General features: G+C 46.9%; 1 protein-coding gene across 1 annotated transcript; it reads right to left on the reverse strand.

Moving 5' to 3' along the window:
• Positions 1-18,395: 18,395 nt before the first annotated feature.
• ALOX5AP (arachidonate 5-lipoxygenase activating protein) lies at positions 18,396-48,963 on the reverse strand. Its single transcript, XM_010593994.3, has 5 exons — positions 48,764-48,963; positions 36,450-36,549; positions 28,197-28,267; positions 24,293-24,374; positions 18,396-18,886 (listed from the first exon to the last, which is right to left on the reverse strand). The coding sequence occupies exons 1-5, from the start codon at positions 48,933-48,935 to the stop codon at positions 18,724-18,726; spliced, it is 588 nt and encodes a 195-aa protein (XP_010592296.2). The 5' UTR covers positions 48,936-48,963; the 3' UTR covers positions 18,396-18,723.
• Positions 48,964-71,899: the final 22,936 nt, after the last annotated feature.

Raw genomic sequence — 71,899 nt, forward strand, 5'->3', positions numbered from 1 at the left:
AGTGAGTTTAAATGGGTGAAAATAGATGCCACGCGAAGGAACCAAGAAACTCAGCAGATACAGCAACTGAAAGAGACAAGGATCTCCCAAGAGCCAACAGAGAGAGAGCTTTCCCCTAGAGCCAGTGCCCTGAATACTGGTGGCGCAATGGTTAAGCATTTGATTGTTACCCAAAAGGTTGGCAGTTTGAGCCCATTCAGCAACTCAGAGGGAGAAAAGGCCTGGCGATCTGCTCCTGTAAAGATTACAGCCTAGGAAACCCTATGGGGCAGTTCTACTCTATCACACAGGGTCACTATGAGTCAGAATCGACTTGATGGCACCTAACAACAATAACCATTTACTGAGCTGGGGGTCATTGGGTGAGATGGTGATTTGAGGGATGGGATATCAGGAATTTTGTCCTGGACGTGTTAAGTAGAGGTGCCAAGAAGGTAATGGGATTTTCCATCTGGAGTTCAAGAAGAGGTCTCAGTAGAAGACAAAATTTTACACTTGAAGACAAAATCATCAAGTGTAAAGATCACTCATGGATCCAATGTAGACAGCCAGGAGAGGTCTAAGCCCCAAGCTGCAGCTCTTCACGGTTGGGCAGCTGGGGAGGAGCTAACAACCAAGGGTGAGTGTGATGTGTCAGCTTGGCTAGACTATGAGTCTCAGTGGTTCAGCAGACACTGGACTGGGTGCTGTTTCATAATGTGATATAATGTAATCATCTTCCATGCTGTGATCTGATGTGAGCAGCCTATCAGTTGAAAGGGGAGTTTCCCCGGGGGTGTGGCCTGCTTACAGAACGTAAATGGATGCTCTGGCAGAGCTTGCTCTCTCTCGACCCTGCACTCTTCTCATCCCCTGACCTTCAGTTCCTGGGATGAGAGCCTGCAGAAGTGTCCATCCTTTTGCCTGACCTGCAGATCTGGGGTCCGTCAGCCCCAGCAGCCATGTGAGCCAGCAGATGCCTCCAGCCTGCTGCCTGACCTGCAGATTTGGGGTCCGTCAGCCCCAGCAGCCTTGTGAGCCAGCAGATGCCTCCAGCCTGCTGCCTGACCTGCAGATTTGGGGTCGGTCGGCCCCAGCAGCCACGTGAGCCAGCACATGCCTCCAGCATGCTGCCTGACCTGCAGATTTGGGGTCTGTCAGCCCCAGCAGCCATGTGAGCCAGCAGATGCCTCCAGCCTGCTGCCTGACCTGCAGATTTGGCGTCCGTCAGCCCCAGCAGCCTTGTGAGCCAGCAGATGCCTCCAGCCTGCTGCCTGACCTGCAGATCTGGGGTCCATCAGCCCCAGCAGCCATGTGAGCCAGCAGAGGAAGCGTATCTGTACTTGCTTCCCTGGTTTTGCCTGCCGCCTGTCCTGCCAATTTGGAACTTGCGAGAGCCGTTCCTTGAAGTAAATCTATATATACAGTGAAATCTATGAGAGCCAGAACTCAATAGGACTGCCTTTTCCGGGTCTCATGAGTTGTCTGCCTTTGACAGGGTGCCGTCTTACCACTTTTTTATTGCTTGTTTTAGTGGAAAATACAGTAAAACCTGTGAAAGCTGGAACCCGTGTAAAGCGGAAACCTGTCAAAGAAGGAAAATGCGAGTATTTTTCACTAATAGAGAACAATAGAAAAGCGGTAAGACGGCGCCCTGTCGTAGGCAGGAAACTTGCGAGACCAGGAAAAACAAGGCAGTCCTGTCGAGCTCTGGCTCTCACAGGTTTCACTGTACCGTATTTGAGTTTTCCTCCTCTGAAAGGTTTCCGCCTTACATAGGTTCTGGCTTTCGCAGGTTTGCTGTATCTGCATACGCTTCACTGGTTTTGCTCCTTTAGAGAACCCAGGCTAAGACAGCGAGATAGAGAGAAACGGGGAGACAGTGGGGCCTTTTGGAAGCCAAGTGAAGCGAACGTTTCAGAGAGGAGAGGGAGATGCAACCACGTCAGATAAATTCTTCCAGTCAAGAAGAAAATCTAAATACCACTTCTCCCCACTTTTCAGCGTGATAAAGTCTTCTCGTGAGGTTGTTGTTGTTAGTTGCTGTCGAGTTAATTCTGACTCATGGTGACCCCATGTGTTTCAGAGTAGAACTGCCCCACAGGGTTTCCAAGGCTGTGACCTGTCAGAAGCAGGTCACCAGGCCTGTCTTCTGAGGGTCCTCTGGGTTGGTTTGAACCCCCAACCTTTTGGCTAGTAGTCAAGCCTTTCACCGTTTGCACTACCCGGGGACTTCTGGTGAGGCCACTATAAACCTTAACCCATTCGCACTTGCTGTATGTATTCCGTCTCTCCAAGAGTAATTATTGAGCGTTAACCCTGGGTGATAAATTATACCGAATGTTGTGAAAGATGTAAGAGTGATTAATACGTAGTTGCTGTCCTCATGAAGCTTTCCATCTACTGCTGAGACACTTCTGCAACATCAAAAGAAGGAATTAATCAATATTCATTGAATATCTGGAAACCCTGGTGGCATAGTGGTTAAGAGCTACGGCCACTAACCAAAAGGTCGGCAGTTCGAATCCAACGGGTGCTCTTTGGAAATCCTACGGGGCAGTTCTACTCTGTCCTATAGGGTTGCTATGAGTCAGAATCGACCTGACAGCAACAGGTTTTGGGGTTTGGTTCGTTGAATATCTACTACATTCATAGCACTCTGCTTGTTGCGGAAAACAAGCCACAAAAATGTAGGACAAGCTCATCTCGTGGAATTTACAATCTATTTAGGGAGTCTGGTATAAACTCCAAATGAAATAGTTAGAGGAAAACTAAAGCCAGTTATAGCCAATCAGTTGCTGGTGTGTTGTCTGCAGCTCATGGCACCACAGCACGCGCGTCCGAATGGAACTATGCTCCACGGGGTTTTCAGTGGGTGGTTTTTCAGAAGCAAATTGCCAGGCCTTTCTTCCAAGGTTTCTCTGGATGGACTTGAACCACCAACCCTTTGGTTAGTAACCGAGCGTGTAAACTGTTCGTACCACCCAGAGACTCCAAAGGCAGTTATAGCGCAGTATAAAAATGCACCAGGTATTTGGAGAAAGAAGAAACCATTAATGTGAAAAGTTTTTTTACTGTCCTGCGACCTAAAAGCCTCCCTTTTTCGGGGGTTCACGCATGCGTGTGATGGGGGCTGGAGGTCCAAGGAGGTTGGGACTCAGGCAGGAGGATGTAAATGACCATGACAACCTCTGAGAAATGTTGAGGCTTTGGAAAAATCAATTCCACACCAATTCTTCCCACCATTCTGATATAGTAACCTGAAATACTTCCCAACTTTTGCTTACCCCAGCATTGTAGTGGGAAGTCCAGGATCTCTGCAGGACGTAACCAGTTCTCATATGTGCTCACGGGAACCTTAATATTTCTTTGAATGGAAGGGGCAGACGATTCTCAAAGGAGATCAGGCATTTGCTTGTTTTAGCCTCATTTTTGGCATATGCACTGGGCAGAACTTAAGGTGGTGGATTTCTGAGCATTTGTAGGTGGAATATGGAGTCCCTCGGTGGCGCAAACAGTTAAGTGTTCAGCTACTAACCAAAAGGTCAGAGGTTCGAATCCACTCAGAGGCACCTAGGAAGAAAAGCCTGGCAATCTTCCGAAAGATCACAATCATTGAAAACCCTATGGGTTGCAGTTCTACTCTGGAACACATGGGGTCACCAGGAGTCACAGTGGACTCAGCAGCAACTGGTTTGGTTTGTTTTTGGGGTTTTTGTTGTTGTTTTTCAGACGAGGGTAGGCTGGCCATGTTGCCATTTGGTGCAAAATTTTATGCATCTTTTTCTTTGAAAATATCAGGCAATTTTTAAGATAGATGTGTGTGACTTGAATAAAGACGGGATAAGAGAAACGCTTATGTTTTCTTTTTGCACTAATTCCTGAAATAACATTCATTAAAACTCAAGACATCTCAAAACAGAGCGAGAGGGACAAAGGGGTTCAAGAAAATGGCCACTTCCTCTGTTTCACCTCGTCCCCTTTTTCAAGTCAGTTTGCTTTAGTGGCAGCGAAAAATTTCAATGATCTTTTTTGTCAACACCACGCTAAAGCCAAAGGAAATGGCATCATTTTTGCTTTGGTGCAAATAAGGTGGGAGATTTCTCCCAACTGCAAAAGAACATAGAGTTAGAAATTGCTTCTTGTTGTTGGGTGCCATGGAGTCAGCTCCAACTCATGGCGACCCCACGTGACAAAGCAGAAGTGCCTCATTAGGGTTTTCTTGGCTGTACTATTTACTGGAGCAGATCACCAGGTCTTTTCTCCCTCAGAGCTGCTAGGTGGCCTCGAATCAACAACCTTTTGTTTAACAGCCAAGTGCTCAGCCCCTGTGCCACCAGGGCTCCTTGGAAATTACCTACAAGTCTAGAAAGCTTGTAAGACCTTTATCAGAAAAATTCCTTAAAGCCTCATGTCTTTAACAAACAAACAAGAAAAAGACCTGTATCTTTATTTATCACAGCATGGAGCCATCCTGTCCTCTTTGAGCCTAAGACTAAACAGGAGAATTCAGAAAAATAAATGACGACCACAAAGGATCCATTGATTTCTTATGCATGTGATTTTTCTTGCGTGACATGTTTTCCGTAAATCAGGGCAACGTGGCCGTGTTTTAGATTAAAAGGTGCGGTTCGATCTGTCTGTGCACGGAAGGCAGAGGAACTTCCTGCTTGTAGCTCATTAAGGAGCTGAGTTATCACAGGCAGCTCCCTCTGAGGCGTTGGGTTGAGACATAGCCACTTTAGACAGTGGGAAAGCCTTTAAGAAATTGGTAAAAGTTACAGACCTTTGACACTCCCCCAGAAACACCATCAACAGACCCCCACTCGTACACAATTTCCAGGATAATTCCAGGGTTTTCAAGAGCCTTTCCCTGCACCCCCTTCCCCCTCAGATTCTGATCCCACGTCTACCAATTTCTAGCTGTGTCTGTCATCTGGGACAAATTACTTGTCTTTCTAAGGCTCATTTTCCTCCTCTGTGAAATAGGTGTGTAATGATGGTACCTGACTCTGGGGTTGGTTTGGAGGAGTAAATGAGAAGACGTAGCTAAAGCACTTGGCCCAGTCATTGCTGAACGTTGTTAGCTATTATTTTCATCCCTGGGCTGGAGCCCTGGTGGCACAGTGGTTAAGAGCTCAGCTGGTAACCAAAAGATCGGCAGTTCGAATCCACCAGCTGCTCCTTGGAAACCCTATGGGGCAGTTCTACCCTATCCTATAGGGTCACCATGAGTCAGAATCGACTCAAAGGCAACAGGTTTGGGTTATTTTTGGCTTTATGAATTAAAACAGTCCACTCCTGGGCTTCTGTGACCTACATTGCTTAGTGTTCCCCATTGGAATGGTGGTTCCTGGAGGGCAGGGCTCTCGTCTCTCGTATTCACTGTGGGACGCCCAGCACCTGGCCCTATGGCTAGAGGTTTGACTGTACTGTGATTTCTTCCATCGCTCCAGCTCAAAATCAAGCATTCTCCTTGATTTCTCCCTCCCCTGATCCTGCCAACCATTGCTTCATTCATAATGAATTATATCTTCTATCCTACTCCACCCCCTCAGCCGCTATTTTAGTCTAGGCGTCATCTTGCATTTGTTGTTGCTGTTAGTTGCCTTTAAGTCGGCTCTGACTCATGTGACCTCATGTACAACAGAATGAAACGTAGTCAGGTCTTGCTCCATTTTCACTATCGTTGGTCTGCTCAAGTCCATTGCTGTATTTCGAGTGCCTTTCAACCTAGGGGCCTCATCTTCCAGCACTATGTCAGACAATATTCTGTTATGACCCACAGGGCTTTCACTGACTAATTTCCAGAAATAGATCACCTTGCCTTTCTTCCTGGTCTGTCTTAGTCTGGAAGCTCCGCTGTAATCTGTCCACCATGAGTGACCCTGCTAGTATTTGAAATACTGGTGGCATAGCTTCCAGCATCACAGCAACACATTTTGTATTTAAACTGTTGAAATTTTCACCTAGCCATTGTCCCCAACTTGCTTCCCCTTTCCAGTCTAGCTGGCTCCTTTCTTCACACTCTCCTCCACAAAGCTGACAGAATATTTCTGCTAAAATCCTGCTTTGCACAAGTCATCTTCCCTCTCAAAAAAAAGACCTTGAACAACTCTCTGCTGATAGCATCTAAACTCTGTAGTCTGACCCACAGACCTTCCTTTCAGGAAGTCCTTCATCCCAGTCAGCTGGTTCACTCATTCCCTCCTACTGTCCCTGTGCACCCCACCTTTGTTCAAAGCCCAGTCTCTCTCCAACCTCTCCACAGAAGTCTTCCTCATTACAGAGAGGGGTGATTCTAGTACACAGCCCAGGGCCTGGGGGGCGATTCTAGTTCACAGCCCAGGGTCTGGGGTGATGTTGCTTTCCAGTTTAGTGTCTCAGATTGAGAACTCATGTGAATTTTGCATTTCTATCACATATGCAGCGGTTAAGAACTTGGCTACTAACCAAAAGGTTGGTGATTCCAACCCACCCAGTGGCTCCATGGAAGCAAAGACCTGGCAATCTGTTCCCATAAAGATTATAGCCCAGAAAACACCATGGGGCTGTTCTGTTCTGTCACATGGGGTCTCTATGGGTGGGAATCGGCTCAACAGCACTCAACGACAACATTGCATTATATATCTGCGTTTGTCTGAATACATAGATGCTTTAAGTTATATCCATCTTGCAAAATTGGATGAGTCCCATCTCCAGGGTCCAGCAAGATGTGCTCAGTTAGGCCTGTGGATTTCGGACACTCTAGGAGCCCTGGTGGCTCAGTGGTTAAGTGCTCAGCTGCTAACTGAAAGTTTAATGATTAGAACCCACCAGCCGCTCCACAGGAGAAAGATGTGGCAGTCTGCTTCCATAAAGATTCCAGCCTTGGAAACCCTATGGAGCAGTTCTACTCTGTCTTACAGGGTCATGATGAGTCGGAATTGACGGCAATGGGTTTTGTTTATGCATTTTAGCTCACCAGTGGACACCATTCCACCGGAAGCCCTCTTTTGCTCTGTCTCCACTGTCAATCCCACAGCACTATCTTTTCTCCTGGGCCCCACTGAAGTCCCTTCTCTGTAGCCCTGACTGTTTTTGACAGCAAGCATTACCTCCTCTCAGGTCCTAAAATCCATACTGCCAGTTCTAGGCACTGCAGCTTAAACCGTTGACCGTCTTTTCATAAACAATCTATTCCCCCAAGTACAAGTTATCTTCCTTGAGATAAGGGCCTGTGTAATACCAGCGGTCATCTCCCTTGGGTGTAGTACAAAGCTTTGAGTACAAACCACTCTCAATAATGCTGTGATATATATTCTGCCTAAACAAATTTCCATTTTGTATTCATTTTTTTCCTTCCCATTTCTCCTATTTCCCGCCCCTATTCAATGGCATCACCTTCCCTCTCAGGTCCGAGGGAACCAAACACGGAGTTACATCAATGGTAGGTGCTCTTCTGATGGTGGTGCTATGGTTAAGAACTCGGCTGCTAACCAAAAGGTCGGCAGTTGGAATCCATCAGCCCCTCCTTGGAAACCCTATGGAGCAGTTCTACCCTGTCCTATAGGTTCATTATGAGTCGGAACTGACTCGAAGGAAATGAGTTTTTTGGTTTTTTTTTGCTGTTATCCTAACAGTGGCTACTTTTCTTTTTTCTTTTTTTAGCATTTCTTCAGGGCCAGGTCTTGTGGTTAGAGCTTTAGTTCTTGTGTTTCATGATAACGTTGTTGCTATTAGCTGCTGTTAGGTTCGCCCCGCCCCACCCCCTCCCACCGTCACACCCCACCACCCTCTCCCCACCCCCGCCCCACTACCGTCCTAGCTCTGCACCCCCCCACCCCTGACTCATGAGAATCCTAAAGCCCATCTTCGTCTGGAAGCTCCACCAAAGCATCATGGCAACACTCGACCCTCCGCTGGCAGACGGGTGGTGGCTGCACAGGAGGTGAGTGCATTGGCCAGGAATCAAACCTGGGTCTCCCGCATAGAAGGTGAGAATCCTACCACTGAACCACCATTGCCTTCTCATAATAACATACCAGTTGGGAATCGCCCACTGAGGTAAAGTGGCACATTCCAGAAAACTAGGCAAGCAACTACTCTCCACTTCCTTTTTCTGCCCAGGCTCCCCTATTTCGTTTCTCAGTAATAGCCCCACCGCATGGGAACAATGAGGGCAAGCAACTCAAGAAAGGAAGGGTTTTGCTTTGTTGTTGCGTTTTGTTAGGTGAAAATAAACACAACAAAACATATACCACTTCAACAATTTTTACATGTACTATTCAGTGACATTGGTTACTTTCTTCAAGTTTTGCCAACTTTCTCAACAACCTTTTCCAAACGATTTCACCGTCATTAACACAAGCCCACTGGTCCCCTAAGCTCCTCATCTATCCTTTCGAGTTGCTGTTGTCAATTTGATCACATATAGGTAATTCTTTAAAAGAGTACAGGTAGTCCCCAACTGACGACATATTCAAGTTATGAATGGCACTTACAACCACCCCTTTTTTTTTTTTTTAATGATTTGTGTGTCTTTTAACTTGTGTATGTATTAAAAGGAAACCCTGGTGGCATAGTGGTTAAGTGCTACGGCTGCTAACCAAGAGGTCGGCAGTTCAAACCCACCGGGCGCTCCTTGGAAGCTCTATGGGGCAGTTCTACTCTGTCCCATAGGGTTGCTATGAGTCGGAATCAACTCGATGGCAGTGGGTTTAGTTTTTTTTTGGTTATATATTAAAATATATCTGTAAGTTTGTATGTAATGTTTCAAACTTCCAAAGACAAATAAAGATCAGATTTATAAAGATACTGATAATAAAATGCAATCATAATGAAAACCAAAAAAAAAAAAAAATGAGGTATTTGGTTTATGTCAGAACCGACTGATGGAGTCCTGAGAACCGAACCCAGTCAGAGGAGACTACCTGTATGATACTTAATACAGACATTCTTTTCTAATTAGGCTAAACTGTTGTTTTGTTATTATGCTCAAAGATAACTTCAGGAGATAGTTTAGGTTCAAGGTTTAAAGATTTCCTCAGGGTAATTGTTTCGGCTGCCTCAATGGCTTCAGAAAGTCTGGAATCCACGAAAATTTGAAATTCTGTTAAAGGAAGGGCTTAGAAACCAAGGGTTAAGAAGAGGTTCAGGCAATAGCTATACTTTCCCTGTTCCCCATTAAGCCAGGTAACTGAACCAGAGAGAAAAACGCTGTGTCAGCTGAATGAGAAAATGTGAGTGTGGCTTTTTTCTCTCAGTTGGCACCCACTCTACAGAGGCACCCCGTCCCCCATCCCAGCCTCTTTTTGTGAGGCTGGCAGGTACTGGAACCCCGCAGCCTGACGTTATCCACGGAGTCAGCCAGCACCCTTTTCCCTGTCAGGGTTGGGGTGAGAGAGGCAGGCCCTGCGGATCAGTGGGCGTGGCCTCCCTGGCTCCAGTGAGCGAGACATTTCCAGACGTTGGCTGTGGCCACGTTCTGGTTGTCGTAGCGCTGACCGGGGGGACCCAGAACGTGTAATAGGCATGAAACTAAGTACTCGTGCGCGGGATGTTCATTCCTCTGCCCTCCCGTTGATGGCTGAGCAGCTGTTCACTACTCGGAATCTAAGAGGCTGCTGTTTCATTATGTTTATGCAGCGGGTTCTAGTCTATCATAAGTGCCTTTTTTGCAACTACTTTTTCGACTATTAAGGCCAATTTCCATTAAAAATTGTTTCCAAAAATTATCAAAAGAGAGACAGAGTTGTTGCTTTTCTTTAGATTAAAAAAAACAAAAACAAAAACAGTTGCTGGAGAGTGTTCTCCAACTCAGGGTGACCCCACGTGCATCAGAGGAGAACTGTGATCCATATGGTTTTCGATGCCTGATTTTTCAGTAGATTGCCAGGTCTTTCTTCCGAGGCACCTCTGGATGGACTCTAAGCATCAACCTTTCAGTTAGCAGCCAAGCATGTTAACCGTCTGCACCACCCAGGGATTCCTTTCGCTTGTTGCTGTTGTCAGTTGCCGTCGAGTCAATTCCAACTCAAGGCGACCCTAGGTGTGCAGGGTAGAACTACGCTCCACAGGGTTTTCAAGGCTGTGAACTTTCAGAAGCAGATCGCCAGGACTGTCTTTGAAGGCACCTTCGGGTGGGTTTGAACCGCCAACTTTCCAGCTAGTAGTCGAGCGCCTGGTTTTCCTGAAGCCTGCCTGGCTTCTTTTAGGCTGAGCAAGAGAGTGCCAATTTACAGGACTGTAATAATTATTAATACATATGGTTTATACAGGCAATATGAACAGAAACTCCTATCTCAACGTTTTTGTAACAGTAACCTCCCCTGCCCCACCCCTCCCAGTCACTACGGAATCCAGCGCCCTGCTTTCTAGTAATTCTGTTTTTATAGGAGTTCCGCAAGCTGTATCTCTCTCCAGTCAGATAACCTCAGCCTCTAGGGCGATGGGAAAAATGATATTTGAATTATATACTACATCTGCGATCAGAAACACGTAATGAAACTCTCTCGTGAGCAAGTTTTAAAGACCCGTTTTCCAGGTTTAGGCAGGGCTGCTTTGCTTCTTGTGGTAACTTTCATTGGCACATTTTTCAATACTGTCTGCAAGGACTCACACCTAAAGATAAGTGCTGAGAGCCAGGTCCAGCATTTAGTTCTGCTCTGAGGCCTTGCCGGCTCCCTCAAAACTTCTAGAAAGGTACTGTTAGAAAGGTACTGATAGAAATATAATGCAAGCCACGTATTTAATGTAAAATTTTCTAGGAGCCACGTTAAGGAAAGCAAAAAGAAACAGGTGAAATGAATTCTAATAATATATTTATTTACCCCAATATATCTGCAGTCGCCTCATATGCATGTGAAAATTGGACAATGAATAAGGAAGACAGAAGAAGAATTGATGCCTTTGAATTACGGGGCTGGCAAAGAATACTGAACATACCATGGACTGCCAGAAGAACGAACAAATCTGTCTTGGAGGAAGTTCGTACAGAATGCTCCTTAGAAGCAAGGATGGTGAGACTTCATCTCACTTACTTTGGACATGTTATCAGGAAGAACCAATCCCTGGAGAAAGACGTTGAGCTTGGCAAAGTAGAGGGTCAACGAAAAAGGGAAAGACCCTCAAGGACATGGATTGACACAGGGGCTGCAACAATGGGCTCAAACACAACAACGAATGTGAGGATGGCGCAGGACCTGGCAACATTCCCTTCTGTTCTACATGGGGTCACCATGAGTCAGAACCGACTGACTCAACAGCACCTAATAACAACAACAACATTCACGATATTATCATTTCAATGTGTAATCAATATTAAAACTTTGTTAATGAAATAGTTTACATACCTTGTTTGTATTAAGTCTTCAAAATCTGGCATGGATTTTACACTTAATAAAAAAAAAGAAAAAAAAGCCAAACTCATTGCCATTGAGTCATTTCCGACTCACAGGAACCCTGTAGGACGGAGTAGAACTGCCCCCGTAGGGTTTCCGAGGAGCAGCTGGGGGATATGAACTGCTAATCCCTTGGTTAGCAGCAAGCTCTTACCCACTGCGCCACCAGGGCTCCTTGCAGCACATCTTAAATCGGACTAGGCTCATTTCAAGGGCTCAATAGCCCCACGTGCTGAGTAGCTACCGTTTGGGGTAGCTCCAGTCCAAAGAGCTTCTGAAAGGGTGGTCAGCAGAAACAAGAAAACCTGAATATCTGAATAAGAATGTGAATTCCTAGGTCTTATCGCTGACTTGGAGCCCCTGGTTGGTACAAATGGTTAACACACTCAGCTGCTAACTAAAGATTGGAGGTTGAGGTGCCTCAGAAGAAAGACCTGGCAATCTATTCCGAAAAAATCAGCCATGAAAACCCTGTGGAGCACAGTTCTACTCTGATTCATGTGGGGTCACTATGAATTGGCGTTGACTCTGCGGCAGCTGGTTCTTAGTTTATCCTTGGCTTACCAAATGATAGCTCTAGGGATGGCTCAAAGGAATTTTGCATTTTTAAACATGTTCCATAGCTGTGCTTTGCTTACTGGAATTTGAGAACATCTCTTAGTCTCCCAAACTTGCACATGACCCCGTAGCCATCACCACCACCACCACCACCACCACCACCACAATGACCTCCACGGCTTGCTCATATAAAGAAGGAGATACAATCATACAATCCAGTCCATTCTTCCATTCATTCATCAAATATTTATTGAGTACCGATTATATGCCTAGTACTGTTAGGCACTGGGGATACAATGCTGAACTACATAGGCAAAGTCCCTTCCCTTTCCAAGCTTACATTCTAGTGGAAGAACAGACAGTAAGTAGAGCGGTAAATTAAAAAAAAAAAAAAAAAAATTGCCGTTGAGTCAATTGTGACCCTATAGGACAGAGTAGAGCTTCCCCTTAGGGTTTCCAAGGAGCGCCTGGTGGATTTGAACTGCCAGCCTTTTGGTTAGCCACTGTAGCTCTCAACCACTACCCCACCAGGGTTTCCAAAGGGGAAAAAAGATGAGTTAATTTCAGGTGGTGATTAGTACAAAGAAGAAAAGCAAAGCAAGGTTTATCGGTCTCCTTGGGCTGCCGTCACAAAGTACCACAAGTTGGGTTGCTTATAAGAACAGAAACATACTGTCCCACAGTTCTGGAGACTAGAGTCCGAAATGAGGGTGTCAGCCATGTGGATTCCTTCTGGGTGCTTTGAGGGAGAATTTCCAAGGCATCTCCATGTCTCCTTCCCAACTTTTGGTGACAGCGGGTGATCCTTGACATTCCTTGGCTTGTGGATCACTTCCACCTCAGCCTACATCTTCACATGGCCACCTTCCCTCTGTCTCTCTGTCTGTGTCTCTTTCCTTCTTTCATAAAAACCCCACTCATATTGGTAGCACAAAGGAAATGGGACAGCAAGGGAAGTGGGGCGCTATGTAGATATGGTGCCCAGGGAAGGCTCTATGAGGAGGTTGGCAGTAACTGAATAAAGACAGGGAGGGAGCCGTGTAGATACTGAGAGAAGAGCACTCCACACAGAGGGGGCAGCATGTTCAAAGGTCCTGCAGTGGGAACATCAGAAAGGCCAGCGTAGCTGGAGCCAAATGAGCAAAGGAGAGGAGTTCAGAGAGGTTCACAGTCTCCAGATTGCATAGGGTCTTCACACCATGGTGAGGTGTTTGGGTTTGACCCTAAAAGCAATGAGGATTCTCTGATGGATTTTAAGCAGGAGCATAGCTTAACATCTGATGGAGGTGGTACAGAAATTGTCCAGGAGGGAGATAATATTGGCTTGAACTAAGATGACAGCTTACTACCCATCTGTCAGTTTGCTGTACCATGGTCACTTGCACATTGCCATGATGCTGGAAGCTACGCCACTAGAATTTCAAATGCCAGCAGGGTCACCTGTGGTGGACAGGTTTCAGTAGAACTTCCAGACTAAGGCAGACTAGGAAGAAAGGCCTGGCAATCTACTTCTGAAAATTAACTAATGGAAATCCTAAGGATCACAACAGAATGTTGCCCAATCTAGTGGTGGAAGATGACTCCCCTGGTTGAGAGGCACTCAAAATACACAGTGGCCACAAAAATGGACAGGAGCATACCAATGATCATGAAGATGGTGCAGGACCAGGCAACATCTTGTTCTGTCGCACCTGCAGCTGCCATGAGTGGGAGAAGACTTGATGGCAAATAACACCAACAACAAGGTTAACAGCAGTGGAGACAGTGAGACACGGTCACTTCTGTGGGATATCTGTTGAAGTAGAACTGACGGAACTTGCTGGTGGATTGACGGTGGGATGGGAAGGAAGAGAGGGATGGAGTTGACCTGAGCAACTGAGCGATTGGTGGGACATTTAAGGAGATGGAGAAGGCTTGGGCTGGGGGATGATCTCTACAACCATGGAGATCCTTGCCATGAAAATAATCTTTAGTCAAAATGGAGGGAAAAGAGGAACCCACTTACTATATGTTTCAGCTTTATCTATTTTTTCACTGTGCTACTTCCTTCCAACAGAAGGAGCCCTGGTGGTACAGTGGTGAAGTGCCTGGCTGCTAACCAAAAGGTCGGCGGTTCAAACCCACTAGCTGCTTCACTGGAGAAAGATATGGCCATATAAGAAAACCCTATGGGGCAGGTCTACTTGATCACATGGGGTTGCTGTAAGTCAAAACCGACTTCACAGCAATGGATTTCGGTTTGATTTCCTACAGAGGATACAGAAAAGGTTAAGACACCTTCTTGCCCTGGAGGAGCTAAAGGAAATCCCAGCATCCTTCCTCATGAAACTCACACACACACGCGCATTCACACACACACACATATATTGTTGTCGTTAGGTGCTAGCAAGCTGGTTCTGAATCATGGCAACCTCACGTGCGGCACAACAAAACGCTGCCCAGTCCTGTGCCACCTTCACAATAGTAGGTATGTTTGAGCCCATTGTTGCAGCCACTGTCTCAATCCATCTCGTTGAGGGTCTACCTCTTTTTAGCTGACCCTCCACTTTAGCAAGGTTGCCTCTACTCTACTCTGCTGTTGCTCGCTGATATTTTGAGTGCCTTCCAACCTGAGGGGCTCATTTTCCAGCACTGTATCAGAAAATGCTCTGTTGTGGTCGGTAAGGCTTTCATTGGCTAATTTTTTTCTGAAGTAGATCGCCAGACCTTCCTAGTCTGTGTTAGCCTGGAAGCTCTACTGAAACCTGTCCCCCATGGGTGGCCCTGCTGGCATTTGAAATACTGGTGGTATAGCTTCCAGCATCAAGGCAACACACAAGCGACCATGATATGACAAACGAACAGATGGGTGGTGGATATATACGTATACACACACATTCACATACACACACACACACCCTCTCTGCCCTCCTTCTGCCCTGAGCACCCACGATATCACCTTCCATCCAGCCTCCTATGGCTCCTCAGAGCCTGGAAGGCAAAAGCAGAGAATCCTAAAAAGACCCTCAATGGCCCATGTCCCTGGAGAACATTCTTTCCTTGAGTGCGAGCAGGACCGTCAGAAATGATTTCACTCCCATGATTAGGTTCTAGTATGAGACAAAGGTGAAGGGGTTTTGCAGATGTTAACTAAGACCCCAAACCAGTTGACTTTAAGTTAATCCAAACAGAGCTTGCCCTGGGTGGGCCTGACCTAATCAGGCAAGACCTTTAGAAGAGGCTCTAGAGGTCAGAGATGAAAAAAGCAGCAAAGATACTCTCATGTTGGCATTACAGAAGCAAAATGCCATGTTATACAAAAGGCCACGTGTCAAAGAATGGAAGGCAGCCTCTAGAAGCTGGGGGCCTAAGTCCTACAGTCTCAAAGAACTGAATTCTGCAACCACCAGTGAGCTTGGAAGAGAACCCTGAGTCCCAGAGAGATTCCAACTCTGGCTGATACCTTGATTGCAACCTTGTGAGACTGTGAGCAGGGGACCTGGCTAAGTTGTGAGGACTTCGACCCATGGAAACTGTGAGATGGCGGATGTGTGTCATTTTAATCCACTAAGTATGTGGGAATTTGTCATGCAGCAATAGAAAATGAATACAGTAAGATAATAAGAATAGCTAACTTTTATTGAGCACTTACTATGTGCTAAACATTTGCAATGTCTTTATCTTATTATTCCTCACAACAACTTCATAAGTTTGGCACTATTAAAAAACCAGTTGCCTTCAAGTCGGCTCCTACTCAAGGCTTGAATCATGGCGACTCCACGTATGTTAACCGTTTGCACCACCCAGGGACGCCTTTGGCACTATTACCATCTCTACTTAACACAAACAAAAACTGAGGCAGGGAAAAGGTAAACGACAGACCTGAGGATGTGATGGTGTAGGGATTCAACCCCATGGCCCAAACTCTGAAGACAGAGAGTTTGACAATGCTGCCTCCAGTTACAGGGTGCTGTCATTGGGTGTCGTTGAGCCTATTCAGATGCACAGTGGCCCCATGTGACACAGTAGAACTTCCCCATAGGGTTTCCTTGGTTGTAATCTTTACAGGAGCAAACTGCCAGGTCTTTCTTTTGTGGAGCTGATGGATGGGTTTGAACTGCCTACCTTTTGGTTAACAGCAGAGCACTTACGCATTGCGTCACCAGGGCTCCTTTCAATTAGAGGAGGGGCCCTTTATTTAGGAGTTCTGCACCTCAGCCCCTCTTCTTCATAACGTGAAGAATACCATCTCCTCCTCTTGCTCCTCCAGTGCCATCAGGTGGGCACACTCACCTAGGCCACAGTTAGCAGAGCCTCTGATGGCCCATCATCTCCTCTCCCTGTCTTTGGAGGTCCCATGGTTCAGACAGCCCGTCTCTGGGAGCTAAGGTATCCCCAGGCTCCACTGTGCAGGTTCGGGCTTAGCCCAGCCACTAGGGTGACCACCTCACCTTGGTTTGCCCGGTCTGTCCCAGTTATATAACTTAAAGGCCCAAATCGCAAGAAACTTCTCACCCCAGGCAAACCAGGATGGTTGACCACCCCTCCACCCTGCAACCAAGACCAAGCATGAGGAAGGCCTTGAGGCCACTTCTACGCAACTGGCCCTGATTTTGCCTATCACCAAAGGGAAAGAAACGCTGAGCGATGGGTATTCAAGCCCTGCTCTACATAGTGAGCTAAGAGCAGAAACATCTGTACTGAACCCAATTGCTCCAAGAAGCTCCTGGTAGAATCGGTTTGACAATGGAAGCCCAGGACTGGCCTCAACTGGACCATTAGATAGTCCTTGGAAACCATGCTTATTGGAGAGGTTTACTTGCCTTGAGCATCTACCATGGCATATTGATGCCAGCCTCACACCAGACCTGACACCACATTTCCATCAGCTCTGGTGCCCCAAGCAGACAACTCTGAGGAAACCTAGAAGGGGTATGGCCACCTGGCTCCGCCTCATCCTTTCCGAGATTGTGATCATGGCAATACTCATCTGGGGAGTAAATGGGACCCATCTAGCTTAGTTACCTAGTACTTCTGTAACACAAATACCACAAGTAGATGGCTTTAAAGAACAGCAATTTATTGTCTCACAGTTCTGGAGGCTGAAAGTCCAAATCAGGGTCTCCCTGTGTCAATTCCTTCCTTGTCTGTAGCCCTGGGTGATCCTTGGCCCCTTGGTTTTCCTTGGCCTGTAGGTGATCCTCACAAGGCATCTATATCTTCCCCTGTATGTATCTCTGTCTCTAATCTGGTCTTTTTATAATTCAGAAGTGATTAGATTCAGAACCCACTCTACTTGAGTATGATCTAATTAACTTAACAAGGAAAGCCCTATTTCCTAACAGGATCACATCCACAGGGACAAGGGCCAGGAACTCAACACATATTTTTTTGGGGGGGTCACCATTCAATCCTTGACACCATCTATTGCTGATCACTTCAGTTGATAGAGCTCAGGCCTAATGAGTTTTGACTTCCACAATTGTTGTTGTTGGACACCATCAAGTCCATTCCAACTCATAGTGACCCCATGTGACAGAGTAGGTCTACCTCATAGGGTTTCCTAGGCTGTAATCTTTACGGGGAAACCCTGGCGGTGTAGTGGTTAAGTGCTACAGCTGCTAACCAAAAGGTCGGCACCAGGCACACCTTGGAAACTCTATGGGGGTAGTTCTACTCTGTTCTATAGGGTCGCTGTGAGTCAGAATCAACTTGATAGCAATTTTTTATTTTAATTATTATGGAAATAGATCACCAGCTTCCACGGTAACAGCTGGTTTTTCTCTGTTGGATGGACTCTCAACTACCCCAACCATCTTCCAAACTGTGCCTTTGGTGGCAAGGGGAACCAGATAAGGCAGTGTGGTTGGATCACTACAAACACTTCCACAATATAGGGAAAGGGCTCAACACACGTATTTATTAAATAATACCAGCCAGCGATTCATTAACTCATTCATTCATTTAGTCACTTGTTCAGCCAATATTTGGGGGCACCTACCCTGGACCTGGCATTCTCCTAAACTCTGACAGTCAGTTACAGCACATTTTATACTGTGTGTTAAGTGCTGGGTACAGTGTTAGCCCGTGAAGACGCCAACCCAGTCTGGGACAGGGTGTGCGGGGGGCGGGGGTCACGATCCAGAAAAACTTCCTTCTTAGGGGGCAGTGAGTATATGTTAATGGGGGAGGAACAATTCAGAAAAGGAGGGTGAGGATGGTTGCACAACTCAAATAATGTAATCAACGTCACTCAAGTGTACAGAGAGAAACTGTCGAATTGGTATATGTTCTGCTGTGGATATTCTCAACTGCAACAACAATAAAATAAAATACTTTTAAAAAAGAAAAGCTTCCTTAAGGAAGCCTGTTTTTCTGTAAAAAGGATAATGTACTTTTTATTACCATCCTTTAGGTTAAGGAAAACAAACGTCGTTCAGCTGTAGAAACAGACCCACACATACACACACACAATATATACACACAGGAAAAAAAGAAAAAATCAACCACTAGCCTGAAACGTATCTCTACGTTTTATTTTAAGAAATAAAATCTGGTCACAAAACATCTTCAGAGAGCAGGAGAAGTCAGGGAACGTACAGGATGGATTCCAATAACAAATCAGGTGCTGCTGCCACTTTCAAGGGGTGGGGCTAACATGGAACGATTTTCTTCCAGGAAAAGCAAGGTTACCTCAAGCTGTGAAGCCCAGATGGCCATTAGATTTACAGCTACCTAAAGAGGAGCCGAATACTTTAAAGGGCTGAGTTATGAGGACTTCCGGATATTGATTAGATGAGAGCAGCAACCCTGCATCAGCCGAGCGTTAGGGAATGAGAAGCAGAGGGGAGACGGTGGTGGTTATGGTTTTTATGTAGTGTTCAAAGTCACTTCCGAAACAGAGGATGAGGTAATAGTTGAGTATACCAGCCAGGGACATGAGGAACAGAAACAGGATGATGCGTTTCCCGAATATGTAACCAGGCGTGCTGGAAAAGAAGGCAAGAGAAACTGTACAGGCGGCACAAATGACACCAGTTTAACAAAACAAGCTCTGTGTTTGCGAGGCCTGGGGTTTAAATTACGGCTCCTTTTATTCCAGAATGCTCCATTTACTTCACTTGAAGGATGGCAGTGTCTGAGTTATTATTAGTCCTTGAACAGATTTCAAAACCAAGCCCAGAGAGCCTAGACCTCAAAACCCATAACGGTTTGGGCTCTGTTGTCCTGGCTTCTCTGAGTCTCCTGATTTCCTTCTTAACTCCAGCCCCTGAACGGTGTGCAGGGGGCAGTCCGCACAGGGGCGGGTTCTTTTGGTCAGCAGGCATTCCGACTGGAAATTAGGAACACAACTGGCTCATTAAGACCCTTTCTAGGGCAGCCTCTGTCAAGGAGAGCCTGAATTGCCAGTCCCAGCATCTGCCCTGGTGGCACAAATGAGTAAGTACTTGGCTGGTAACCAAAAGATTGGTGGTTTGAACCCACCAGCAGCTTCAAGAGAGAAAGACCTGGCAATCTGCTCCAGTAGCGATTACAGCCTAGAAAACCCTATAGGACAGTTCTACTCTGTCACACAGGGTCACTACGAGACTTGACGGCACCTAGCAGCAGCAAATCCTTCTGTGGTATAAGCGAGTCCCAGAGTAGTGCAAACGGTTAAATGCTTGCCTACTACTATGGGTCCAATTGTGTACCCCCAAAATATGTGTTTTAAATCCTAACCTCTATGCCTGTGGTATAAACCCATTTGGGAATGGGTTATCTTTGTTATGTTAATGAACAGGGTTAGGGTAGGGAGTGTCTTGAGTCAATCTTTTACAAAATATAAAAGGAGCAGATTAAGGAGGCAGAGACATGGAAGATAGAGCCCAAGCCACCTGGAGATCTCCAAGGAACCAGGAAGCAGAAGCTGAAGAGACAAAGACTTCCTCCAGAGCCAGCAGTGACAGCAAGCCTTCCCTTAGAGTCGGCACTGTGAATTCAGACTTCTAGCCTCCTAAACTGTGAGAAAATATATTTCTGTCCATTAAAGCCACCCAGGTGTAATATTTCTGCTATAGCCGCACTAGATAACTAAGGGAATCCTGGTGACGCAGTGGTTAAGTGCTCGGCTGCTAACCAAAAGGTCAGCAGTTTGAATCCACTAGCTGCTCTTTGGAAACCCTATGGGACAGTTCTACCCTGTCCTATAGGGCTGCTATGAGTCGGAGTCCACTCAACAGAAAAGGGTTTTAGGTAACTAAGATGGCTACTGACCAAAAGGTTTGAATCCGCCCAGAGGCACTTCGGAAGAAAGGCCTGGTGATCTTCTGAAAGGTCACAGCCATTGCGAACCCTGTGGAGCACAGCTCTACTCTGACACACGTGAGGTCGCCATTAGTCAGAATCGACTCATCGACAACTGGTTTCATATTTTTTGTTTTCATGTAATAAGTGACAGTTTAAATGAGCCCATAAAGCTGGTGATTCTAAAAGGTGCTACAGTGTCTGAGGATTGCATCTATTCTCCTGATGCTGCCTGGGAATAACTCATTCACATTCATGAGAACTGGGCACACATCAATGGGAGACTGTTGTTGGGTGCCGTTGAGTTGAGTCTGACTCATGGCGACCCCAGGTGACAAAGCAGGACTGCCCTGTAGGGTTTCCTAGGCTGTAATCGTTATGGAAGCAGGCACCAAGTCTTTCTCCCAGAGCGGCTGGTGGATTCGAACTGCCAACCTTTCATTTAGCAGCCTTGCGCATAACATTGCACCGTCAGGGCTCCCAATGGGAGACTAGACCCTTACATTTGTGAGTGGAGAGACTTTCTAGCACATTCATATCCCTCTTGGAAAGGCTCTAAATCCTAAGCTGTTTAGGCACATGTCAGGTGTGGTCGGGCGACATGTCCCAGTGACCTGTGACCACCTACTTGCACGCACAGGCAGTCTGACCCCCTCCCTCCCTCTCTGCAGAACCCTTCTCTAGCTGTCCTAGTTGGGTCCACCTGCTTGGCACTAACATTTTTGGAAAGTCCAGCCAAGAGATTCATTAAGGTTGTTAGCAGAACCTCAGCGGAGGGTATCCTGGGGCAATCAGGGCTGCTCAAGGAGAATGCCAGGCTCAGCCAAACAGGTGACCGAGTGCGGCTGAGTCCTGTTCCTGGCTGTAATCACAGAGAGCAGAATTTAGCGTTCACAGGCTTAAGGTTAGAAATGTTAACAAAGGCATAACTAAGATGGCAGACAGGGCGCGTGCCCTGGGCGCCACTTGAGGAGGGGCACTAATGAGCAGTTTCTATTGGCCACCGCAGTTTCTATCGCCAGCCGTGAGAGATCATTCAGCGATTTAGAACTAATTCCATAGGTGTTGTTTTCGATAGGTAGACCCCTGATGTGTTCTACTAGAAAGGGGCCCCAAAGGTTCATAATATAACTCCTGATTTTACTCCAGCAACCTCTTTGTCCCTGCCTCAATGGTGCAAATGGTTAACGTACTCAGCTGCTATCCAAGAGATTGCAGGTTTGAGTCCACCCAGAGGTGCCTCAGAAGAAAGGCCTGGCAAGCTACTTCCAGAAAATCAGTCCTTGAAACCCTACGGAACACGGTCCTACTCTGACACACAGGGGTCTCCATGAGCTGGAGTCGACTTATCAGCAACAGGTCCAGTCTCCTCAGGGAGCTTGTCAGAAATGCAGATTCTCAGGTCCCACAGCAGAGGGACTGACCCAGAATCTGCATTTTGATAAGCTTCCCACGTGCTTCACGGGCACGTTTATTTATGTCTGAGAAGCTCCGCTAGCCGACCCATCACCTGCTCCTCAGCCCAGCTTTGTTCTCCTCGCCTTGGTTTCCTGTTGACAGTAATTCTCATGAAGTGATCCATTCCAACTCTTTATTGGGAGAAACACGGTCCCCAAAGGGCGTCACCTGCTAGTGCTGGTAAGGAAAATGAAGAGAAAGTAAAGAAGTCCAAGGAAGGGTTTTTTTTTTTTTTTTTTAAGCCAGAGATACATTAAGTTGTGGAAAGTCAAATACTGAGGGTGCTCAGCTTGAGCACGTGTGCTCGTTACAGAAACACAAAGTGATTTGTGAAGCTGTCTCAGAACGTGCTGGAGATAAAACTGTAGTGGAAAATGAAATGGTGGTGCCTCCTGACAGGCTCATGGAGTTGTTGAATTTGCGTGTTGTCGATATTTTTTTTTTTTGTCGTTAGGCGCCATCAGGTCGATCCTGACTCATTGCTAGTACATGTCTGGTATATAACATTTCTATTGGTGACAACTGCTTGGAGGTCTGTGTTAAGAAGGATTCTGAGGCCAGATATGGTCTCAGCAGCAACTAGCGCCATGGTTCATTAATAACGCCTGCTGTGGGTGCAGGAGCACGAAGGAGGGTCTGGAGCCAACACAGAGACTGGGTTAGTGGGCTGGTGGGGTTGTCTTAATACCGCCTAACGAGGGAGGACAGAGAGAGAGCTAAGAGGTCCAATCATTTACATTTAAACGAAGCCCAGAGAAATCTAAAGCTTTTAAGATTTCTTCTAAGTCTATATCCTATTTTTTATTTTGGCCACCGCTGTTCATTCATCCCCTAGTAATGATTAGTAGTGACGCCTTTAAAATTGAAAGGAAATAATGGTAACTTGAGCCCTGGTGGCACAATGGTTAAGTGCTTGGCTGCTAAGCCAAAGGCTGGTGATTCTAACTTGCCCCGTGGCTCTGTGGGAAAAAGACCTGGCAATCTGCTTCTGTAAAGATTACAGCCTAGGAAACCCTGTGGGCAGTTCTACTCTGTCACATGGGGTCACCAGGAGTCAGAATCGACTCGATGGCACCCACCACCAACAACAACATGGATAAGCAGACAAATTTCTTTCATGCTCCTCAGATTGTCTTAGAATTACAGCCACTTTGGGATCTCAGGCCAGGGGTGACAGATGAAAAGAAGAAGAGTGACTGGGCCTAATTCCTGGGACTTTGGGGCAGGAAGACAGGGCTGCCTAAGGACCAGCCCAAGACATGATTGCATTAATGGACTCCGCTTAACAGCAGGTAATCACCTGGGGAAAGGCATAGTAGAGTTTTTCCAGGTAAAAGAGAATAAAGAATATCATTTGGGGCAGTGCTAATAAGGATAAAGAGATAATGGGATTGTGATTTGAGAGAATAAATAAGCATGCCACTAGAGAGGAGTGAAGGAAGAGATGAGAAGGAGAAAAGAATTGCTTGTAAGAACATTCTCTTCCTGGCTCCAGTCCAGCTCACCATCTAACAGCACTTGAGTCATTTAGCTTTGTCTGCTCCCAGGTTCCCCATATATAGTGCTCTCACCTTCCAACCTCCGGGGACGTCACTGTCTTTGTCACTGGGAAAGGATGCTATCTAACTGGAGAGCCCATTAACCACTAGAGAAGGTGCTATTGTGAAGGACAGAGGGGGCGAGAAAATAGACAAGAAAAATGGCAGGGAAAGCTGGGTCAGCATATGGAGCTGTAGCCCTTCCAGCCTGTCTGGAAATGTTAGGAATTCTCGTTTCTAAGGAACGGGTGGCATACAGTAACTCGAGCATTTCTTCTCTAAGTAGAATTTCTCTTACTAGGAGCCAGATTTCCCAATCTAGGTGTTATGGGAGTCTGATTGCTTTTCTGGGGCTTTCTGTCTGCTACCGTCTATAAACAATACCACAGTGACTCTATTCACACAGTCTCTGTCCATTGCATCTTTCTCAACCTTCTTTCCACAGGTCCCCGGAAGATCTGTTACTCAAGAGAACTTACCGCAAGGTGCAAACTTCAATTCTCATTTCTCTGGACAAACAATGACATGTTTCACTCACAGGAGGCCTTGGGAAGCCAGACACAAAAAGTCATTCAAGCCCCAGACTAGGAAGAGTGGGAGGAGAGGGTGTGGGGTTGCAAAGAATGTGCCCGGAGACGTTAAAGCATCCTTTGTGCATCCAACTCTCACTGGGGGCATTTTTTTTTTAATGGAAAAACTACTCAAGTGCCCTAGCTATATTTTCAAGGCCCTCAAAGTTCAGAGAGAGAAGGACGGGGGATTCTGGTCAGCACCCCATCCCCATGATCCTGTTGTTCCTGTTAGGTGCCGTTGAGTTACTTCTGACTCATAGCAACCCTACAGGCCAGAGTAGAACTGCCCCATATGGTTTTCTAGACTGTAATCTTTATGCAAGCAGATCACCAGGTCTTTTTCTCATGGAGACGCTGGGTGGGTTTGAACTGCCAACTTTCTGGTTAACAGCTGAGCACTTCGCTGTTGAGCCATCAGAGCCCCTGAAGAGTGATCCTATGGAGCCTTAAATGCTACTCAGGATATTGTTTTGAATTATCACTCCTCCTGCCAGAAAGGCGTCAATCACCTCGTGGTTCTTAAGCAGTCTTGGTGGCCTACCTCTGCGTTCTCTCTCCTAGGTAGCCAACGAAGTACTTCTGTCTCACAAACAAGTACATCAGTCCGGCAAAGGCGGCAGGAACTGAGAGGAGAAATGAAAACACCTGTGTTAGTTTAGGAGCTGCCAAAACATGCTAAGTTGACACAGTAAGTCATTATGCAATTAACATGGATCATGAAATCTAGCATAGGCCACAGGCCCTGATGGTCAGGGTGGATGTTCAATTCAGAAAAATAGCTAGGGCTGGAAAAAAGCTGTTGTCGTTGTTGTTAGGTGCTGTCATGTCAGTTATGACCTCACAGTGACCGTGTAGAACAGAGTGGAACCGCCCCATAGAGTTTCCTAGGCTGTTATCTTTACGGGAGCAGATCACCGGGTCTTTCTCCCCTGGAGCCACTGAGTGGGTTCGAACCACCAGCTTTTCAGTTAGCAGCTGAATTCTTAACCACTGCACCACCAGGGCTCCTGGAAAAAACTTAGGAATGTTAATAATAATAATGTTGCTATTATTAATAATAGTATTATCTGGTGCAGGCAGGACTTGAACCCTCAACCCAGTTCAGACTAGTTCTCTCAAAGGCACACCTTCACCCCTGGGCCTCTAGACAGGGCAATGATGAACTCGCTTTGAGTTTCAACTGTTGAGAAAAAGTCTCTCGGGAAGGAGGTTCCCTTCGTATTTTAGCCTTTTGGACAAAAGCTACAAGCAGTACCCAGATAACCCTACAGAGTCATGAATGTTTGGAGCTAGGAATTAGAAGACCTGGGTTTGGGGCTGGTCATTTAATTTGTTTTGTGTCTGGACAACGGGCTTATAACAGTGTTCCTACTTAGGAAGGAGTCCCTGGGTGGCACAAGTGGTTATGTACTTGGCTACTGACCAAAAAGTTGGTGGTTTGAATCCACATAGAGGTGTCTGAGAAGAAAGGCCTGGCATCTTCTCCTGAAAGGTCTTATGGGACAGTCCTAATCTGAAACACATGAAGTCACCATAAATTTGAATTGACTTGATGGCAACTGGTTTGTTTTTTTGGTTACCTACTAAGGAATTTATGGCAACCCCATGTGTTACAGAGTAGAACTGCTCCATAGGGTTTTCTTGGCTGTAATCTTAACAGGAAGGAGCTGTGTGGAGCAGTACTTATGTGATCAGCTGCTGACCAAATGATTGGCTAACCGAAAGATTGGGAGAAAGATGTGGCAGTTTGCTTCTGTAAAGATTTATAGCCTTAGAAACTGTATATGACAGTTCTACTCTGCCCTATTGGATTGCTACAACTCAGGATTGACTCGATGACAATGGGTTTGGTTTTGGTTTTTGGAATCTTAACGGAAGCAGATTGTCAGGATTTTTCTTCTGTGGTACCACTGGATGGGTTCAAACCACCAACCTTTAGGTTAGCAGTCAAACACTAACCATTTGCACCTCCTAGGTCACCTTGAGTTGGAATCGACAGAGACTAATAAGAACACTTAGGAATTATCGTGGGGGTGAAACAGGGCCATGGTTATAAAAGCATTTTGCAAACTTCCAAGCATTATTCAAATACTAAATGAACTGCTGTTGACCACGCACTGCTAATGTGTCAGAAACTGCCCCAGCCACTTTTGAGTACTTGACTCTCCAACCTTCACAGCCACCTAGTAGGGAGTACATTACTGTCACTATTTGACAGGAGAGGAGATTTAGGCCCAATGAAGTCAGTTTGCCAAGGGCCACCTAACAGACCAAAGGATCCATGAGGACAACTGTCTTTTCCTTGCCAGAGTCTCTGTGGTGGGCAGAGTGCCTGGCACATAATTGGCATTCAAGAAATATTTGTCTAATGAATGAACAAAAGTAGGTGGTCAGAGAAAGAGCTGGAATTTGAACCCAGGTCTGTCTGATTTCAAAACTTCGCCGGCACCATCAGTACTAACATTCATTGAGCTTCCATTGTTAGGCTAAACCACAGGAAAGTGCTCTTTTTGTAACAGTCAGACACTGGCAGTTTTATATGGTTCAATCTGGCAGATGCCAAGGCCTGAGTTAGAGGCACACTACCTCACTTGATTGCCATGGAAACACTATTAGGTAGATTGTTGTTACTGTTGTTTTCAGTTGCCATCGAGTCAATTTCGATTCATAGCTACCCCATGTGACAGAGTAGAACTGCCCCATCGGGTTCCCTAGGCTGAAATCTTTACGGGAGCGGATCATCAAGTCTTTTTTGCGAAGAGCCACTGGGTGGGTTTGAACCATCAACCTTACAGTTAGCGGCCAAGCACTTAACCATTTCACCACCATGGCTCCTTTAGAGCAAGTCTAGATTCATTTATATCAAGTATCATCTAAGAGATAAAAGGAATTGTAACTCCTAGTACAAGTGCAGTTTGACTTGATTTTTCAAGTAATGCCGGACGTGTTTCTTATTTAACTCAGGGTACAAGATGGAAAATAAATGGTGAGCTTACTGACAGTCTTATGTAGCACAGAATGGGGCCACATGGGGTCCCTTAAGTGGACTCTACCGCCTGTCTCTGGCCTCTGTTCTCTATCACTGTGCCTTATTCTGTTTCTTCATGGTGCTTCTCACCATTGGCATTAATTTATCAGGTTATTTGCTTTCCTGTGGTCCATCTCACCAGCTGGCTGTGTGCTTCACCACCACGTCTGTGTTGTATACCATTGTCTATCCAGGAACAGGGCTTGGCACATAGTAGGTATTCAATGTATAATTTATTATAGAAGTAAATAAGGTATATTCATTTCTAAGGAGCCCTGGTGGTGCAACGGTTAAGCACTCAACTGCTAAACGAAAGGTTGGCAGTCTGAACCAACCCAGCGGCTCTGTGGGAGAAAGACCTAGCAGTCTTCTCCTGTAAAACTCTACGGGGCAGTTCTACTCAGTCATATGGGGTTGCTGTGAGTCAGAATCTACTCAAAGCACGCAACAGCAACAACAATATTCATTTCTATAATATAGTATAGCATTTTCTTATATTATAATAGAATAGTGTATATGAAAAATGATACTTGTGAAAAATCCAGCATTTAGAGCCTCAAGTACTGGAGGCTGGCTCCTCCTTGCTGTTATTCGCTAGCTGAGTAACCTTAAAGAAGTCACTTTATCTCCTTGAACCCAAGTTTCCTCAAAGGTAATAGGGGAAAGAATATCCCCTTTCCTACTTTATCGGGTGGGAGGAGATGATGAGTATTGAATAGTTCCCCGATGACTGGCTGTGTCTCCCATGTGCTCTCCCAGGCCATCAGCAGCAACGGGCAGAGACCACAGTGTGGAACCCATGAGGTGGCCCCAACACACCATCAGACATGGTCCCCGTGGTGGCCAAATCTTTCAGGTGCTCAGTCTCAAGAGGGGACCAAAAGAAACGATTCTGATTTCCATTTCATTTTACATCAATTCCAGAGTTGACCTCTTCTCCCTGCTTGCTGAGGTCAACTCTGCAGGCTGCCGCTAACGTGGGAGGCTGGGGACCTGGAACCCAGGCCATGGCCTGCAGATGCACACCGGGAAGAGGGCCACCACTTTGGACACTTATTAGCAACAAAACCAAGTGACAGTGGCCCCAGAGGAGAACACTCAGGTGCTGTCATTTATAATGCCCTTGGATCTGAGCTCACACTGCTTAAACATTCTGAGTCACATTTAGCCTGGAGCCACCCTTGTCAGTGCTGGGCTCTCAAGCAGGCACTGGGGAGCAGGCATCAGCGATTCCTTGCACACACCCCCTGCACACGCACCAGCACGCCTGCAACACGGCCTCCCGGGGGGCCTCACCTCTCCCGGCTGCTTGGATTGAGTTGGGGGTCAGGCCAAGTCTTTCAAACAAAAAGCCTGCCCTCTGACCCGTCACAAGAAGCACGTTACAAAAGAAGAGACAGACAGAATCCTGAATTACCTTGGCTGCACAGTAGCCCCGCACACCACAGCATGGCAAGGAAAGTGGGGTACGCATCCATGCAGTTTTGGCTGGAGAATAAATACATAAGGAGAGAAAAAGAAATAAGAAAACTCGTTATGGCAGCGTGCTCAGAAAATGACTGGCAGCCCCAATGAAGCATTGCCACCATAATATGCAGGGCACAGACCCCATTCATAACTCCACTTCCATTTGCCCAAGAAGACGTGGCAGCCAGCCACCACCTCGGCAACACACTCATGTAAAGTGAACACATGTTCCACCTCCATGTACTCTGTTCCCACTGTGCCACCTGTCGGGAACTCTGTGTCTCGCCGTATCCTCCTTGACAGGGTGCCTGCTCCTGGCTGTGCCAATATGCTTCTTAGAGCTGAAAAGTGAACGACGCAGACAAGAGAGCTGTGGTGGCTGTCGGGGTGGAGGGGTCAGGGGAGAAGAGCCTGACCAAGGAAGTGGTTCAGTGGTAGAAGGCTTACCTTCCATGAGAGGCCCAGGTTTGATTCCCGGCCAACACATCTCATGTGCAGCCACCAGCCCTCTGTCAGTGGACACTTGCCTGTTGCTGTGATGCCAGACAGGTTTCAGAGGTGCTTCCAGACTAAGACGGACCAGGAAGAAAGGCCCGGCCATCTACTTCCCCAAAAATCAGCCAGTGAAAACCCTATGGATCACAGCTGTCCGATCTGCAACCAGTCATAGGGATGGTACAGGACCAGGCAACGTTTGGAAGAGGATTGGCATAGTGGTGCTTATGAGGGTGCCTCTTGGGAGGAGGCACGGCCAGCAAACACCCAGAAAGCGCACGTTATTTGCGTAAATATGCAGTAAATCGCCAGGCCTTTCTTCCGAGGTGCCTCTGGGTAGACTCAAACCTCCAGCCTTTCAGTTAGTAGGGAGCATGTTAAGTGTTTGCACCACTCAGGGACTTCTCAAGTAATTTCGTCTACATGGTACAAAAGAAAAGTCTTTGCTTGTCCAAATGGTTTGACATTGGATCAATCATTTACTCATTCCTGCCTATTATATCAAGTCACTTTGGTCCTTGGTAGTTGATCTGTCTGGCGTTGAATGAAACCCTCCCAACTGGAAGAGAATAGACTCCTTCTTGGGATTTCCCGAATATGCTCCAGAGCCCAGGCTCCTTCCAAAGCTCCATCCACACCCCCTCCTGGACAGAGGGCCGCTGCGGGCTGAATTCTCGTCGCTTGTCACCAGTGACACCACATCTGCTTGCAGTGGAGTCTAATGGACGCTCACGTGGTCTTTAAAGTCACACTGTCTGGTCCAGTGTCCAGTCTGCCACTTACTGGCAGACTGTGGGTGGATTTTCTAACCTCACTAAGTCTTGATTTTCTCAACTCTAAGAGGTGAAAGGACACATTTGTAATTACTTCCCTAGGTTGCTGTAAGAATAAAATGAGATAAAGCAGTGCCTAGCTCACCATAAGCATTCAATGTTGTTGCTGGGTGCTGTCGAGTCAATTTCTACTCTCAGAGACCCCGTGTGACAGAGTAGAACTGCCCCATAGGGTTTTCTAGGCTGTACTCTTTACCAGAGCGGATTGCCAGGTCTTGCTCCCTTGGGGCTGCTGGGCGAATTTGAACCACTAACCTTTTGGTTAGCAGCTGAGCACTTAACCATTTGCGCCACCAGGGCCCCTTAAGTACTCAATAAAGGGTGGCTATTAGTGCTCCTTGGAAACTCTATGGGGCAGTTCTACTCTGTCCTACAGGGTTGCTATGAGTTAGAATCGACTCGACGGCAACGGGTTTGGTTTTTTTGGGTTATTAGTGCCCCAAAGTCTCCTTCTTATACCCCCCATGGGAATGTCTTTCCTATTGACAAGTTACTGTTATTCTGGATTTTCTTTTGAGGAATGTCTTAGACTGTTTTTTTCTGCAAGACAGAGCTGACAAACCCATCTTGACTCTCATTTCTTGAAGTCTCAACTGAGCTGCTTATAGATCTTGCAACAATCTACTGGGCTGTGCTCAATACGATGCACTGCACGATTGATGTTTTTTATGGAGGAAAGGACTTGTTTCTATTTTCCCTTTCATCCTTCTCTACCTCTGGGAATAAAACACAGAAACACTTAACATTTTGTCCATTCGTTTGGATTAATCTAAGTAAATGTCACTAATTACATTATTAAGAGTGTTTGGATCAATGCAGAACTATTGCCTTCAAATAATTTGACAACTTCATGCTCCTTGGAAGTTGGTCAAGAGCTGAGAGGTGGAGCAGAGAAGCTACATTAGGGTGGCATTTCCCAAAATGTATTTTCTGAAACACTAGATCTTTGATGGAGTCCCTGAATGGTGCGAATGGCTAATGTAGTCAGCTGCTAACTGGAAGGTCGGAGGTTCTAGTCCACCCAGAGGCGCCTCAGAAGAAAGGCCAGAAATCAGCCATTGAAAACCTTAGGGAGCCCAGTTCTGCTCTGACTCACGTGGGGTCGCCATGAGTCGGAATTCACTCCATGGCAACTGGTCTTGGCTGGTTAAATCCTTGATATGGTCTGCAAAAAAGGGATGGGGAGCTCTATAGTTAAACAAGGCCTCCCCCTCTTGGAGAATGAAGAACCACAGTGCACCTTTGTATGTTGAAGGTCCTCAAAAGTCTTGCTGGAAAGAACTTGTTTTTCCTTGTGACAACTGTGAACAGCCCCTGAATTGTATTCTATGGAACATTTCTTGAGAAATTATGCATCTTCAGAGCTCTATCTCCTCTTTGCCACCAGCACTTAACTGCCCTCACAGGGAGGAATCTTAGATTAATTATTGTTGTTGGGTGCCATCGAGTCGATTCCGACTCACAGTGATCCCATGTGACAGCGTAGAACTGCCCCACAGGGTTGTCTTGGCTGTGATCTTTACAGGAGCTGATCACCAGGTGTTTTCTTTCTTGGAGCCACTGGGTGGGTTCCAACTGCCAACATTTTGGTTAGCAACCGAGCGCTTAACCGTTGCACCACCAGGGCTCCTCTTAGATCGGTTAACTGGGATTTTTCTCCAAAACCCCAATTTTAACCAAGGTCACTCTAGCAGGGCTCATCAGCTGGGAAAGGGCATTGAATTATGTCTTACACATGGGAACATCCAAGTCAAGGTCAGGATTCCTTTTACCTACCAACCCCTGACTCAGCTCCAGCCCTGGTGTGAGATGGGTAGGGGGCAGATCCAAGTCTGAGCTCATGCGCCGCACCCAGCTGGGATGTCTGTGAACCATCTGCCCAGAATTTTGATCTCTCTCTCATCAGTCAAGAATCAGATTTCATGCTGAAACATGTGCCTCAAGGTTTTCAATCCGCCGGTATCTTTTTTTTTTTTCATGCAATTCTTCCTGTAGTCTCTAAACAGTTATGATTTCACACCACATCAGTGGAAAGTTTTTGATCATGCAACCCTATGACAGGTTGGTTGTTGTTAGGTGTCATCAAGTCAACTTAGGAGCCCTGGTGGCACAGTGGTTAGGCGCTTGACTGCCGACCTAAAGTTTGGTGGTTCGAACCCACCAGCCACTCTGCAGGGGACTGATGTGGCAGTCTGTTTCTGTAAAGATCACAGCTTTGAAACCCCTAAGGGATGCTTCTACTCTGTCCTATAGGGTCGCTATGAGTCCAAATGGACTCGACAGCAGTGAGTTTGATTTGTTTTTTTGGTAATCTTTCTAGAAGCAGATCAGCAGGTCTTTCTCCATTAGAATGGCTGAGTTCAAACTAGCAATCTTTCAATTAACAGCTAGGTTATGACAGGTATATTTATATATAAATCATATACTTGTACTATTATTAATAGGCCACCCAGGTGGTGCAAACAGTTAAGTGCTCAGCTATCATCCGAAAGGCTGGCAGTTCAGGTCCACCCAGAGGCACCTCAGAAAGAAGGCCTGGCAATCTAATTCTGAAAAGTCACAGCCATTGAAACCTCTGTGGAGCTCCCTTCTGCTGTGACACACACAGGGTGATCACGAGTCAGAACTGGCTTGACAGCAACTGCTTTTCGGATTACCATCAATACTGAAAATGAGGAAGTCTTCATTTCTTATGTTTTAGATGGCCAGATGAGATGCACGTTCTGATCTTTTCTTCCTGCGCCCCGTGATCATCTTGCACCCCTCCGTTGGTGCTTTTGGAGGCCCCTGGAGAAGCTATTGCTGTGTATTATATTTGAGACAGAAGGTCAGATACGGAACCACCTCCCTGGTAGCTCTCTGGCAGAGACAAAAAGGCTGGTGCCTTTGACTTTGGCCCACAGAGAGGAGCAGCTGCTGTGATCCACAGCCGCTCTTCACAGCCTACCACCGACACACACGGGGCCAGGGAAGAAGCGGTCTTTGTCACCGGAGAACCACAGCAATTTCTGGGCAGCCTTTATCTTACAGAAAACTCTCCTTCCCCCTCCCTTATTTCCTGTGGCTCAGCAACACTCTCCCTTCCCTCGTTCTTCTCTTGTCCCTCTCATGGGGGTCAAGTGGCAGCAAAGACATGTCTGTCTCCATAGGTGGGCAGCAGTGCCAACACCGTACAGGACCCCAGGCAGCAAGGGCTGCCCTGCCACTCTCCTCTTGCTCCTCTGGACCTGAGGACCATGCTGAGGGTAGAACTCCCAAGCACCCTCCAGCACAATGCAGCGCACCCCTGCCAAATGGCACTTCTGCAATTCAGAGGCTGCCAACAGCAGCCAGGGTGAGGACAGCGGCTCCTTAGAAGCAGAGCTTGTTCGTTTGACCACCTTCTTCAAACCAAAAAACCAAACCCATCACCACTCAGTCAATTCCGACTCACAGCAACCCTGTAGAACAGAGTAGAAATGCCCCATAGGGTTTCAGAGGCTGTAATCTTTGTGGGAGCAGATCGCCAGGTCTTTTTCCTGAGGAGTCACTGGTGGGTTTGAACCTCCAGCCTTTCTGTTAGCAGCCGAGTGCTTAACCACTGCACCACCACCAGGGCTCCTGTTTCTTCTTCATTGCTGGCCAAATGGACACTTCTTTTTTTGATGAAAATATATACAACAGAACATACACCTATTACAATTTTCACATGACACTTGTTATCTTTCCCATTGCGTCACCATTCTCCCTGTCTCTGACCACATTGTTTTATCACCAATCACTAGGACTCTCTCCCCTTAAAGTTCTCATCTGCATTTCAGAGTTACCGTTGTCCTTTCAACCTCATACATAATTTTTCAATAGGGCTTAATGCTCAAGGCAGGCATTCTTAATTTTTTGAGCGATGTTTAGTTTAAAGATGACTTCATGGGATAGGCTAAAGGTTTAAAAATTGTTGCCAGACAGTAGATTCAGGGGTCCCTCCTGACTCAATGTGTCCAGTAAATCTGGTTTCCAACACAAATTTTAAGTTATGCTCCACAATTTTTCTCCTTTTGATCAAGATCCCACTATTGGGTCCTTGATCAAAACATTCAGTAATGGTAGCTGGGCACCATCTATGTCTTCTGGTTTCAGGGCAAGGGAGGTATGGATGCTTAACATCTACTGTGAGGTACAATGAAGTGGAAGACTCCCTTGCTAATCCTCTCCAAAATGGATGAGCCAAGGAGCTCAAAATGGATACATTATAACCAGTGCAGTGATCTGGGCTGAAAGAAGCTTCTCTTTCTGGACTGCTGGGAAAGTTCTAATGTTTTCTTTGGATTCAGGTTTCAGAGAGGTTTGACCTTGCCCCTGATCAAAGACACCTTCTTGGTACCTCTTGACCATGGATATGTCTGAGTTGAGCTCTCCCTGTGACCCCCGCAAATGGCGCTAAAATGTTGATGGCAACCTATGTATTTTCTCTATTGTTGTTGTAGTTAGCTGCCATTGAGTCAGCCCTCGACTCTTGGCAACCCCAAGAACAACGGAACTAAATGCTGACCAGTCTTGCACCATCCCCATGATCCGTTGCAGGTCAGACCATTGTGAACTATAGGGTTTTCACTGGCTGATTTGCAGAAGTAGACAGCCAGGCTTTTCTTCCTAGTCTGTTTTAGTCTGAAAGCTCTGCTGAAACCTGTCCAGCATCACGGCAATACGCAGACAGATGGGTGCTGGTTGCGCGTGAGGTGCGTTGGCCAGGAATCTGACCTGAGCCTCTTGCATGGAAGGCGAGAACGCTACCACTGAACTAGCACCGCCCTCTATATTTTCCCTACCCTCCTTTAAATGGCTCTAAACTTTCCAAAACCAAGTCTTTAAACTCCTTTAAATCGATTCTGAGGATGAATACACTGAAGACCCAGATGCTGAAATAGAAATCTCCCTGTGAGGAGCTGGGCAAACGATTTCCTTGAGCTCAGACTGCTGGAATTGCCCTGGACGAGAGTGCTTGGGCAGAGCAGGGGAACCAGGGCAGGGAGTTGGGATGGAGAGAGAAGGAAGCAAAGATCTGCGGAGGGGGATCTCGAGGGCGACCTGGGTGGGACTGCGAGTGCTCAGGAGCAGCCTAAAGCACAGAACCTGAGAAGACAAAGGGCCCAGGTAGGGTGAGGGGGCCTGGAAGTCAGCTAGGGACAACCCTACAAGTATGCCCATGGGTTGTTTGGACGGTCAGCGAGGGAGAAAAGGGGCCGTGATGGAAAGCGGCAGCCGAGGCGACTCCGCTCCATGTCTCCCTCACCTGCACCGCATTTGGAAAGTACACCGTCAGCTGCCATCGAGGCGACTCCAACTCATGGGACCCCACGTGTGTCAGAGCAGAACTGTGCTCCGTATGGTTTTAATGGCTGATTTTTCCAAAGTAGACCATTAGGCCTTTCTTCTGAAGTGCCTCTTTGTGGACTCAAACCCCAACCTTTCAGTCAGCAGCTAAGGGAGTTAACCATTTGCACTACCCGGGGACTCCCCCGTGGTAATTGACCAGTTGCAATGGGGCGGACTCCAGCTCCTGGCAACCCCATATGTGTCAGGGTAGAACTAGGCTCCACAGAGTTTTCAATGAGTGATTTTTTTGGAAGTAGATTGCCAGGCCTTTCTTCTAAGGCACCTCTGAAGAAACTCGAACCTCCAACCTTTCAGTTGTCAGCCAAGCATGTTAACCATCTGTACTACCCAGGGATTCCCATTTAGAAAATAGCCGACACCCCGATAAGGTCAAGGACTGACAAGAAAGCATGTTGGTGGATGTGATGAGGGCCTGTCCAAACGAGACCCCTTGAAGTCAGTTTAATTCACAGGGAACCAACAGTGCCCCCTAAATTTGGGCCCTCTTTCCCAGTAGCTCCCCCAGAGCTGGCATTGGGCTCTCAGAGCCTTCCTTCAGTTTCAATTCCTGTCCCTGCATTTGCTTGGATTGTCCTTGTAATTCTAAACGTAGTTTTTTTGGGTGGCCGTGACTGCCCCCTTTGTAAGGCTCTCTGCAGACACCAGAGCCGTCCCAGGCTGGCAGTGAAAGCCAGCTTCTCCGTTACTGCACAGCCCAGGCTGTGGGGCTCTGGAAGTTTCCTTCCTAACCCGCATCTGGCCACAGCCGCAGAGAAGCCGGCAAATCAGCCAGCCTCTGGAACCCTCTATTTAAATACATTCTGCATAAACAAAATAGAGTGTGTGAATAACACCCTTTTGAATTTGCATCCCAAACAGCTGCCAGGTCCTTCACTGGGATGTTCAGATGTTTTCAAACAGCCTTGTTATTCAGGAGCAAAGGAAGAGAGAGCAAAAGGCGATTGCACAATTCCCTCCCCGCCACTTGCTCTGTTCCTGTTCTTGTTGCCCAAGGAGACCTTTGCTCTGTTCCTGTTCTTGTTGCCCAAGGAGACCTGGCGTTGTGAAAAGGGCTGACATCACCTTCAGGCTTCCACCAAGGGGAGAGTGAGGGGTGGGGAGCTGACAGCTGTGGCCTGCCTGTCCTGCCTGTCCTGCCTGTTGCTTCTGAAACCAGTGATGAGCAATGGCTGGTTTTCATGGTGGTATTTTTTTTTACCTTTAGACTAACCCCACAGGAAATTGGTAAACTCTCCTGACTACATCCCTGCCCCCATATCCCCACTTTCTCTGTTTTAACACAAGTACCTACTAAAATGATGAAGGTTGTCCACAAAGCCCTTCCAACTGAAGTTCCACCTTCCCTAGGAGCCTGTCGCTGGGCACTGGGAAGCCTGGCCCAGGAGACATGGTGCCTTGAGGGTGGTCATTACTCCTGGACAGAAGCTCCGAGCCTAGGCCCAGGCCCAGTCCTGCTGGCTTCCCCTACTCTGTTAGTCAGTAATGTCAGGGTTTGGACTCACTTGGCAGTGTAGACCCGCTCAAAGGCCAGTGTCCCCGTCCTCTGGAAGCTCCGCCCATTCTGGGTCTTGCTCTCATGTTCCACTTTGTGGGCAAAGAATCCTGTCAGAGAAGAAGATTCAGATTTGGTGTTTAACAGGCATGTCTAGGAGCCTGGGTTATTCTGTTGTTTTTACCAGAGTGTTGAATGTTTCCCTGGCTTTACCTCAGAACAGCAGTCAATGGCCTCTAACAAAATCACTTAGCAAGAAATTCACTCAGCAGCAGCTCTCCACTGCTCACTGTGTTGAATGTTGGGGATATGTCAGCATGAACAATACACAGTCCACAGTGACCAGGATCTCACAGATTAAGGAAATAGACAAACAAGCAGAAGGTACACTATGAGAGGAGGACAGGGCACTCCCGAGGGTCAAAGGAGGCAAGTTGAGTCAGTCTTTGAGCTACAGAAGGCTTCCTAGAGGAAGTGACAGCTAAGATAGAATCTGAAGAACAAATAAGAATTAGCCAAGGAAACAAAGGGAGACGGCAGAAGACAGCAAGGGTGATCATGCTGTTGAGAAACAGAGTTTTATTTCTCGTGGAATCCAAATTTCTGGGGTCCATGGAGGTGGGATGACCCACCCAAGCCATCATCTTGAAATGATCTCAAGGCTCTTTTGGACATTGAGCCCTGAGGAAACTGGTCTCCTAAAGTCACCTTTAAGTCAGACAATTGCCCTCAAGTCAATTCCGCCTCATAGTGACCCGATAGGACAGAGTAGAACTACCCCATAGGGTTTCCAAGGCTGTAGTCTTGTCTTTAGTCTTTACGGAAGCAGACTGCCACATCTTTCTCCCATGGAGCAGCTGGTGGGTTCCAACTGCTGACCTTTCCATCAGCAGCCCAGTGCTTTAAGCACTGCACCACCAGGGCTCCTAAGTCAAACAAGAGCCTTGTAAATAGCTTGGTGAGACCCTTTTTGTCTTAAGCATTGAACTCTTTTGAAGAATTCTCTAGGTATAGACAATTTGGAGAAGCAGGAGAGCTATGTTTTAGGGTAAATCAGTAATTATTATCATTGTTCTTCAAGACAATGCTGTATGAAATCCTTCCTGACCACAAATTGTTTTATCAGTTCTCTTCCAGCCCCATATCCAAGGCAATGTCCATAAGATGGGGCGTAAGAATCTTTGGGAGTTCTTTCCTCTCTGGAATGTTTTTGACTCCCTAATTGAAATACTAGCCCAATTTGCAAATTCTATATTAAATTAATTTCAATTAATTTCTATTATTGGCTTTATGTGAATTTTAACACCAGCTAAGTAGAATGGGAAAAGGAGCCCTGGTGACACAATGGTTAAGCACTCAGCTGTTAACCTTTCAGGTCAGCGGTTTGAACCCATCAGCCGCTCTGCAGGAGAAAGAGGTGGCATTCTGCTTCTGTAAAGAGTACAGCCTAGGAAACCCTGTGGAGCAGTTATACTCTGTCCTACAGGGTCACTATGAGTTGGAATTGACTCAACAGCAACAGGTGTGGTTTTTTCGGTTTGAGTGGAATGGCATATGCCAAGGTTCAGAGGCACGACCTGGCTGTGGTTCAGCATGTCCAACTAATGAAGGAGGGATGGGGAGGACTGGAGGAGAGGGCCACCCAGGAGAGCTCCAGATGAGGCTTGAGAAACGGAGTTTTAATTCTCACGGAATCCAGATTTCTGGGTTCCATGGAAGTTGGGGCGATCTACCCAAGCAATCTCCCTGAGATGGTCTTTGGACCTTGAGCCTTTGAGAGCACTGGTTTCCTAAAGTCACCTTTGAGTCAAACAATGGTCCAGATAAAAGGGTAACCACCCGTTTGCTTTAGACCTTGTGCTCTTTGAAGAATTCTCTATGTGCAGCCATTTTCGAGAAACAGAGACTCCACGGGTCGGAGCACAGCTCTGTGTTAGGGTAACTGGCCATGATTCTCTCGTTCTTCAAGGCAACGCTGCATGGAATTCTACTGACTACAAATGGTTCTACTAGCGATACGCTGGGGCGGAAGAATCTGAAAGATCCTTCCGCATTGGACTATTTTTGACTCCATGGGCTAAGTGTTACCCTGACTTTCAACTCGTATATCGAATACACTTCAGCCAATTTCTACTATTCACTTAACATGATTTTTGTTTTAACAGGCTCAAGCAGTAAGTGGCGAATTGTGCTTTCAGTAACATATATTATTGCCTGTGACGTACCAGACACCCAGCTCCTGTCCAAAACCAAAACAGGCCAAGAGCCTTTGACCTGAGAAGCTAATCTTCTGCGAGTACAGCAGAGGACGGGACAGAACGTAAAAAGTAAATGTTCCAAATAAGCTAACCAGTCCCCAGCTGCCGTTGGGTTGACTCATGAAGACTCCTTGTGTGTCAGAGTAGAACTGTGCTCCACAGGATTTCCAACAGCTGATTTTTGGGAAGTAGATTGTCAGGCCTTTCTTCCGAGGTGCCTCTGGGTAGACTCAAATTTTTGGTTAGCAGCTGAGCGTGTTAACGGTTGGCACCACCCAGAGATGCCAAATAAATCAAAATGTTATTAAAATAACTTAAAAAATGTAAGTGTGTTGAGCTTTGGAAAAAGGAGACAGTAGAGCAGAGTAAGGGGCCATGTGATGTATTCGGTAGGATGGACTCAAGGAGTCTCAATGAGAAAGGATCATTGATTGAGTCCAGGCTCAAAGAAGACCATCACAAGGCAGTGCCCACTGGACCTTGGACTTGGCGGCATGACAATGCCTTGATGGGAACTATGTTAAGAAATTCTGAATTGATTTCCGTTTCAGGAGCAACTAGGAGTTATCGACAGGGCTAAACAGAGGGGTGAACTGAACAGAAAGCCACTGTGAGTTTAGGGTGCTCGGAGGGGCCAGACACAAGACAGGGGGACAAGATAGGAGCAAGCTGGTTAGGCTGATGACTTGAGGGGTGTAAGAGGTACCAGGAGACAGAATTTGGAGGCGACAGATACGGACCGAATGGTGAAGATGAGAAAACAGAGGTCTCTCTCTCTCCACCCCGCCCCATCCTATGTTATTCCTGTATCTCTATTCAAGAGTGAAAAGGGGAAAATGTGGCTGTCAGGGATCCACCCACGGGATTCCTTTTCATCAACTTCACACTTGTTGTTGTTGTTGGGTGCCGTGGAGCCGATTTCCAATCATAGTGACTCTATAGGACAGAGCAGAACTGCTCCATAAGGGTTTTCTTGACTGTAATCTTTATGGGAGCAGTTGGCCAGGTTTTCTCCCACGGAGCCTCTAGGGTGGGTTCCAAACACCAACTTTTAGGTTAGCAACTGAGTGCTTAATCGTTGTGCCACCAGGGCCCCTAACCTAGCTTCCTCGAGAAGATATGCAAAGGATTTTTTTTGTTTGTTTGTTCTTCTCATGGATTTTTTTTTTTTTTGTGGTAAATATATACGTAACAAATCATTTGCCTTTTCAATGTCCTTCACATGTACAGTTCAGTGACGTCCACTGTGTTTATCGGGTTTTTCAACCATCACCCTTATCTGTTTCTACATTTTCCCATCACCCTGAACAGAAAGCTCAGTGTCCCCCAAGCAGTGAGTCCACCTTTTCCTACATTTCATCGATTGTGTAGACCTTTTTCTCCTTTGGTAAAAATGCATTCCTTCTGTGGGAACGTGCCCATTTTGAACATACGTATAGGGCCAGCTTGTGTGAAGGAGAGATCTACTTCATTCCAAGCACTGTGGTAGGCAGTTGTCTCGAGTCCCTTACTGAGCCTGCAACAGCCCTATGAAGAGGGTAGTACTGTCCACACTTTACAGACGAGCACACCGAGGCTCTGCTATGGTGAGTGAGTTTCTCAGGGTCTCTCGCTGGGAAGCAGGGGAGCTGGGCCTATGAGGATGTGTTTTCCCCTTGCTTCCACATTGCAGCTCACACTGATCCAGTGATGCTGTCAGCCACATGGGGTCTGAGCATGCAACTGTCCCTTCTGAACGTCTCTTCTTACCACCAAGTACAATAGGAAATTCTGATGGCTTTGTCTCCAGAAACCAAGATGGCGTCCCTTGCCTCAGATCACATCAACAGGGCTGGTATTAAGGAAGTCCAAGGTCATGCCTGCAATCAGCAGCACAACTTGGCCAGACTTCTGCGCCTCTGCCTGTCTTCTTCCCTTCCACTCTCAGAGAGCAAACACCTTCCCTTTTCCAGGGTCAAGCCCTCCACCTGTGATCTTGATCCCCTTCCTGCCCCCTCTTCAGCAATTTGTCACCAGTTTATCCCTCATTTCCTGAATTTGCAGTCTCTTTTTTTTCTCCTCCTCTTTGCCCTAGAAATACACTCAAATCTTTCCTACCTTTACAACAAAATTGCCTCAGCCCGATATTCCACTAGGGGCTACTGCAGCTTCTTTCTAGGCTAACCTTGAAAGAGCCGTCTACTTTGGCTACATCTTAACCCACTCGCTCTCGGGCCCCCTGTAGTCCTCCACTGAACTACAGAGGCCATGCATGCAAAGGCCATTAACACGCTCATCTTGGCTACCTTCCAAAACCCAAGAGAAAGGAAAGAGGGAGAGCAAGAGAGATACAGAGAAAGAGTGAGAGACAGAAATAGGAAAGAGAAAGACAGAAAAGAGAGAACGAGAGGGAGAGATTGGAGATAACAAAATAGAGAAAGAGAGAAAGAGAGAGACAGAGACAGAGAAACTGCAAACAGTTAGTGAGAACTTTGGCTTGCTAGGCCTGCTAGCTACTTTACCCACAATGCCCACAATAACTGGACAAAAAATCAAACCAGTTGCCTTCGAGTCAATTCCAACTCATAGCAGCCCCACATGTTTCAGAACTGTTCTCCACAGGGTTTTCATGGTTGTGACCTTTCAGGAGATCACCAGTCCTTTCTTCTAAGGTGCCTCTGGGTGGGCTTGAACCTCCAGCCTTTTGGTTAGCAGCCCCGCTCTTAACAACAACCTTCTCTCCTCAGTAAGGTGTTAATAACTCCATTTCTCAGTTGAAGAAACTGAGGGTCAAAGAAATTCAATCAATAGCCTGCTCAAAATTGCATAAGAAAGATCTTGAAATTTTAGCTAACCACAAATATGAGGAAGCAGTGTGATACAAGTCCTAAAAGAACAGCTCAGTCATAGATTATTTTAGTTGAATGCGTGTCTGAATCTCAGGGATCATTTTCCCGCACACAAGACACAGATCTGCATTGTAGAAAGAACACAGCAAGAGGGGAGGCCACCTGAAGGCCAGGGACTCCGGAAACCAAGGCCTAAGAGAAACGAAGTTAAGGAAGGGAGGTTACAGCTGACTTTGTCAACAGACGGGAAGCAGGCACGGTCTAAGGTTTTTCAAGAACAGCGTCAGGACTGGTGCAGAGAAATAATAAGGTAGCAGCAACCTCAATGGAGCCCTGGTGGCGCGGTGGTTAAGCACTCAGCTGCTAACTAAATGGTCGGCAGCTGGGACCCACCAGCAGCTCCTTGGAAACTCTATGGTGCGGGGGTGGGGGTGAAGTTTTACTCTGTCCTATAGTGTCGCTGTGAGAAGAAATTGAGTCAATGCCAACAGGCACACAAGTAACCTCAATATAAAGGGAGCCATGGTGGTCCAACAGTTAAGTGCTTGGCTGCTAACCAAAAGGTCGGCGGTTCAAACCCCCCCAGTGGCTCTGTAGGAGAAAGACCTGGCAATCTGCAGATCACCCTATGGGGCGGACTACAGCCTAGAAAACCATATAGAGCAGTTCCACTCTGTCACACAGGGTCGCTAAGAGTCAGAATTGACTCCATAGCACCCAACAACAACCTCGATATGGTACAGCATAGGACAGGATTTTCTGAGTATTGAGTTCTGGAAGAAATGAGTGTACAGCAATATATTTTTCCAGGCTAAGGCTCTACACATTACAATGCACACATTTCAACGTGTACGACAGTGCAACACGCACGCACTCCACACTGGAATCCACTGAGAATCCAGGTTCACCACTACTGGCTCGAGGGTCTTCAACCAGTTGTTTAACGTCTCCAAGCCCCACTTTGCTTACCTGTAAAATAAGAATGATAACAGTGTATGTTTCATAAGTGTGGGGATTAAATGAGATACTAACATTAAATGAGCGACTCAGCGAACTCTCAACACCATGGCAAGGGCGGGCAAGCTCCCTCAGCGGGCTGAGTCCGCGTCACTGAAGTGATCAGGTAGGAGCTGACGGGGTGAAGGAGACTTCCGCCTTAGGAGAGCTTCGTGACTCTCTGATTCTATTTCTAGAGGCCGTTAAACCCCAGGTTGAAGGACACCAATAAGTTGCCATGGAGTCGATTCCAAGCCATGGTAACCCCATGTGTATCAGAGTACAGCTGTGCTCCACAGGGCTTTCAGTGGCTGATTTTTTAGAAGTAGATTGCCAGGCCTTGCTTCCAAGGCACTTCTGAATTGACTCAAACCACCAACCTTTTGAATAGCAACTGAGCACTTAACTGTTTGTGCCACCCAGGGACTAGGGCAATGTCTCTATAATCAAAAAAACCCCATTGCCATCAGGTCGATTCTGCCTCACAGAGACCCTATAGGACAGAGTAGAACTACCCCATAGGGTTTCCAAGGAGCAGCTGATACATTCAAACTGCTGATCTTTTGGTTAGCAGCCAAACACTTAACCACCGCGCCACCAGGGCTCCAACGTGTCTATAACCAAACCAAACCCAGGGCCATCGAGTCGATTCTGACTCATAGCGACCCTATAGGACAGAGTAGAATTGCCCCACAGTTTCCAAGGAGCGCCTGGTGGATTCGAACTGCCGACCCTCTGGTTAGCAGCTGTAGCACTTAACCACTATGCCACCAGGGACCCTGGGAAACCAGGCTTTGATAGTTCAGCTCCAGGTTTCTTGTAACGATGTGTTTTCAACTTGTTTTTGTTCTGTTTTTCCAAACGTGCATTCTGCTGGGTCAAGCTGCAAGACTGCCCCAAGTTCAAAGCTCTTGATGACTAAAGAACGTTTGAGAAGGCAGAGGAGGAAGTAGCACCAGGCTCTGCCCTCTTGGGGAAACGAAGCTCACCAAGGCTACCAAGAGCACAGTGGAACTGGGTCGCGTTGTCTTGGGACACAGATAAATTGTGTAGTGCCTGGTAACAACACGTAAATATATTTTTTAGACCAAACAGGGAGAATTTGGAGTGGCACTCTGGAGGAAAAAGAAAAAAAAGCCCAGTGTTTGCGTATTTTTCTGTGTTCTGTCAGGTAGGTCAAGGGTTGCAACCTTGAGTTTAATTAGAATTGCAAAGAGAGGCTCTGGGCTCGCTTTTGAACCTTTGTGTTTGCTGAAAGACTCACCCCAGAAACAAATAGAGATGTTATCCCCCCACCTCATTTGAATTTCGCTCCTTTCCCTGCAGGGGCACATTTAATGGTTACAAACAACAAACCTCACAGAGTCCTCACTGCTTCCTGGGGAGTAATGTTCATTGCCCGAGAGGGAGAATGGCTCATCCCAGCCAGGTGGGCAGCCAAGGGACCCTTCTGTGGCTGAAACTCCCCTCCCCTGGACACAGGTGGAAGGCTCCATGCAAGACCACTCTGCCCTCGCTTTGCGGAGCATACTGTCAACTCTACTACCCAAACCTAAAACCACACCACTCGATTCTGACTCAAAAGACCCTATGGGACAGAGTAGAACTGCCCCATAGGGTTTCCAAGGAGCAGCTGGTGGATTCAAACTGTCGACCTTTTGGTTAGCAGCCAGCCCTTAACCACTGCACCACCAGGGCTTCTCTACAGGCCCCCAGTTATCTGTCTGCCCAGTGTGAAAAAGTCTCCAGATCAAAAGAGTAGCTGAGGGCTGGTCTCTGCTAGTGTCTCCCAACCTGGGAGACTCTGTCACCCTGGTCGTTTCACGGAGCTTTTTGAGTAAGGCCGCTGTGATCTGTCATTATCTGTTTTGAGGGATCTCTTCACAGACCGGGCTTTTAGGTTGTGGCTGGTAAGACTCAGACAATTGACTTTCCCTAACTTCCCCTCAGAGCCCTGGGGACAGTTCTACTCTGTCCTATAGGGTCACTGAGTCAGAATTGACTTGATGGACACTCAGCTGCTAACCAGTCGGTGGTTCGAACACCTCAGTGACTACACGGAAGAAAGGCTTGGCAGTCTGCTCCCATAAAAGTTACAGCCTAGGTAACCCTATGGGACAGTTCTATTCTGTCACATGGGGTAACTATGAGTCAAAATCAACTTGACGACACCCAACAACAACAATTTCCCTCTTTGGCCCCCAAGAAGCCATAATCCCATACCACGGATAATTAGGGACTTCATTATCCACCTCAAGTCTGGCCAGAATTGCTACTTATGGAAAAAACTGAGTCCCTCAGTGGCACAAATGGATAACGTGCTCGGCTGCTAATCAAAAGGTTGGAGGTTCAAGACCGCCCAGACGCACCTCGGAAGAAAGGCCTGGAGATCTATTTCTAAAGAGTCAGCCATTGAAACCCTCTGGAGCACAGTTCTGACACATGTGGGGCTGCCGCGAGTCTCAGAGTCAACTCAACAGCAACTAGCATGGAAAAGCCCAGGGCCACTCAATAGATAAGGTCTGGGTCCCTAGTGCATCTCACTTTGAAGAGAGGAAAACACTCGCTTCTCACAGCTGGGAGCCCTGGAACTTCCCAGCCCCGCTGAGTTGAGAGGGAGCAACTCAGAGTGAATTGCAGCTGCCAGCTGACCCAGCCCCATTTTCACAGTCAGCTGAGAGGCACTGGGCTCCCGTCTACCGGTACCCATCGGTTATGTGGATGGGTCCCTGGGGAAGGGCTAGGGGGGAGACCCTACCCAGAGCTGGCCTGGAGCAGCCACCACCCAGGGAAGAGACACCTCAGGCTTCCTGCTAACTTTTCTGCCACCTCTTAACCTTACCATCAATTAAAAAACAAAGCCCGGTAGCCACACCTGAAAAAGGCAGGGCTGTATAGAAAAGATGGAAACCCTGGTGGCGTAGTGTCTAAGTGCTATGGCTGCTAACCAAAGGGTTGGCAGTTCGAATCCGCCAGGGGTTCCTTGGAAACTCTATGGGGCAGTTCTACTCTGTCCTATAAGGTCGCTAAAAGTCGGCATCCACTCGACGGTAATGTGGTTGGTTTTTAGTTTGAAAGACGGTGGTTGGTTTTAGAAATGAAAGAGCCCTGGTGGTGCAGTGGTTAAGGACTCAGCTGCTAACTGAAAGGTTGGCAGTTGAAACCCACCCAGTGGCTCCGCTGAAGAAAAGAACTGGGAATCTGCTCTCATAAATATTACAGCCTAGGAAGCCCTATGGGGTAGTTCTATCAACTCAGTGGCAGTGGATTTGGTGTTGGGTGTAGAAATGTCTCCTTCAAGTTCTGAGTTAGTACTCCCTAAGACTTTTCTGGAGTGGATGCTTCTTGAGGGCAGGAACCGTGGCTATCTTGTCCCAGACAGTGCCTGGCACACAGCAGGCAGGCCCTGGAGGAGTCTGCAGGGCTGAAGATTTGAGCCACTTGGCCCTTTACAGTACCCAGGAAGCCCAGGCACAGTGCCCGCAGGGAATAGGAAAGAAAGGCCTGAGGAAATGGCAGCCTCAACAAGCCATTGCTTCCTTCTCTAAGTTGCAACTCTGTTGCATGAACTGGTATGAAAATGGTTCATCAGAAAGCTAGAAAATGCTCTTCCCTGGAAGGAGCCCTGGTGAAGCATTGGTTAACCACTCGGCTGCTAACCGAGAGAGAAAGACCTGGCGATCTGCTCCCATAAAGATTACAGCCTAGGCAACCCTATGGGGTAGCTCTACTCTGTCACGCAGGGTGGTTATGAGTCTGAATCAACTCGATGGCACCTAACAACAACAGAGGAAATACACTTAGATGTGCCAAATTGGGCCTTGTTTTATCTAGTGCCGCTATAACAGAGGAAACCCTGGTGGCCTAGCGGTGAAGAGCTACAGCTGTTAACCAAAACGTTGGCAGTTTGAATCCACCAGGCACTCCTTGCAAACCCTATGGGGCAGTTCTACTCCGTCCTATAGGGTCACTATGAGTCACTGTGAGTCAGAATTGATTCGACAGCCATGGTTCTGGTTTTTTTTTTTTTTTTTCTATAATAGAAATACTACACGTGGGTGGCTTTAACAAACAAAAATTCATTTTCTCACAGTTTAGGAGACTAGAAGTCCAAATTCAGAGCACTGGCTCTAGGGGAAGGCTTTCTCTCTCACTGTTGGCTCTGGAGAAAGGTCCTTGTCTCTTTTGACCTTCTGCTCCTGAGCGACCTTCATATGGCGTGGCATCTCTCTTCCCTCATCTCTGTTTCTCTACCTTGCTTGTTTAATCTCTTATATCTCCAAGGAGATTGACTCAAGACACACCCTACATTAATCCTGCCTCTTTCAATTCCCAAATGGAATTATAACCACAAGCGCAGAGGTTAGGATTTACACCACTTATTTTGGGGGGACACAATTCAATCCATAGCAGGCCTCTCTGGAGTGGGGAGGCCGAGGGCAAACCTGGCTCTGTGCCCACAGATCAATCCCCAGAATGTGTCCACATTCGCAACGTGAAAATGACCAGATTATCCTGAACTGAGTAAACTCTGAAGTCCCCAATGTGAACATGTATGAATGCTCAGTGCCTGCCATTACATGGCAGCAGGTGCCTTCAGTAATTCCTCTTTTTTCTCTTTTCAGTAAACTGCAAAACACAAAGCCACTGGGGACAGTTATGAAAATGGTCCTAGGGAGTGCTAACTCAGAGCTTTAAGGAGACATTTCTACACCACACTGGCTTTCTCAGGTCTGGCTCTGCTGCTTCATTTCTAACTGATGGTCAGGTCAATGGAAATGCAAACCCCAAGAAGAAAATGTTCATCTCTCTCTCTCTCTCTCCATCTCTATCTCTCTTTCTCTGTCTCCATCTCTCTCTCTCTCTCCATCTCTGTCTCTGTCTCCATATCTTTCTCTGTCTCCATCTCTCTCCATTCTCTATCTCCACCTCTCTCTCATGCTTTATGTAAGTATATAACGCATACGAAAATGCTTTAGAAACTATGGTGGGGTAGTGGTTAAGAGCTACAGCAGCTAACCAGAAGGTTGGCAGTTCAAATTCACCAGCTGGTCCTTGGAAACCCTATGGGGCAGTTCTACTCTGTATTATAGGGTTGCTATCATAAAAAAAAAAAAAAATTTTTTTTTATGAGTTGGCATCGACTCCATAACAATGGCTTTGGTTTTGGGTTTTTTTGGTACAGAAAAAGAAGGTATTACAAAAACATGTTTCTTCAAAAGAAAAAAAATAGCAAGTGGTTAAAATATCAATAAGGTGATTCCTCCTCCATCCCCAGAATTCACTTTTTTTCTTTTCTTTAGCCCACAGATGACAGGTAACCCAGTTGCCCTGAATCTAAGTTGGCGCAGCCCAGGGTCTGAGTGAGCACGTGTCTCAGCCTGCTTGCCACCCCTTCTCTGGCGTGGCCATGAAGAGTTAACAACGCTGACCGCAGACACTTCAGTGAGTGCTGTGTAAGCCTTGGGTGCTGCCCTGCCTCAGCACACTGGCTACGCGGCACTATTGAAGTGAAAGAAAGACCAAGAGGAGAAAAGCCCAGATTCACGCAGAAACACACACACACACCTAAAGCCCACGCACTGCCTTCTCGGCCATTCTGACTCATAGCAACCCCATAGGGCAGAGAAGAACTGCCCCATAGGGTTTCCAAAGTTGTAATCTTTATGGAAGCAGACTGCCACAGCTTTCTCCCCACACAACTTTACATTCAAAAAAAAGGAATTAAATGTAGATAAGGCAAAAGTGCGTGCACCTACGCACACACTCTCTCACACTCACACACTCTAATATTCACAGACTCACACACTTGTACACACTTGCACATTCACACTTACACACTCACATACACTGTCTCATAGACTTCCACTCACACACACTCATATATTCTCACACACATACACTCGTACACATACACGCTCTCACAGGCTCACACATGCACTTACACAGACCTGTACTCTCTCAGGCACACACAGACGTATTCTCACACACCACACACACATACACTCAGACTCACACTCTCTCTCACACACACACAGACACATTCTCACAGACTCACACTCACACTCACACTCACAGACTCACACCCTCTCTCTCTCTCACACACACACACACACACACATTCTCACAGACTCACAGATACACCCAGACCATAAAAGCCTGAACCAGCTAATCCTGACTTTCAAGCATCTATCAAACAAAATCTACCACCTGTTCATCTAAGTGACGGGCACATCCCTTACCATTCTGGACCACGCTGATGAGGGTGACGATGGCCAGCAGGACAATGTTTCCCACGGTTTCTTGATCCATGTTGGCGTCAGGGTGCCCAGAAACAGCTGCTCTGCGCCTTGACAGCCTGGCCCATACTGTGCAGGAAGGGGAAGTGAGGGCCTGGGCGCTGCCTTTCATCATTAGAATTTTTGTGGTCCCAGTACAATTACCCAGTGTCTTCTTCCTTCTTAACTAGCCACCTCTCTGCCCTAGCTGTGGCTCAGAGTGAACTGCCAGGAGCAGGGCTTGTGGGTGGCGTGGATGGAGCTGCCACTTCTCCTGCACTGCCTTGTCATGACAACCCCCCTCAAGGGTCTCCAGGATGAGTCCTGGACCCAAGAGCCCATCCAGCAGGAGCCCCATGGAGAAACCAGGCAATCTGGAAGCCGCATCATCTCTGCCGCTGACGAAGGGAAAGAAGAGAAAATGAAACTTTTTTTTTTTTTAATAGAGCACCAAAAGATTTGTGTCTTTCTTCCCTCAAATCTCTGGAGGAAAATGAACACTTAACACAAGGAAAGGCCCAGAACACCAGCTGCCGTCAATCGATTCCAACTCATGGAGACCCCATGTGTGCAGAGTAGAACCACCCCATAGGGTTTTCAAAGCTGTGACCTTTCAGAAGCAGATCTCCAGGCCTGTCTTCTGAGGCACCTCCGGGTGCTTAACCATTTGTACAACCCAGGGACTCCAGGGTCAAAAGTAGCAGCTGTGTAATAAGGCTTGGATGGATGAATGAATGAAATGATGAGGAGGTCAGCTACAGAGAGACAGCAACAAAAGAATTAAAAACCAAACCAATGAATTTAGGTAAGGGGCAGACATAGGGTTATAAATGACCCCCGTGGAAAACTACCCAACAGGAAGGATTGTCCAACACTGCAAATGGCTTTTCTGAGGCAATTGTAGAGATACCTTCCATGGGATTCTTTTAAACATAGTAGTATTTTTTTTTTTTTTTAGTAAAGAGGCCCAGTCTGAGAAGGTGTAAGACCTGACCTGCTGGGATGAGCTAGGTGACTGCCTGGCATTCTACATGCCTGCTTTCTCAGTGTAAACAACAATCCACCCAAGGTTACAAAGAACACCCAAGAGAGTGGTCCCACACTCAATAGCTCTTTGACAGTGATAAAGAGGAGCTTTGATCCAAATCTTCCTTCCAATCTGGAGATTGCCTTTGCTCCCTGTTTTTATTCAATTACTCATTTATAATTATTGAGCACCTACTTTGTTCAGGGCATATTAATTACCTCAGGGAGTGTATGGTTTACTAAGATGTTCTCCAAACTTTGTGATTATGCATATCTGTCAGTATATCTGAGGTCCCTGAATGGCACAAATAGTTTGCACTCAACTACTAACCCAAAGGTTGGCAGTGCGAATCCACCCAGTGGCACCACAGAAAAAAAGCCTGGTGATCTGCTTCCGTAAAGATGGTGCAACTCTACTCTAACACCGTGGGTTGGAATCAGCTTGACAGCAACAGGCTTATCAGTATATTTATTTATAAAATACATGCATGTTCTACTGTTAATTCATAGTTAAACCTTAAAAGCCAGTTGTGTCAGAGTAAACTGTGCTCCATGGGGTTTACAGTAGCTTACTTTTCAGAAGTAGATCATCAGGCCTTTCTTCCAAGGCACTTCTGGGTGGACTCAAATCTCCAACATTTCTGGTAGCAGCCAAGTGTGTTAATCATTTGTACCATCCAGGGACTCCTATAAAACATTAGTAAAATTTAACTTTTTCTTTGTTTTTCAGATAAAGAAATTTTTACAGAAGTTCTGATCTTTTCTTCCCATACTCCCACTTCCTTATCACGTACACTTCTGTGTGCTTGCCACCTTGGTGCTCATTGGTCCCTTAGACAAGACATACAAGTCAACTACTCTAATAATAATAAAAAAAAAAACTCTAATAGCAACACATATATTTATGAAGTGCCCTCATGTGTGTCAGGTTCCATGATCACGCCATGAAAGAATGAGAGATAAAAGGAGATATTCAGAGAAGGAAGAGTTTACGTCCAGCCAAGGGTTTTGAAAAGACCACAAGCAGGATTCAGGAGTGTAGAGATAAGAGTAAGGATAATCCTAACAGAGCAAACCCAGAGACAACAGCATGGCTGTGCACAAGAGCAATGAAAAGTTCGTAGGGCCAGAGTGATGAGTACACTGATGGAAGTTCTGGAAAACCAACCTGACTAGGAATTGGAGGAGGAAACAGATTGTGTGTTTGGTTACCTTCCTCAACAACTGCCTCTTTTGCCATGAGACCAGAAGACATAGATGGTGCCCGGCTACCAATACTGATCATTTTGGTCAAAGATTCTATAGAAGAAACCTGATAAAAAGGGGAAAGAATGTGAAACAGGATATCAAATCCTCAATGGAATCCAGAATTTCTGGAGCCATTGAGGCGGGTGAATACTTGAAACCATTGCCCTTAGATAATCTTTAAACATTAACCTTAAACCAAAACTATCTCCTGAACTAAAGGGGCACACCAGCCCTGGGGCAAGGACTAGAGGGCAGCAGGAGACAGGAAAGCCAGTATTAGGAAACCTAAGTTTGAGAAGGGAGAGAGTTGACATGTCGTGGTGTGGTTAACCAATGTCATAAAACAATATGTGTACTAACTGTTTAATGAAAAACTAGTTTATTCTGTAAACTTGCGTCTAAAGTACCACAATAATAAAAAAAAAAGCTATCTCCTGAGGTCTTTTTTAAACCAAAAAGTAGTTAATCTTAATAAGTAAAGCATGTCTGCCTTGAGCACTGTGCTCTTTTAAAGAATTATCTATGTGAGATCAAATTGACAATATAACTCGAAAGATTAGATGAGAAGCTTAGAGGGGCAGTGAGTTAACGATGGTAGATCAACAATTTGGAGAAGGATGGTGAGAATGTTTCCACAAACTTGAAGAATGTAATCAATGTTGCTGAGTTGTACATGTGGAATTGTTGAAATGGTATATGTCTGTGTATATTTTCACTAAAATTAAAGAAAAGAAAGAAGGAAGAAGAAAAGAAAGGAAGGAAGGAGAGAAGGAAGTGTGGAAGGAAGGAAGGAGGCAGGGAGGAAGGGAAGGGAGGGAGGGAGGAAAGGAAGAAGGGAGGAAGGGAGGGAGGTAGGGAGGGAGGAAAGGAAGAAGGGAGGAAGGGAGGAAGGAAGGATGGATCAGACTAGGAAAGTTGGAGCCAAATTGTGGGGGTCCTGGAGTGTTAGTGGGACAGGGGTCCCAGCTGGACAGGACTGGTGGGCAGAACTAAGCAACTTCTTGGCCTCCCTCCACAGCACCAATGCATTTACCTGGGACTGAGGTGATTCCTAGGGTAAAAGAACCTCAAGTTTTGCCCACAATTGGACCATGTCTATTTTGTTCATCTCAGTATTCCCAATGCCAGGCACAACGCCTAACACATAGTAGGCACTCGATTGTTCACATAGGCATGTCTGGAATTCAACACAAGTTGGAAAAGTGTTCGGCAGAGCCCTGAGGAAGGAGTTATCCAATTACTCATTTGTAGTTACTGAGCACCTACTGTGTGCAGGGTATACTAATTACCTCAGGGAGAGTATGTTTAATAGAATGCTCTCCAAACTTTGTGACTATGTCTATCTGTCTTTATATCTAAGCTCCGATGAGCCAGATTTCAAAAAGTGGTCTGAAGACCAGACAGCAACAGAGTCCCAGGTTCTCTGAGTGGGACTGATGTGGGTGAGCGCATCCTAGGGCAAAGGGAGCGAGATGTGTGTGAACTAAGAGCATGAACACTGAAAGTCATAATGTTTCAGGGCCCTAGCAATCCTACCACGGGACCCTACCCCACCCCCACCCCACGTGGACATGGAACGTAGAAGGGGCAATGCCATTTTCTCACTTTGAAAGAGAATGTTGGCCATTAGAACTGATGACAGCACAAAGCTACATCTCAGGGGGGCCAGTGTAGGGAAGAGGCTCTGTTCTCACATGTAGATCAGCAGAGGCCAGCTGGGGTGTCCTCAGTTCAATTTAGAGAGAAAGAAGTCATGGTGGGGCCTGGAAGCACGGAGACCAGTTCAAGGACGGACTGGGCTGGTTACAACCACTCTTGCACACGCTGTTTGTAATGCCCAGATTATTCCCGGATTAGTTAGGGGCTCCGCACTAGCAAGATGTGTGCGTTAACCTTAGTTAGATCTCCTTTGTCCATGCAGGTGGGTAAATCTCAGGGGTGTTTAGATCCTAGTAGTCAAGGAGTTTGAACCCCATAAAGAGTTAGTCCTTCTAATGCTTACTGAACCTGAGTGCTAAATGATGTATCAGAAATGAAGGTCCATCCGCTTAAAATGTAGTGCAGTTGGAAACAATAAAAACTTAGCTCAAACTACTTGAGTAAACAGGGAAATTTACTGGCTCAGAGAGTCCAAGCAACTGAACACTCAACATTGAAAAGTGCAGAGACGTTAGGCCTCTGAGCCGGTGATTCAAATATAGTTCTTTCCTCTTCTGCTTCTTCTTCTGCTGCTGCTCCTTCTTCTCTCTCTCCTTTCCTCCTGTCTTCTCTCACTCTCTCTCTCTCTCTTTCCAGATACTCTTAACACATCAAGGTTATTTTCTCTGCAGACCAGAGAGTGGAGACTATGCCCATCTACAGCTCTGACATTTTACATCTTACAGCTTCTGCCACCTGTAAGAGGCTGACTTCCCTCATCTAAAGTCCAGGATGGTCTCATTGGCCCAGATTGGCCAGGTGTCCATTCTTCGGTATGTCAACCAGATGGCAGTTAAATAGAAGAGCATGGTGGTTCCCACAGTAGTGTGACATGGTTGAGAGAGACAGTTCCCTAAGGAAAGATTGAGGGGATGGCAGGGGATAGGGAGAGGGGAGGTTGCTGGATAGATAGCGCTATGACTGTCCACCATCTATACTCCCAGATTAAAGCGTCCACCTTTATAGGAATTTCTCTGTCCTACAGCCTGAGGTCTTTAAAATTCATCTTAATCCCCACCCGGCTTGAGTGTCTACGGTCATGGTGTGCAAGTGTGTGTGCTTACCAACTGCTGGGACACAGAAAGTGGTGTCAACAGAAGCCAGCATGAACAAGGTCGCCACGATGCCGCTGTTGTCAATCTTGCCAGCTCTGCAAAACACAGAGAACCAGGACGAGTCTGCCTCTCTCACGGATGAGGCTTCAGCAAGGAACACCATCTCAGACCATTTCCACTTTAAAGTGTTGAGAAGGCACCCGATAGGAGGGTCAAGAGCTGCCGCCTGCGTGATGGGACCCCGACATCTGACCTCCCTGGAGTCACCCCGGCAGGGTGGAAAGCAATTCCAGAGGCCCACCCTGGTGGGGCAAGTCCGCTTTGCCAGGGAGGAGTGTTTTAACAGTCGGTTGAGACAGCCGTTAAATTATCGCTGTGCACATTAAGATTCTGGCTGCGGCCGCAGAGGAGCATTTACAGAGGCTCAGGAAATGCCATTCATCTCGGTAGAGAGCTGCTGCGACAGAACAAAACGACAAGGGGCGCCCAGGGAGCAGAGAGGGGCCAGCCTTTCTGCAGGCAGATGCTGTAAGGAAATGGCCTTTTTGTGTGCCTGCAGCCAGTCCTTGGGAAGGTGGAAACCAGATGCCCAGAACTCAGCCAGGATGCAGGGGGCCCTGAGCAGCTAACACAGCAGGCCTGGGAACTATGTACTGAGCACTTAGCTTGTGGTGGGCACTGTGCTGAGAGCTTGGCATCTGCTTGTCCACACGACCCTTTGGAGAACGAGTTACGATCCCCATGTCCTAGAAGGAGCCCCGGTGGTACAGTGGTTAAGCACCAGGCTGCTAAATGAAAGGTCCACGGTTCGAACCCAGCCAATCCACGTGAGAAAGATGTGGCGGTCTGCCTCCATAAAGATTACAGCCTTAGAAACCCTGTGGGGCCTTTCTACTCTGTCGTGTAGGGTCACTAGGAGTTGGAATGGATTTGACGGCAATGGGTTTGTTATTTTTGTTTTGTTGTTGTTAATCTTTACAGGAGCAGATCACCAGGTCTTTCTCCTGAGAAGCTGATGGCTGGATTTGAACCGCCCACCTTTCGGTTAGCAGCCAAGCGCTTAATAGTTGTGCCACCAGGGCTCCTTAACCCCCTCATAGGCTAGTGAATGGAGTAATGGCCCCCTGGTCCCTGAAGAGTAACTTTTCAAAAGAAAAGGGAGGAAAACATACGCGTGGCAGGAAATAGCATGTCCCTGAAACCCCTGACTGTTAGTGAAGGTAATTCAACAGGAAATATCCCGCAGCTAGGAGACACTGACCCCACCCTGGCCCCCTCCTGGCCCCTGAGTATTTGCATATGTTGCACTCTGCCTGTGACAGGTTAGTTAGACGAATGTGCTGGGAGTGGGGAAGAATAATTAGCACCTTCATTAATTAGAGTACTGTTAGCAGTTTGACTGTGAAGGACAACCATTTGTCAACAGAGATCAGGACATCTGAGGGCCAAGCAGCGACTCAGGGGGGCAGCAATTCAGGGGAGGTGGTGGCACTGACCAGCTGCTGTGAAAAAAACATGAAAGCTGCTCATACACTTAGCGTCAACACAGCTTCCATCACCATGGCAACATGGAGCCCCTACATCAGGCAGTGACATTCACTTATCCTTCGTCCTCACTTCAGGGAGCATGTTGCCTTTCCGGACACCTTTTCCCTTCCCTCCCCACCCAAGGTTGCAATCAATGTTCATTAGGGCAAGGATTTGTCCCAACTCATGGTGACCCCATGCACAACTGGAATGGACCTTTGTGATCCACGGGGTTTTCATTGGCTAATTTTTGGAAGGAGGTCACCAGGCCTTTCTTCCTAGTCTGTCCGAGTCTAGAAGCTCCTCTGAAACCTGTTCAGCGTCATAGCAACGTGGAAATCTCCACTGGCAGAGGGGTGGTGGCTGCGTGTGAGACGCACTGACAGGGAAACAAAGCTGGGTCTCCCACATGGAAGGCAAGAATTCTACCACTGAACCAACACTGCCCTGGGACAAGGATTTACCTGCCCACCAATGTTGGGGGTGAAGGAGAGGGCACATAAGGCAACTATACCAGGCACAGAATCCTCCCAACTGTAAGGGTCAGTGATAGACCCAATGTAGAGGTATAGCTCAGGTCTATAGGCCCAAATTAGAAATGGCTACAAAAGAATTCCTTTTCATGTTCAGTCAAATGAAGGACTGTCAGACCAATACCGATCTGAAAGATAAATGATATGAACAAACTCACTAGACCATAGTCTGTTCCAGAAGTCACAATGCTGTTGTTGTTAGGTGCCATTGAGTTGAGTCTGACTCATAGCGACCCTATGCAAAACAGAATGAAACACTGCCAAGTCCTGCACCAACCTCACAATTGTTGCTATGTTTGAGACCATTGCTGCAACCACTTTGTCAATCCATCTCATTGAGGGTCTTCTTCTTTTTCTCTGACCTCCACTTTACCAAGCATGATGTCCTTCTCCAGGGAATGATTCCTCCTGATAACATGTCCAAAGTAAGAGAGATGAAGTCTCGCCATCCTTGCTTCTAAGAAGCATTCTGGCCATACTTCTTCCAAGACAGATTTGTTCATTCTTTTGGCAGTCTATGGTATATTCAATATTCACAACTGTCATTGTTGTTGTTAGGTGCCGTGAAGTCGGTTCCGACGCCTAGCGACCCTATGTACAACAGAATGAAACACTGCCTGGTCCTGTGACATCCTCACAATTGTTGTTATGTTTGAGCCCATTGTTGCAGCCACTGTGTCAGTCCATCTGGTTGAGGGTCTTCCTCTTTTTGCCGATCCTCTGCTTTACCAAGTTGATGTCTTTCTCCAGGGACTGATCCCTTCTGACAACGTGCTCAAAGTATGTGAGACGTAGTCTCGCCTTCCTTGCTTCTACTTCTTCCAAGACAGATTTGTTCGTTCTTTTGGCAGTCCATGGTGCATTCAGTGTTCTTCTCCAACACCACAATTCAAAGGCGTCAATTATTCTTCGGTCTTCCTTATTCGTCATCAAGCTTTCACATGACTATGAGGCGATTGAAAATATCATGTCTTGGGTCTGGCACACCTTAGTCTTCAAGGTGACATCTTTGCTTTTCAACACTTTTAAGAGGTCTTTTGTGGCACATTTACCCAATGCAATGCATCTTTTGATTTCTCGACTGCTGCTTCCATGGGTGTTGATTGTGGATCCAAGTAAAATGAAACCCTTGACAACTTTAATCTTTTTTCCATTTATCATGATGTTGCTTACTGGTACAGTTGTGAGGATTTTTGTTTCCTTTATGTTGAGGTGTAATCCATACTGAAGGCTGTGGTCTTTGATCTTCATCAGTAAGTGCTTCAAGTCCTCTTCACTTTCAGCAAGCAAGGTTGTGTCATCTGCATAACGCAGGTTGTTAATGAGTCTCTCCCCAATCTTTATGCCCTGTTCTTCTTCGTATTCACAGTATTCGTAGTAGATAGTCTCAAACCAAAAACTCGTTGTTCCTGAGTTGAGTCGGCTCTCACCCATGGCAACCTCATGTGTTACAGAGTAGAACTCTGCTCCACAGGGTTTTCTTGGTTGTAATCTTTATGGGATCAGATGGCCAGATCTTTCTTCTGTGGAGTCTCTGGGTAGATTCGAACTGCCAACCTCTCAATTAGTGGCCAAGCACAAACTGTTTGTGCCACCCAGGAGCAAAATAATAGCCTCCCAAAGATATCCTTTGAGAGGTTATCAAGGATTTCATTTTACTTGGATTCACTTAACTTCATTGAGGTCTTCAAGGATTTCATTTTACTTGTACTCACAATCAATACCCATGGATGCAGCAGTCAAGGAATCAAAAGATGCATTGCGTTGGGCAAATCAGCTGCCAGAGATCTCTTTAAAGTGTTGAAAAGCAAAGACGTCACCTTGAGGACTAAGCTGTGTCTGACTCAAGCCGTGGTATTTTCAATTGCCTCATATGCATGCGAAAGCTGGACTGTAGATAGGGAAGACCTAAGAAGAACTGAAGCCTTTGAATTGTGGTATTGGAGAATAATATTGAATATACCGTGGACTGCCAAAAGAATGAACAAATCTGTCTTGGAAGAAGCACAAGCAGAATGCTCCTTAGAAGCAAGGATGGAGAGACTGTATCTCACATACTTTGGACATGTTGTCAGAAGGGATCAGTCCCTGGAGAAGGACATCATGCTTGGTAAAGCAGAGGGCCAGCAAAAAAGAGGAAGACCCTCCATGAGATGGATTGGCACAGTGGCTGCAACAATGGGCTCGAGTGTAGCAACAGTTGTGGGGATGGCGCAGGACCAGGCAGTGTTTTGTTCTGTTGTACACAGGGTTGCTATGAGTCAAAACTGACTCAACGGCACCTAACAACAACAACAACAACAAAGATGTCTACCTCCTAATCCCCAGAACTGTGAATTTGTTACTTTACATGGCAAAGAAGAGTTAAGGTTACAGATGGAATTAAGTGTGTTAATCAGGTGACCTTATACTAAACAGATAATAGAGATGATCTGGGTGGGTCCAATTTAATTACCAAAACCCAGCTGCAAACTGGTTGACTCCTCTGACTCAAGGCGACCACATGTGTGTCAGAGTAGAACCACACTCCGTAGGGTTTTCAACAGCTGATTTTTTGGAAGTAGATCAGCAGCCTGTCTTCCAAGGTGTCTCTGGGTAAACTCGAATCTCCGATCTTTCGGTTAGCAGCCAAGTGGGTTGGCGGTTTGCTCTACCTAGGGACTCTAATGTGATCACCAAAACAAACAAAAACAAAAAAAACCCAGTGCCGTCAAGTCGATTCCGACTCATAGCGACCCTATAGACGAGGGTCCTTAAATGTGGAGAAGAGTCAGTCTCAGGGTAATTCAGTGTAAGAAAGACAAACTTGGTGATGCTAAACAATGCAGACAGCCTCTAGAGGCTGCAAAAGACACGGAAACATTCTTCCCTAGAGTCTCCAGAAAGGAACAGAGCCTTGCCAACACCTTGATTCTAGTCCAGTGAGGCTCATTTCAGACCTTTGACCTCCAGAACTGTGAGAAAATAAATCGTTATTGTAAGCCACTAAGTTCACGTGCATTGGCTACAACAGCAATCGTCGTTAGCTGCTGTTGGGTTGGCTCCAACTCATGGCAACCTTATGTATAACAGAATGAAATATTGCCCAGTTTTGTGCCATCTTCAAGGAGCCTGGGAGGCACAGTGGTTAAAGTGATCAGCTCCTAATGGAAAGGTCGGCAGTTTGAACCCACCCACCGCTCCACGGGAAATAGATGTGGCAGTCTGCTTTTGTAAAGATTAGTAGAAACCCCATGGGGCAGTTCTGCTCTGTCCTTTGGGGTCACCATGAGTGAAAATCAACTTGACAGCAATGGGTTTTTGATTTGGTACCATCTTCATGATTGTTGCTGTGTTTGAGCCCATTGCTGTGGCCATTGTGTCAATCCGTCTCATGGAGGATTTCCCTTGTTCTTGTTGGCCCACTACTTTACCAAAAATGATGTCCTCTTCTAGGGATTGGTCTTTCTTGATAATGTGTCCAAAATAAGTGAGACAAAGTCCTAGATTCTTTGCTTCTAAAGAACATGCTGGTTGAACAGCAGCAATGGGAAACTAATAGTAACCCTCTTTCTGGTCCCTGTAGCAAGCTTCTTATTCTTGTCACTGAGGCCATTTGAGAAAGGCAAAGGTGCTGGTAGGGATCTTAAGGAATAGAACAGCCCCCCTACATCACCTGGCATTCCATGAGCAACCGAGAAACCATCTGACTACAGAGGTGCCCCTACCTCAGCCAAGGGATGTTGTCATTAGGTGCCATGGAGTCAATTCCAACTCATAGCAACCCCATTTGACAGAGTAGACCTGCCCCATAGGGCTTCCTAGGCTGTAATCTTGACAGGAACAGATCAACGGGTCTTTTTGCTGAGGAGCTGCTTGGTGGGTTCAAACTGCAGATCTTTCAGTCAGCAGTTGAGTGCTTAACCATTGTGCCACCAGATAGTTCCTCACCATCCCAAACTGCGCTTACAAGGAGGGGTACAGCGGAAGACTTTGGTGAGTCTGGACACGAATGCTGGGAACAGCACTGTTCACAGAGCAAAAAGAACACTTGGTGAGCCCTGAGCATCCTAACCGGAAACAGGGGCTGTAAACCAACAACAAGTAAATAGAGACACTCCGCCAAGTGCTGGGCCTAATGACAAGCATGAGGGAAATGAAGAGTCTTCTCAGAGGCCATAAATGCCCCAACTGAGCCACCCACCGAGGTTCCCCGAGTCTAGGATATCGGCTCCTCTTTGGAGCATCTGTGGAGCCGTCGGCAGGTTGGGAACCAGGCCTTGGGCCCCGGAGTGCTCACTGGGAGCATAGAGCTGGCAGCCTGACAGGAATCCTCCTGCCAAGCTCTCTCGGGCCTGCTGCCTCTTTTGAGCAGGGGCCAAGGAAGGCAGGGAGAGCAGGCACGCAAGAATGGAGCCTCAGGAAGGGATCCATCACCCTGGGTGCTGACTCGAATAGCTCATGCTAGTGGATGACACGCCACACTTACCCCTCAAGTCCCCCTCCCCCTGCCCCCACCTTTCCCCGTGGGCCTGGACAAGCCTCGCTGGGAGAAGGGGAATATAGCTCTTCCTCACCTGAGTTTCTTCAGGAGAGAGCAGAAAGGATTGCCCGGCTTCTCCCTCCAAAAGAACAGAGACATGTTCTAAGCTTTTCATGACTCTAAACGCTCAGCAAGGTCTTTTCTTTTCAGGTTATGACATCCATCACTTACTCCCCCATGCTTATTCAGCAGCCATTCGTTAAAGGACCCGGGCTGCGAGTTACCTTCAGAGGTCACCACTCAGAGAGAGTACAGTTATTTAAGGCCAGGCGAATAAGAATCCCTCAGCTGCTTGCTCGGAGTGTGACCCCATAATTCAGATTTATGCAATAAAACTTTAGAAGAAATTCAGTTCAGAAGCCTCAAGAGTCAGAAGTAGGTCCCAGGATCACTCCGGCTGCCCAGCAAGGCTTCTGGGAAGTTCAGCTCTTAAAACCACTGCGTGAGGTCCCAGGGGCCAGGTCAGATTTGTATGGGGGTGCATAGGGACGTCCAACAGACATACACTCACACATAAGTGTGCACACCCTGACACGCACACACACATGCACACATGTGCACACGGACACATGCACACATATGCACACTCACACACTCAGACGCATGCACACATGCACACAGAGAAGCACCTCAGAGACAGGTAAGAGGCTTATTTGCTCCCAAGAGCTCCCCCAGGTGCCTAAAGTTTTCCCATATTCAGGAGTTTTAGAATTTTCTTTGCATGCCAAGGAGTTGTTGTAGTTGTTAGGTGATGTCAAGTGGATTCGAACTCATGGATAACCCATGTGATAGAGTAGAACTGCCCCATAGGGTTTCCTAGGCTGTAATCCTTACGGGGGAAACTGTGGTGGCATAGTGGTTAAAGGTCAGCAGTTCAAATCCAGCAGGCATAATTTGGAAACCCTATGGGACAGTTCTGTTCTGTCCTATAGGGTCCCTCTGAGTCGGAATCGGCTCAACAGCAACAGGTTTTTTTTCGTTTGTTTAATCTTTACAGGAGCAGATCAACAGGTCTTTCTCCCGCAGAGCTGTTGAGTGGGTTCAAACCACCAACCGTTTGGTTAGCAGCCGAATACTTAACCATCACGGCACCAGGGCTCCTTGAGTTGTGGTTAAATATTGTTCCTGTTGACTTCCTGGAGTGGTAAACACCCCGTTTCACACTGCAGTCATCTCTTCATAGTTCTTGCAGGCTCACCCAAATTTTCCAGGGCTCCTCTTTTCCACACGGGCTCTGGTTAACTCTGGCTGGGATGCGGGGTAAGGGAAAGCTGGGGTGGGGAGGTGGAAAAATGAGAAATGCAGAGCTGCCCCACAGCCAGAGCCGGGGCACCTCCACACCCTCGCACTCCCACAGCTATGGAAAGCCATTTCGATAACTTTTCTGGGTACCTTTTGCCTCACCAGCCTTCCGCAGACCAAACACACCCTAGACGAGGATGGGGAGGGTACAGTTCTCTGACTATGGGATCAGAAGTTGCTTGCTATCTCACTTACTCATTTCCTTATGCCCCACAGGAAGGAACCCTCATAGATTCAGGTCTGTACATGTGGACACTTCCTCTTTCCCAGCCCCCATGCCACACCGCTCATTCTGTCACCTTCCACAATCTTCTCCTGCAGTCCCTGGGGACTGGTGTCCAAACCCCTCCCGTCTTCAGGAAATTCGTCCTATCCTCCCCCACCTCTCATACCCCCTGCCCAGAAGATGCCCCTTCTTGGACATCTTGGAAAATCCAGCCCCTTGGACTATACTTCCCTCTGCCCAACCTCTGCTAGCTCAGAACTGGAGAAAGTGGGTGGGTTCTAGTGCCATGGGTGGTGGAGGTTGTGGGTGTTTCAAGTTCAACATGTCGCCAACAAGTTGACTCCGACTCATGCCTACCCCGCGTGTGCCAGAGTAGAACTGTGCTCCATAGGGTTTTCAACGGCTGATTTGCAAAAGTAGATAGACAAGCCTTTCTCCCGAGGCACCTCTGAGTGGACTCAAACCTCCAACCTTCCGGATAGCAGCGGAGCGGATGCACCACCCAGGAGCTCCATTTAAGTTCTAAGACCCCAGGGATGACAGCTGCAGCACAGGTCCTCCAAGTCATCCAGAGAAGCGAGCCCCTTGCCCAGAAGCAGCACAGTCTGGTTTCACATGAGAGAAACATGTCCCTCCTGTGAGTATGGCTTTGTTCCCGGACCTTACAAAGGAACACCCTGGCATTTGGGTCTGGGCTCACCTTACAAACTCTGTGACATGTCTGGGTGATACGAGCTCAAATTGATTCTTTCCAATCCCCAGTTCTCCCCTGATAGAAGATTATTGTGTCTCAATTCATCCTACCAAAATGGAAAAAGGTCTGGGGTTGCAGCCTGCCATGGTCTTGTCTGATTACCGTCACTCCACTCAGTGCCCTCTAAAAACAAGGATGGGAGGCTACAAGGACAGCAAAGCCTTCAACCACAGGCAGGGTAAATGGATGTACAAATGCTACCAGCAAGAACTCATATGTGGTAAGATTTTCATATCACTCCACCTGTAAGATTCCTTTATGGAGGCCTGGTGGTGCAATGGTCAAGCACTTGGCTGCTAACCGAAAGGTTGGCAGTTCAAGCCCACCATCTGCTTCTCGGGAGAATGATTATAGCCTTGGAAGCAGTATGGGGTAGTTCTACTCTGTCCTATAGGATTGCTGTGAGTCGGAATCAACAGCAATGGTTTGGCTTTTTTAGGTACTGCTTGGTTTAAGGAGCCCTGGTAGCACAGTGGTTAAGCACGCAGCTGTTAACCAAAAGGTTGGCTGTTCAAACCCACCCAGTGGCTCCTCGGGAGAAAGCCGTGGCAGTCTACTTCCGTAAAGATGACAGTCTCGGAAACCCTAGGAGGCAATTCTACTCTGGTTTTCGATGTAAGAGTGCTTTACTCTGTGTCTCAGTTACCTGGTGTTGTCATAACAACAACAAATAATCACAAGCGGGTGGCTTTAAAGAATAGGGATTTATATTTCTCACAGTTCTGGAGGCTAGAAGTCTGAATTCAAGCATGCTGGAGATCGTAAGCCTGACACAGGACCAGGCAACGTTTAGTGCTGTTACACACAAGGTCACCATGAGTCAGCGTCAGCAACAACTACTCGCGATTACGGAAGACAGCTGATTGTCTGTCCGATATTGAGTGTCCCATTCTTCCCTACTAAGAGAATCCAATTTTGTTTGGGATGGCTTCATGCCTAGTTAAAAATATTCACCTCTCCAGTCTCCGTTGTCACTGTGGTGGTTGTTGTGTGCCATCGAGTCAATTCTGACTCACGGAGACCCTAGAGGACACAGTAGCACTGCCCCGTGGGGTTTTCTAGGCTATAACCTTTACCGGAGATCACCAAGTCTTTTCTCCCGAGGAACTGCTGGTGGGTTCAAACTGCTAAACTTTCAGGTAGCAGCCAAGTGCTTAACCTAACAGGAGGTGGCTTTGTGATCAGTTCTGGTCAACGAAATGTAAACAGAATTCTGATCGAGGCATCTGGGAAAAGTTAAAAACGGACAGACTCAGCCTGTTGCCTCCTTCCTACCAGGAGCCAGAACACAACGTTCAGGTGAAATAGGCATTTTGTTACCTGGGAAACAAATCCCACGTGCTAAAGATGGGGGAGGGGACAGGAAGTGAAAAGGACGCTGATCCTTGCTGACTCCTTCCCACAGTTTCACCAGCCCTGGACCACCTATCTCAGAGAGGGAAAAAAATAACCTTATCTGAGTCGAGAGAGTGAGAAATTGGCATAAAGATAGACAAACGAATCGATAGAGCAAAGCAGAGAGCCTAGAAATAGATCCATGCTGGCCTGAAATAAAAATTTGACACACCGAACTTCTAAATATAGAATTTCCACTCATCAGAGGACACCACTGCTGTTGTGCTGTTGTTGTTAGGTGCTGTTGAATCGGTTCCGACTCATAAGGACCCTAAAGGACAGAGTAGAACCGCCCCACAGGGTTCCGCGGAGAGCCAGGTGGATTCGAACTGCCAACCGTTCGGTTAGCAGCAGTAGCCCTTAACCACTACGCCACCAGGGTTTCCAGAAGACATCGTTAGGAACACCAACCACAAACTGCAAGAAAACATTCACAAAGCATATCTGACAAAGGATTTCTACACAGAATAGAGAAGAAAGCAAAGCCGAATCCGTTGCTTTCAAGTCCATTCCGACTCATGGCGACCCCCTGTGTTACAGAGGAAAACTGTACTCCAGAGGGTTTTTTTTTAACCCTATGACCTTTACAGAAGCAGATTGCCAGGGCTTTCTTCCACGGCTCCACTGGATGGGTTCAAACTGCTTAACCTTTAGCTTAGTGGAGGGCAAACCACTTGCACCATGCAGAGACCTTCAGAATATACGTTGCCGTGTGCCGTGAAGTCGACTTCGACTCATGGCGACCCCTTGTGACAGAGTAGAACTGCCCCGTAGGATATTCATGGCTGTAAACTTTACAGAAGCAGATCGCTAGGTCTCTCTCCTGTGGAGCCACTGGACGAGTTCAACCTGCCAACCTTTGGTCAGCAACCAAGCACTTAACTGTTGGGCCACCAGGGCTCCCTTACAGAATATATAATACATAAACTCCTATAAATGAAAGATAAAAAGATAAACAAGCAGAACGACAACCCAGTGTTTTTTTAAAAAATGAGCAAAAAACTTGAACGGCTATGTCACAAAGTTTCCTATAAAGCCTGGGGTCTGACTTCACCGTTCCATTCACAGGCTGGCACGGTAACCGACTCTCGCTGTCGGGCCTGCAAAGCGCCCTCTGTGGATCACCACTGTCAGCCTCAGGGCAAGCTCCATGAGGCGGGTGCTGCTCTTTAAGCTCCAAAAGGCTGTGTGCTAAAAATACTGACGGCAGAGACTGTCCCCAGGAAGGCCTGGCAGTGAGAAAGACGACCTGTGAAACTGAGCGGCCCTGTTCTTCCAGGAAGGAGTTCTAAGCCCGCCCAAGCTGTGGATGGGTCTGGAGCCATGCTCTCCCCCCGAGCTCTGAAAGCTGGAAGCTCTCCCTGCTGGGAGGTGGGTGCCCAACTTCTACCTACCCCCGCCCCGAAGGAGCCCTGGTGGCACAGTGATCAAGCACTCAGCTGGTAACTGAAAGGTTGGAACCCACCAGCTCTCCGCGGGAGAAAGATGTGGCAGCCTGCTTCCATAAAGATTAGAGCCTTGGAAGCCCTATGCGGCAGTTCTACTCTGTCCTACAAGGTCCCTATGAGTCAAGATCAGCTCAATGCCAACAGGTACCCCTGCCCCAGCCAAGGCACACGCCCGTGCTTCCTCTTTGGTAAATAAGATCCCGGCTGTCCCATGTTCCCAGGCTCAAAACGAAGGAGTCCTCCTGGGCTGCGTCCTCACGCTCCTCCTGATGCTGACGGTATCGTTGATCTCACCTGCAAGATCTCCTTCCACTCCCACCAGCAGGGTCTCTGTTTACACTCTCGGCGGCACTTCTTGCCTGGACTCTTGCTGCTGTTAGCTGATGCTGAGTCAGCCCCCAACTCATGGCAACTCCATGACCCCATGCACAACGGAGGGAAACGCTGCCCTGTCCTCCACCATCCCCGCTATCAGTTACAATTGGACCACTGTGATCCACAGGATTTTCATTGGGTGATTTTTGAAAGCAGATTGCCAGGCCTTTCTTCCTAGTCCATCTTAGTCTGGAAGGTGTGCTAAAACATGTTCAGCATTGTAACAACACCCAAGCCTTCACTGACATGCACGCGACGTGCATTGGCTGGGAATCGAACCCGGGTCTCCCACATGAAAGGTGAGAATTCTACCACTGAACCACTACTGGCATCTTAAATTATCTTCTGACCTCCAGTCACTCCTTTTGGCAACCTATATTATACACATCTTCAGAATTATCACCGTTAACTTGATTTTTAAAAAAGAAAATTGCCCCGTTGCACACAAAATAAAGTGAAACTCCTTGAAAATTGAATCCTTTCCCACTCTGACTCCCCTGCTTTCGTTTCTGTATCAGTTATCTACTGCTGCATAATAAATCGCCCCAAAGCTTAAGTGGCTTAAAACAACACAAACATGTATCATCTCTCACAGTGTCTGTGGGTCAGGAATTGAGCAGCGTCTTCGTTGGGTTGGTCATGGCTTGGGGTCTGTATGTCAGCCATCCCAGTCAAGAGATCAGCTGGAGCTGCAGTCATCTGAAGGCTGGACTGGGGCCGGAAGAGCCACTTTTCCAAGATGGCACACTCACAAGGCTGTTGGCAGGAGGCATCAGTTCCTCCCCTGTGTGGTTCTCTCCCTATGATGCTCATATGTCCTCATGACAAACTGGCTGGCTTTCCCCAGAGCAAGCTGTGCAAGACAGAGCAAGGCAGAGCGACCATGTTCTTGGAAGTCGCACCCCATCACTTCCACCACACAGACCAACCCCAATATATCGTGGAAAGGACTTCAAAAGAGCATGAATACCAAGACATGGGACTCACTGGGGGCCATCTCAGAGCCTGTTGACCACAGTTTCTCACCTTAACCCTCATGCTGACATCTTACCCACCCTACATTGTAGCCTTGTGGTGTTGGTGAGGAATATTAAATATACCATGGACTAGGAAAATAATGAACAAATCTGTCTTGGAAGAAGTACAACCAGAATGCTCCTTAGAAGCAAGGATGGTGAGACTGCATCTTACATACTTTGGACATGTTGTCCAAAGGGATCAGTCCCTGGAGAAGGACATCATTTTTGGTAAAGAACAGGGTCAGTGGAAAAGAGGGAGACCCTCAATGAGATGGATTGACACAGTGGCTGTAACGATGGGCTCAAGCATAACAATGATTGTAAGAATGGCACAGGACTGGGCAGTGTTTTGTTCCGTTGTGCATAGGGTCACTGTGAGTTGGAACTGACCTGACGGCACCTAACAACAACAACAACTTTGTAGCCACTTGAAATGACCCTCCTCCTGTTGCCAACTGCCCAGATCCTACCTAACCTCCCAGAGCTTACTCTTCCTCTCCTGGTTCACTTAACACTTTTACTTCTATTTACTTCTCTTTTAGTACTTATCACACTCTGCCTTGTAGGACAACCAGTTGTCATCAAGTCAGCTCCAACTCATGGCGATCCCATGTGTGTCAGAGTAGAACTGTGCTCCACAGGGTTTTCAATGGCTGATTTTTTCAGAAGTAAATCACCAGGCCTTTCTTTTGAAGCATCTCTGGATGGACTCAAACCTCCACCCTTTCAGTTAGCAGCTGAATGCTTTCACCATTTACACCACCAGGGACTCTGCCTTGTATTATTGTTGTTGTTGTTAGGTGCCATCAAGTCAATTCCGACTCACAGCCACCCCATGTGACAGAGTAGAACTGCCCCATAGGATTTTCCAAGCTGTAATGTTTTTTCTTTTATTGTACTTTAGATGAAGGTTTCCAGAACAAATTAGTTTCTCATTAAACAGTTAGTACACATATTGTTTTATAACATTGGTTAGCAACCCCATGACATGTCAATACTCTCCCTTCTCGACCTTGGGTTCCCTATTACCAGATTTCCTGTCCCCTCCTGCCTTCTGGTCCTTGCCCCTGGTTGAGCACCTTTAGTCTCATTTTGTTTTATGAGCCTGTCTCATCTTTGGCTGAAGGTTGAACCTCAGGAGTGAGTTCATTACTGAGCTGAAAGGGTATCTGGGGGCCATACTCTCAAGGTTTCTCCAGTCTCTGTGAGGCCAGTGAGTCTGCTCTTATTTTTGCAAGTTAAAATTTTGTCCTACATTTTTCTCCAGCTCTGGCCAGGACCCTCTATCATGATCCCTGTCAGAGCAGTCAGTAGTGGTAGCCGGGAACCATCTAGTTGTGCTGGACTCAGTCCGGTGGAGGCCGTGGTAGCTGTGGTCCATTAGTCCTTTGGACTAATCTTTCCCTTGTATCTTTAGTTTTCTTCATTCTCCCTTGCTCCTGAGGGGGTGAGACCAGTGCAGTGTCTTAGATGGTCACTCACAGGCTTTTAAGACTCCAGATGCTATTTACCAAAATAGAATGTAGCATATTTTCTTTATAAACTATATTATGCCAACTGAGCTAGATGTTCCCTAAGACCATGGTCCCCACAGCCCTCATCTGGGCCGTAGTCTTTATGGGATCAGATTGCCAGGCCTTTCTCCCATGGAGCAACTGGGTGGGTTCGAACTGCCAACCTGTCTATTAGCAGCAGAGCCCTTAACTATTTGCACACCAGGAACGCCAATTTTATCACAGTTGAGGGAAAATATATCCACTTCCAAAAGGTCAGAAAATCCTGAAGAGAGATGCCATGGCTTATGCTCATTTTCATCCAGTCCTTGGCATAGTACTTAGACAAGAAGATACTCTGACAGTTTGTTCAACTGAATTGAATGTCCCTTTCATCCCGTAAGGTCATGGTTGGCCTAACTCTGGAGAAAGAAGAGAATATTTTACTTAGCATTCCTACAGTGTGTCTGCTAGGGCCTAGGTGCTGGACATAGACACAGTCCTGGCTTTCATTGCCTTTTCAGACCAATGAAACATTTCTACATCCTCACAAATTACTGGACCAAGGACGCCATATTTTAAAATCTCTATTAATCCTAAGGAGCCCTGGTGGCACAAAAGTTAAGTGCCTGGCTGCTAGCTGAAAGGTTGGCGGTTCGAATCCACCCAGCAGCTATGTGGGAGAAAGACCTGGTGATCTGCTCCTGTAAAAATTACAGCCTAGAAAACCCTATGGGGCTGTTCTACTCTGTTACATGGGGTCGCTATGAGTCACAATCGACTCGACAGCACACAACCACAGCAGATTCCAACAGGAGTCCAGGGATGCTCCTCTCCACCCAGAAGGGGGCACGGCTCTCACCTGTGGAACAGAAGCTGAGAGCCGATAGTAAACACCACAAACTACACCAGCGAGGAAAAGCTGTGTCTGAGTGCAAGATCTGGATACGAACCCCTGGTCCCCAGAACAAAACATCCTTGCCAACATCTCCCTCTTCCTATGCAGGGAATTGAGAGCCAAGAAAGATATCTGGAATGGTGACGCTATGTGTTCATTGGAAAACGCATGACTGCCACACTGCTGTCCTTCCCACAGTGGACCTGGAGACAGTTCTGGAAAGAGTACGGGCACACCGATGATCCAATCTGAACAATTCTTTTGAAACTGCTGGTCTTCTAACAAGAAGGAAAAAAAATGAGACATGTCATTGTTGCTAGTTGCCGTCAAGTCAGCTCTGGCTCGTGGATAACAGAACGAAACACTACCCGGTCCTGCGCCATCCTCACCATAGCGGGTATGTTTGAACCCATTGTGGCAGCCGCCGTGTCAATCCATCTCACTGAGGTTCTCCTTTTTCACTGACGCTCTACTTTACCAAGCATGGTGTCCTTCTCCAGGGACTGGTCCCTCCTGACAACATGTCCAAAGAAAGTAAGCTTGGATATTAATTCCCAGGGAATCTGGACTATTCCTATGCCCAAACCAGTAGCCATCAAGTCAATTCCAGCTCATGGTGACCACACATGTGCCAGAGCAGAACTGTGCTCCACAGGGTTTTCAATGGCTGGTTTTTTAGAAACAGATCACCTGAACTTTCTTCCAAGCTGCCTCTGGGTGGACTCAAACTTCCAACCTTTCAGTTAGCGCCTGAGCACATTGACTATTTGCACCACCCAGGGACTCCACTATTTCTCTAGTCGCATATTTTTTGGAAGGAAGAAGTAGAACACCTGGGGAGTCCCATTGTCTGGCGCAGGGCTCCAGTCGTGGCATGGAATGCTTTCTATAATTGCTGTCCTGGACCCTGGGACCTGTGGCTGCTAAAACAACCTCGTAAATGCTCATTCATTTTTAATGCATGCATTCTCTTTTTAAAACTTTGTCATGGGAAATATATCATACACATAAAAAGGATTTACAATATACAGGTACAGTTTAAAGCTTAATAATAAAATAAACACTCCTGTAGCCACCACCCAGTTCAAGAAATATATGCTCCTTTATTATGCATAACACTTAATATTTTCTGAGCGCTTATTATGCACCAGGAGTCCTGGTGTTGCAGTGGTTAAGAGCTTGTCTGCTAACCAAAAGGTTGGCAGTTAGGCTCCACCAGCCGCTCCTTGGAAACCATATGAGGCAGTTCTACTCTGTCTTCCACGGTCGCAGTGAGTCAGAATCAACGCAACGGAAACAGGTTTATATATATATAGTTTTATTTTGTTTTAAACAATGAGTTCCTTTCATTTAGGAAGAATACCCCAACCTACAGGTCTACAGGAGATGGTAGTTCTCATAGGGGCTGGTTTTTGGGTTTTTTTTTTTTTTAGTTTACGGTAGTTCTATGTTCAACTTTTTTGAGGAACCACCTGTCTTCCACACTTTACAATTCCTCTATCAATGGATAAGGGTTCCAGTTTCTCTACCTCTTCATCAATGTATGTTGTTTTCCTTTTTTTTATTTTTATTTTAGCCATCTTTATAGGGGTGAAATGGTACCTCATTGTGGTTTTCATTTGCATCTCCCTAATTGGAGTCCCGATTTTTTTTTTTATAATTTTTATTTGCTTTAAGTTTACAAATCAAGTCAGTCTCTCACACAAAAACCCATATACACCTTGCTAATGAGACAGCCCACTCCCTCCCTCCACTCTCTCTTTTCGTGTCCATTTCACCAGCTTCTAACCTCCCTCCACCCTCTCATCTCTCCTCCAGGCAGGAGATGCCAACACAGCCTCAAGTGTCCACCTAATCGAAGAAGCTCACTCCTCACCAGCATCCCTCTCCAACCCATTGTCCAGTCCAATCCATGTCTGAAGAGTTGGCTTCGGGAATGGTTCCTGTCCTGGGCCAACAGAAGGTCTGGGGGCCATGACCACCAGGGTCCTTCCAGTCTCAGTCAGACCATTAAGTCTGGTCTTATGAGAATTTGGGGCCTGCATCCCACTGCTCCTCTGCTCCTTCAGGGGTTCTCTGTTGTGTTCCCTGTCAGGGCAGTCTTAGGTTGTAGCTGGGCACCATCTAGTTCCTCTGGTCTCAGGATGATGTAGTCGCTGGTTCACGTGGCCCTTTCTGTCTCTTGGGCTGGTAATCGCCTTGTGTCTTTGATGTTCTTCATTCTCCTTTGATCCAGGCGGGTTGAGACCAATTGATGCATCTTAGATGGCTGCTTGCTAGTGTTTAAGACCCCAGACGCCACTCTTCAAAGTGGGATGCAGAATGTTTTCTTAATAGATTTTATTACACCAATCGACTTAGACGTCCCCTGAAACTATGGTCCCCAGACCCCTACCCCTGCTACGTTGGCCTTTGAAGCATTCAGTTTATTCAGGAAACTTCTTTGCTTTTGGTTTACTCCAGTTGTGCTGACCTCCCCTGTACTGTGTGCTGTCTTTCCCTTCACCTAAAGTAGTTCTTATCTACTATCTAATTAGTGGATGCCCCTCTCCCACCCTCCCTCCCTCCCCCCTCTCGTAAC

The sequence above is a fragment of the Loxodonta africana genome, chromosome 23, assembly GCF_030014295.1.
Source record: "Loxodonta africana isolate mLoxAfr1 chromosome 23, mLoxAfr1.hap2, whole genome shotgun sequence".
Lineage (NCBI taxonomy): Eukaryota > Metazoa > Chordata > Mammalia > Proboscidea > Elephantidae > Loxodonta > Loxodonta africana.

Bases quoted from the DNA above. Each gene is read 5' to 3' on its own strand.
- ALOX5AP (XM_010593994.3), bottom strand. From the start codon at position 48,935: ATGATGAAAGGCAGCGCCCAGGCCCTCACTTCCCCTTCCTGCACAGTA. The intron at 28,268-36,449 runs GTGAGTCCAAAC...TTTATTCTCCAG, and splicing joins GAGCGGGTCTACACTGCCAA to CCAAAACTGCATGGATGCGT. The intron at 18,887-24,292 runs GTAGGCCACCAA...CTTCTTTTCCAG, and splicing joins CTAGGAGAGAGAACGCAGAG to CACGCCTGGTTACATATTCG.